Below are 60,948 nucleotides of genomic sequence, written 5' to 3'. Positions count from 1 at the left end.
TATCACAGCACAGCACAGCACAGCACAGCACAGCACAGCACAGCACAGCACAGCACAGCACAGCATATCACAGCACAGCACAGCATATCACAGCATATCACAGCATATCACAGCACAGCATATCACAGCATATCACAGCATATCACAGCACAGCACAGCATATCACAGCACAGCACAGCATATCACAGCATATCACAGCATATCACAGCACAGCACAGCACAGCATATCACAGCATATCACAGCACAGCACAGCACAGCACAGCACAGCACAGCATATCACAGCACAGCACAGCACAGCATATCACAGCACAGCATATCAACTTAAATCACTATTGACCCATCCACTTTGGTCCTCCTCCTTTATTTTGTTACCCCCTGGTATTGAGGATAATTACACAGGACTCTAATTACAGTAGCCTGTAACTATTTTTTACCATTACTATTTTTTCACTGGGCTGTTGTCCAAAATTTCTTTTCTCATCTGCCAGAGAGGAGCTTGAAAGAAACACATTGGAGACACATTGCATAACAGCACAGCACAGCATCCATCAATACATCAGTTTTCTTACCCTTAACTAGGGCCGGGTCGTGGTAGCAGCAGAACAAGCAGGGCTCTCCCCAGCAATGTTTACCATCTCCTAAGAGATACCCAGGCGCCCAGAAGGCATCCTGATCAGATGTCTGAAGCCATCTCAATTGGCTCAGGGGCACTGGCTCTTTGCTGAGCTTGCATCACATCACATCACATCATTTCACAGCACAGCACAGCACAGCACAGCACAGCACAGCACAGCACAGCACAGCACAGCACAGCATATCACAGCACAGCATATCACAGCACAGCACAGCATATCACAGCACAGCACAGCACAGCATATCACAGCATATCACAGCACAGCATATCACAGCACAGCATATCAACTTAAATCACTATTGACCCATCCACTTTGGTCCTCCTGTGGTCACAGTTGACTCCATTGTTGGTCTAGGGTGGGCGCAGACAGACATATGAACCTTCTTGACATGGTGTGTGCATCCTTTTCTCATCTGCCAGAAAGGAGCTTCTCCGAGAGGGCATAACACGTTGAAGGTTCACGCTATCCCCCCCAGATCATCCCCAAGTCTGACGGGCACCCTGACCAGAGTCACATGTTCAGTGACAAGGAATTAATCCATAATCAGCGTATGGTCCTTAAAATTTACACACATAACATCACAGCACATCAACTTAAATCACTATTGACCCATGCACTGTGGTCCTCCTGTGGTCACAGTTGACTCCATTGTTGGTCTAGGGTGGGCGCAGACAGACATATGAACCTTCTTGACATGGTGTGTGCATCCTTTTCTCATCTGCCAGAAAGGAGCTTCTCCAAGAGGGCATAACACGTTGAAGGTTCACGCTATCCCCCCCAGATCATCCCCAAGTCTGACGGGCACCCTGACCAGAGTCACATGTTCAGTGACAAGCAAATGATTTGCATCAGTGCATGGTCCTTTAAAATGACTTTAAATTATTTGTTGTAAGAACGCTTCCCTGGAGGGTCACATTCCGACTTTCGAGCAGGTCTCTTATATCCCCTGATGCCACGCTGCTTGTTTCTCTCCCTTATGATGGCCTGCAGGTTCTTCACCCACTTGGGTTTAGGGCCGGTTGGGATCACAGCAGGCTTGGTGTGGGTCTGAGATGTTGTAGGGGGGCGTGCTGTACAGCTGAGCACCTCCGGTCTCTGAGTGCAGCTTGTTGTCTTCACCTTTCTTAGGATGATCTTGTTCTGATCATTGAATACCTCACAGGTCCAGTTTTCATCCTCTGTCACTGAAAGGGGCTGGCTAGGGGGAGAGCTTGGGGAAGCGCAACAAGATGAGGAGGAAGAGGTAGGCGAGGAGCTCGGCGAGGAGCTTGGAGAGGAGCTGCAGGATGAGTGAGAAAAGCCAGATGAGGAAGAAGAATAGGAAGAGGTAGGTGAGGAGCTTGGAGAGGAGCTGCAGGATGAGTGAGAAAAGCCAGATGAGGAAGAAGAATAGGAAGAGGTAGGTGAGGAGCTTGGAGAGGAGCTGCAGGATGAGTGAGAAAAACTAGAGGAGGAAGAAGAGAAGGAAGAGGTAGGTGAGGAGCTTGCAGAAGAGCTGCTAGAGTAGGCTGGTACCAGTACCCTGCGAAGTATGAACCTTGGGCTGCCGGGCCGGTTGGGGTTTGGTAAGACAACAGCAGTCCAAGTATAGCGCTGAATCTGAAGACAGAAAAAAAAAAAACAACCTTTAAACTTCTGCTGCAAGTGACATGAACATACCATCAACTGTTACCACAACATCTTACTGGTAAAAGTCCTTGCATCCTTAAATTTAAATTATTATCACCAGTAACACTTCAAAAGTAAAAGCCAAATTTAGATCACACATTGACACATTTCTAGAACCATGTGCAGTAAAATGAAGTATAAAACTAATTGTTGTTGCAGTAGGACTGTTGAAAAGCAGCTGGTCAACTGTCTGTATATAGGTGGTGTAATGTTAAAGGAAACTTGGACACTGTGATTAACTTTGTATCACCAAATCAACGAGTATACACCCCACTGACTGAATGTCCAGACTGCAGAGTTTGAATTACTGGCTGCATAATAATGTTTATTATATTAAAAATAGGCCTAATAAATGATGAACAGATGAAGGGTTAGATTGGTTGGATATTGAGTTTTAGAAGAATAATTGCTATGGTAACCGGCTGCACTTGTAGAAGCAGCATCTTCACAAAATGGACACCATTTCCCAAATGTCAGACAAGATGATAAAATGCACTGCAGACTGTTCTGGGAGTCTACGTATGTAGATAATATTTGTATGGTATAAATAACTGTATATATTGTTTTATAATATTTTATTTTATTTCATATGTTATGATATTTTAATATACAATTAATTATACAGTATGTTAATTTATCTGCGTGTGTAGTATGAAGGGACTACACACTTTGTTTCATTATACAACCCTGTGCTGCATAATGACAAAAAAACAACAACCTTGTAGACTACCTTGGATAAAAAAACACCAAATAATCTGCTGGGTGGCCTGATTATATACAGTTTGCTTTGATTAATTAATTGTTGGTCATTTGTAACAGTATTTGCAGAATATTGCAGTGCTTATAGGCTACATCTCAGCTTATTTGCTATACAAGATACAAGATTGTTTATTTGTCATTATACAGCACAAGGTTGTATAACAAAAAGTTTGTAGTTCCTTCATGCCAAACATGACTACATATAGCCTAAGTTTTGTGTGTGTGTGTATATACACACATACATATATATTATATATATATATATATATATGGAGAGAGAGAGAGAGAGAAATTTAGATCTATTTATTTTATTTTAATTTTTAAAGTATTTTAATTTTTTTTAACATACACACACACTCACTCACTTACTCACTCACACACACACACACACACACACACACACACACACACACACACGTTACCGTTTCATTTATTTATTTTATTTTATTTTTTAAGATATTTTTATTTTTTTAACACAAAAACACATACACTTTAATTACTTGTTTACATGATGCTTTGGTAATATGGTTGTTACACATTCATGCCAATAAAGCTAATTTGAATTGAATTGAATTGAAAATTGAGAGAGAGAGAGTTAGGCAGGCAACATTCTGCAGAGCATTTTTTGAATTTGTGTCTAAGTTGAATGTAAACAGCAACAAGATAATATGGTTTTAACAATGTCCATCTGTTTGAGCCAATATTAATGTAATTGCAGTACCGGAGGCTGCAGTTTCAGGATCCCCGCAATCCTGGGACCGCAGTTCTAGGACCGTAGTTCTTTTGCTGCATAGCCATCTAGTGGAATGGTGGTGCTAATGCACAGCAACACGAAGGCGGTTAACCCTGTCTGCCAGCACGACAGCCGTGAGGCTGATGTGCACAGCTGTAGGGTTATGCATATAATCAATAAGTTAAGTTTAGGCACACACTCGGTGATGGTTGTGGCAAGGGTAATTGGCTTCGGGGGGCTATCAAGAGTAACATAGCTAGCAGCCGGCTAGCTGGCAGCATCAAAGTAAACAAGGGTCCTAGAAATGCAGTTCCAGTCCTAGGATTGCGGTCCTGAAACTACATGCCTCCGGTACTGCAGCTAACCTTACATCATTTGAGCACCACCAAGCATCTTCTCATAGTTACCTTAGCTGAAAATAAACCCCTGTTATACATCAATTTGCAACATGTTGCTATATTAATCTTATTTTGTCTGAAAGGGATATTGTCAAATAAAATAGGTTCCTTCAAAAGGTTACCCAGTCAATTGTTAAATTATTCAGCTGAGAAACATTTTTCTGGAAAAGAGAAAATGCATGAATATCCTAACATTATCCTTAAAAAGCATGTTTCTATTGGAAATGGTCTTAAACATGTGATGCTGAAATGTGTCTTGGGGTTATTTTTGCGTATTGTAGGCTATTAATAGCCTACTTGTTCAACCATTTAATTATTCTCGTTCAAACCTAGTGTTACTTATTATCTTAACACAGTAAAGCTTTGTCACACTTCTGTCAAAGTTGATTGATTTACCCTAAAAATCATTTAACATGCTTCATTTCACAGCATCATGTAAATGCATTGTACAATTGTAGGGTTTTTGACTGTCTCAATGTTAAAATACATAACAAAACAAGGTGGATATTTTAAAATAATAAATCTCACATCTTCCATGCTGAAACAGCTTTGGTCTGTGGCAGTCGGTAGTCAGTTGATGTCAGGATGAAACAATTGTCGTCGATGAAGTTCGTCTTTTTCGAAAAACCGTCAATTGTAAATTTTGAAATTCAAAAAACACTGAATGAGTTTGTTTATGTTTAACTGAATCTCCTGACTAAACATTCTAATCATGACGATGTTCTGTCACACACATCTCAGCATTGTTTCATACAGTAAAAGCTCTTTATGGGTACATGCGGGTTTTGTATACTACTTTTTAAAAATGAACTCAACCTAAATATACCATCTCTCTATTTCTCATAGTTTATTAATTCTGAAATAACTGTAAAAGCATTTTAGCTGGTTAATTTCTGCCTGAAATATTGTTTCTATATCTTTACTCATTTGAGGCTTTTTACTGGTGATATTAGTGCAATTTATAAAGGCCTACACCATTATTTTAGTAAACATTAAAGAGTAAATAATAACATATTCAGCCTACAGACAGAAAGACAGAAATGAAGGAAATCAGATTGATTTCTTATCAATCATTGCTAAAATTAAAAACTTTAATTTTATAGCAACAAATAAATATGATGTTAAGTAAAATGCCAAAGAGTTAGGTCATCATGATATCAAGAACATGTTGGAAATGAATAAAGTCAATAACAGCTGATTTTTTAAATTATCATTATTTTTATTTTGTATTAACACACACAAACACAACTTTTGCTGTTTTATTTCCTTATCTAATGAAATGTATGAAATTAATTGTCCTTATGTAATTTGAATTTGTATTTGAATTTGTATTTGAATTTGTATTTGAATTTGTATCTGAATTTATCTTTGAAAAACAGTAGTAGTATAAGAAATAAGAAATTAAAAATATTTAGGATGAAAATAAAATAATATTTGCTTGTTTGTGAGGGTGATTTCATATAACACCGTTTGAAATAACTCCTATATATAGAAAAAAAATTATACAAACAAATCACTGTACTTGGAAGTTGGAGTGACATTTTGATTGTGAAAATGTCACTGCTCCACCAGCACATGACCATCCAGATGCAGGGGTCAACCACCACAAATTAATCCTCCACTTGTGGACAAAATGAAGTGCATAAAAATGCTTGCATGTCAGTATATTATGAACTTTGCAAATGGGTGGCACCACATGGGCACTCACTTATAGTCCTTAAAGAACACCTGGGCCTGCACATGGTGGCCTCTAACACAGACAGGACCAATAGAAAGACCCAACTGGCCTCATTGGCATCACAATACTGAAGAACAACCCACCCTATATATATATATAATGCAACTGACTTTGGTACAGGTGATCGTGGGTTCGATTCCTGGTCATCCAGGTGGACCCTTAGGCAAGGTCCTTAATGCTACTTCCTCAGGCATTACTGAAACTGCAAATACAGGAGCCATACCGGCTCGGACGTCACCCGGGTTAACAAGGTCCGCATCAGGAGCTGGGGAACCAGGGCAACATGATAAATGGGCTACTGGAACAAAACATTCATGGACTAGAGCAGAAAATATGGATCTGATGCAATGCTACTAACAAGCAATCCCGGTGAGAGGGGTTATGTGCAGAGACTGTGGGATATATGGATGCTTCGAAACCCAACATCAACACTGACAAAGAAACAAATCCTAGGTCCGTCTAACATTCGCAAACGGCAACTCCTATCACAACTAGAGATTAATGAGGTAAAACAAATATGCTTCGGCAACTGAGAGCCAGGACGACAGGTCAGCGGGGAGATGTCATCATCATCCCCACACTCAGAGATTGGGTCACAAGCCCCAACAACAACAAGCCCTTACATCACAGAATCACTCAACATAAGGGCGACTGACCTACGATTGAAGATCATAACCAAGCTGGACCCAGAAGTACAACGACCAAGATTGCCCAGGATAAGTGACACAGTACCCTCTGAAAGTCTGCTAGAAGATGTGAATGCAGTACTACATACTATCCCTACTATATCCATAACTGAGACCAATGAGCTGATGTATGCCACAGCAACAGTGATCCTAGAGATGCTTGGCTATAAGATGAACACCACAAGCCACAAAGAGCATTACCCCTCATGGAGGAGAAGGCTAGAGACCAAGATCAAGGCAACACGAAGATTGATTAGTCAGCTATCAGAGCTACAGAAAGGTACAAGGAAGGGGCTACCTAAGAAATACAACAAGTTGTCAATACCTGAGGCTCTGGAGACTGCCAAAAACAAAGACTTACTGCTCTAGCTACCCACCTAAAGAGATACAAGGCAGAAGCTGAAGCCAGGAGAATAAACCGGATGTTCTCCACTGAACCATCCAAAGTGTACTCTCAGTGGCAGGGTAATAACACAAAATCAGATCCACCCAGGGCTGAGACTGAACAGTACTGGAAGAATATGTGGAAGAAAGAGGCATCCCACAACACCAGTGCTCAGTGGCTAGTGGATCTAAGAACAGATCACAGCAATCTCCCAGAACAAGATCCAGTAACCATTACAACGGCAGATATCCAAGAAAGAGTGGATGGTATGAAGAGCTGGACAGCACCAGGCCCTGACATGATCCACACCTACTGGCTGAAGAAACTAACTGCACTCCATGAAAGCCTGGCAGCACAAATGAACCAACTGCTGACGGATGGGACCCCCCCAGAATGGTTAACCCAAGGACGGACAGTCCTGATCATGAAGGATCCCCAGAAGGGAACAATCCCATCCAACTACCGACCAATAACCTGCCTCTGCACAACATGGAAGCTCCTGTCAGGCATCATAGCGGCTAAGATGAGAAGGCACATGGCTCAATACATGGACAGGGCCCAGAAGGGAATGGGCAGGGAGCCAAGGACCAGCAACTGGTTGACAGAGCAGTCACTCGAGACTGCAAGACCAGGCAGACCAATCTGTGCACCGCCTGGATTGACTACAAGAAAGCCTACAACTCAATGCCACATACATGGATACTGGAATGCTTGGAAATGTACAAGATCAACAGGACACTAATAGCTTTCATCAAAAACTCTGTGGGCTGTGGAAAACAAGTCTGGAAGCCAACTCAAAGCCAATTGCACAAATCACCATCAAGTCCAGCATATACCAAGGTGATGCACTATCCCTGTTGCTGTTCTGCATAGGCCTGAAACCCTCAGCCAGATCATCACAAAGACTGGCTACGGATACTGATTCCAAAGTGGAACAACCATCAGTCACCTCTGGAACCACTGGAATGTCGTTCGGACTGGACAAGTGTGATCGCAGGGTATCAAAAAGAGGGAAAATGATCAGAACCAAGGGGATTGAACTACCAAAAGGCAAAAATTGCAGATGTTCAGAAACCATGAGGAGGCAGCAAGGAAGTCCGCCACAGCCAAATACCTACAGAGAGTAAGGGAGGTCCTGAAAAGTCAGCTGAATGGGAAAAACAAGATCCGAGCCATCAACACATACGCCCTGCCAGTCATCAGATACCCTGGTCAAAGGAGGAGGTAGAGGCCACTGACATCAAGACAAGAAAAGCTCCTCACAATGCATGGAGGGTTTTCACCCCAAATCCAGCACCCTGAGACTGTACACCAAGTGTAACGAGGGAGGCCGAGGGCTAGTGAGTGTCAAGACCACTGTCCAGGATGAAACAACAAAGATCCAGGAGTACATCAGGAAGATGGCCCCCAAAGATCAAGGGCAGCAGAAACCCAAGGGTGAGGATAAGGAAGACGAAGAACCTTCATGGAGAGACAAGTCGCTGCACGGCATGTACCACAGACAAATAGAAGAAGTGGCTGATATCAAGAAAGCCTACCAGTGGCTGGAAAAGGCTGGACTAAAGAACAGCACAGAAGCACTAATCATGGTGGTTCAAGAACAGGCACTCAGTACAAGATCAATAGAGGCAGGACCCCAGGTGCAGACTGTGCAAGGATGCCCCTGAGACAGTACAGCACATAACAGCAGGGTGTAAGATGCAGGCAGGAAGTGCGTACATGGAATGCCATAACCAGTTAGCTGGCATAGTGTACAGGAACATCTGCCATAAGTATGGGCTTTATATATATATATATAACTTTTAGACAAAGAGGCCACAAGATGGTACTGTTCTTCATTTATAATCTGTGAGCTATCTACGCTCACATATTCACTGTATTAGTATTTTGTTTTAAGTTGACATATTCCTCTTATTTTCTAACTGTTGTTTGCTCAGTCTGGCAATTTGAGCTTTTTCTTGTCTGAAGAAGCCAAATTAAAAGTAAACATGTTGAACTACAGCTTCTTATTGCTTTATTGTTCTTTTTTATGCAAGTCCCTCAGTTACTGTTTCATACAATCAGTTACAACTGTTATTCATTTGGCTGTTCTGTCTTTTTGATCAAGGCTGGGTAGAGAACTGCTCAATTAAACGCAAGTCAATCATTCATTATTCATCACATCAAAACACTTTCTGGGTTACACTTGCAATTAATCAGAATTAATTGGAAGGCAAATTTCATAGTTATTTTCAGGAAATTATGGATTCTGTGAGTTACCTGAAGCCACCTCTCTGGCAGAGAAAAGTAAAATGGACAGCGCAGAATGTAGGAGGGAGATAAAAGCATGTCAAATTGTGGAAGTCATTACAAGAAAGGGGTAATTGAAATCTGGAGATTTCTCTAAAGTGGTAAACAGATATGAACAAAACTCGTGAGGGAGTCAAGATTAAGATTCTCATCAAAATAAACTCAGATTATTCAATACATTGTATTCTTCGCCCCAAGGGGATCTAGAGTATATTAGCATACTATTGGGACTAGTTTGTCAGTCATGAGATAAATTAGTTAGTAAAATTTGGTCATCAAAGACATCTTAGAGAATCTGTGGGCTCTAAGAGGATTACATCAACAACTTGGAAGCAGTCAGTAGCACAAACATCTCCAGGAAAATAACTATTTGCAGCACTGAAACAACACCACATTTCCATTTTAATACTAACATTTCTGTTTATGAACCCTAAAATAAAAACAAAACAAAGGGCTGCTTTATGCTGCAAAATGTGAAACCAAAATGTGTTAAATTCAATAAGTTTATGACTGTTGCAGATTTGTGCATTTAAGTAACAAGCAAAATAGTACAGAAGCAAACCTGATGGAAGACTTGTGGAGACCCTGCCATGTGCTGGGTTTATTTGCTTTCTAGGAGTGCTTGAAAATCAACACTGAATCATCCACAGTGCAGTCTCCCCATACTGTATGTGAAGTCTGAATGAAAAACAACTCCATAATTGGTCGACATCTTCTTTTTTAATTAAATTCTTCTTTTTTCAACAGCGTCTTTGGTTTTCTAAACACTTTGATACAGCAATCATGACAACAGATGTTTTCCGGAACAAGCTACGTTTAGCAAATTCTTCTTTGCTAAGTGCATGACCTTTTTTCTTTTTTTAAGCTTAATAGTTCACTTAGGTGCACATGTCAAATTATACAAAAACTTCAGGTTTCTCATATTTTACATCAACAAATAAACGGGACCATTCTTACAAAAACTGTTGATCCATCGGACAAACTGTACAATAACACAAAATTAACAATGTGTGGTTTTAAAATACAATTCAGGTGATGTCAATTTAGAATTAAAAACTGGACTTAAATGGGAATGTAAAGTTCTCCTGGCATTCCTATAGTACACAACTATTGAATGGGCTGAAGGAATACCAGACAGATCTTTAAAACACATTTCCTTATTAAAAGAAAAGGGGGTTTTAGATCAGATGTTCAAATTAAGAATGAAAGATCAATGTGACAGAGAGATCGATAATGAGATCGAAACGTAATAACTAAAAAACAGTTAAACAATAATTACAAAAATCTTTAACAAACAAACAAACATATTCATTGTCTGTATTGATTATTTCTTTAAATGTGAAATGGGAAGTGAAAGAGGAGCTGACAATGATATGATTTGTACATTTCATACGAGCCATTGTTATGATTTGGCTCCTGATGAGCACCCATGTTTTTGCGGTGCACACAGTCCCTGTGTGACGGCGTGTGCGGGCCTGTTGCATACTGTAGATGGGGCTTAAACAGAGTGACACACAGAGGTTACCGAGTTCTGCGACGGACACATATGTTTGCCCTGCGTGTGGCCATAAAGCCGTGTTTGCAGAAGCACTTGTATGAGCCAGCAGTGTTCACACAGCGAGCGTTCTTGCATGGACTGACACGACCTCCTGGTTCTGCGCACTCATCAATGTCTGAAAAAAAAACCCCACAAGATCTTATCAATGAGTGTAAGCTGTAAAAAAAAAGAAAGAAATTGGGCAAACAACAATGAAAGTATTTTTGTAAAACTAGTACAAACCTATACAGCGGGTACGGGAGTGGTCCAGCCTAAAGCCTGTGTTACATTCACACATCGTGCCTAGGTAGGAGCGGACACAGCGGCCATTTGCGCAGCTGCATTCATCCGAATCCTCCTCTGAACTGTCACCTTTTACAGACAAACAGGCCGGGGAAGAGAGGAAATATGGTACAGAAAGAGATTAGAAAATAACAGTGAGTTGGGGAAAATAGATGAGCGTGTATGACATACGATTGTATATTGAAAGATGGTCCACGGTTTTACCTGGGTTGTAGTTGGCGAAAGCTGCCAAGAAATCCTGCTCCCCATCAGACTCAGTCTCCAGATGCATCTCACAAAGACGACTGAACATCTCTGAACAAAAGGAATAAATGTTGTTTTAGCTCTAAAGAAAGTAAAACTAGTAGCTGGTAGTAGCCTTGAGAGGCCAGTCGGGTCTTCAGTTTGCTCACCTGAGTTTCTGGGTGGACAGGTGTTACACTCGGGCCCCCAGCCACGACCAAAGTGACAGCAGCACTCTGAGTAGGTCACCACCATGCCGTTCCTGGGCTCGCTGCAGATCAAGCCCTCGTCAACCTGCAGGAAACACACATCCTTGTGGGCTGCAGTGCGATCTGGGTAAAAGAAAGGAGGATAAAAAACAAACAATTGAAGATAAAGTGTAAGAAAATTCAGGCACTATCATATTTAAATAAAGGTTCTTTCCATGTGTGTTACAGTAAATAGTTTATGTACAGGAAGCCACAATCAGCCCGTCCTGAGCTCTAAGATTAGTAAAACAGTTGTATGCCAGCCAGTGGAAGATGCCCACACACAAAAATTATACTGTATGCTAATTTGTAACTTTAAGCATAAATGTTATTTCAGGTGTATTCAGCATGTGAAGGGAGAAATTCAGATTTTTATAATAATAACGCTTCAAAATATATACAGCATTTGGCTTGGAGGAAAATCTTTACATCAGTTCACATTGTTTGTGACACCCACAATCTACTTAAAGATGACAGATGTTGATCACATGTTAGAATATCTCAATAAATGTTGTTGAGTGCAAGTAAGTGCACAAAATGTACCCATCCATTTACTCTCTGTACACACTTATTATTAGGGGTAGCAGCCAAAGTGTAGAAATTAGTCCATCTCATAATACATTGGGTACCTGCACAGCTTACTGTAGCAATAACACTTTTCAGCTTGCCTGCTGTATGTCATACATTTTTTTCCCCCACTGTAAGTCATAGATACAGCAAAAGAAAAATCTTATATTGTTTGTACAGTATGGAGATCTGATCATGAAGCTAATATGCTCTAATAGATTAAACTATTTATTTACACTTTCAACTATTTAAATCTACAAACAAATGTTAAAGTTACCAAACTTCCAAAAAACAATGTCATATTAAATGATAGTGGCTACATGTGTTGCAGTGATGATAAAGATATGCTCAGTTTACTTCCATTAAGCAAACAGCTTATTGTTACAGCTCCATTACTTATGGATCGGTACGCTTCCTTGTCTTCTATAATTGTGTAGATAGAGTTTAATAGTGTTTAAAGTCATGTTTTGTCTGCTTGTTCAAATGTGTCACACTTAAACAGTCCTATAGTATGTATTACAGATATTAAACCATCCATACTCAGGTGTGAAAAAAAAAAAAAAAAAGGCTGTCCACTGGCATCGAAAACACTGAGTACAGTGAATCAAATATCTTATGTGAAAAATTATAACTAGTGAGCTCAGGTCATTCTCCACTAAATGATCAGTTTTCAAATGCTGAGTCTGTCTTTTCTCTACCGGAACAAATGAGTTTTATCCTCTATAATAACACAGACAAAAGAGACACAAATTGGTTTGGGAAAAATAGACATGCAGAGAAAATACTAAACGTAATCACTTTTTCTCACACTGAACATAATCTGATGTTGCTTTGTGAGCATAAATGAGTACATTCGATATGTATGCTTGATACCTACACAAAGTGGTATTTCTCCAAGAATGGGAAACTGTCTCTATAAAGTGCGTAGGAGGGGAAATAGTATTATATAAAGCCAGAACAGGCTAGATGGGACACAAATTTGGAGGAATTACAAAGAGGAACATGAGCGGCAGATGTCGACGTAAGCCAAAACTCATTTTGAACGGTCATGCTCAGGTGAGCTGACGCTGATTTTACCCACCGTCATAGACGCACTGTTTCAGCGCTGCACTGAAGGTGAGGGGAGGGTCGCAAAAACAGTGAAAGGAGCCGGGCGTGTTCTCACACCTCCCATTCTTACAGTACGAGGGGTCCTGGCACTCATTCACATCTGCAAAGGGCACCACAGACACTGGTTACAGTATGAACATCTGCTTGGGGCCAGCTCTTAGTCTGTAGGTAGTGGACATAATTAAAAAAAATGCTACATCATGAAATTCAGTACAATAATCCTGCAATAAATACTTCCTTTGTGAAGTTCGCTGTTTTTTCTGAGACTGTGTCAAAAATACATTGATTCAACTCTGTGCTGATTGTAGTGTGCAATGTTTTTGAATTGCACTTGATTACTGAGCCAACCTCCTTTGTTTACCAGTGCCAGCCAGCTTCAACAAGTTGCAGAGAGTTGAATCAACTCTGACACAATCTCAACAAAAACTGAACATTTTAAGATTCTGATGCTGCATTCATTGCAGTGATATTGTATTGGTTTGGATAACAGTGTACAGTGGGTATTTGTTATTGTGTCCACCCCCTGTATGTCCCGTTTGCTTTCTGTTTTACGTTTCTACCATAAATGTTGCATGCAAGGTTCTGCTTATGACAAAATTAGCTTTGGTCATGCATAATACTGCAGTTGGTCTCTAGTGAACATGCAACCTCACTGCAATATCTGCCAAAAGGCTGCAGGTTAAAACAGGAAGCTTGGTTCCAGCAACACGTCCAGGAATCTGCCGAGACATTTGTAGGCAATTTGCAGAGAAAATGATACTGCCATGTAGGCCAGCTTGTACTGTGATGTGGGTGCAGCAAGTTTCTAATTTTACTTATTTCTTTTTTTTCTTGAAGCTTGACTGAAACCATAAGAATGAGGGCGCATTCAGAAGGCATGTTCTGTTCACGTTCATGTTCAGAATAGCGATCTCCCGGGTTTTGTACTGTACTCTGTAACAGTTTTGTAAATCCAACTGTTCAAAATCCAGTCCATGACAGGAAAAGCCATAATTATATCCATTCAACCCCTAAAACTTGCAACCCAACTTCAAATGTGATTAGATTGAATAATAATAGAAGGTTCACAGCATAAGTACAGAGGACTTTGTGATGAGTGCAGTTATTGTCAAGATAGACCAGACCAAATGCCTTCTCAGATTAATAGATCAATGGCATGTGTTCAGTTCAGTTCAACTTTATTGTCAGACTCGGGGTCCATTAGAAAAACACACAACACCTCCTAAAATACCAAAGCACAAATACAAAAACACAGAAAAAATGCTTCCACAGATACTGGTATCGTACAACACTATTACTAGGATTTGTGAACAGCTTAATAATGCCGTTCTGAGAGCCATCCAGTCGACAGATAAATTTGTACATCAGATTTCTCAGCAGAGCCGGGAAAGTGTTGACTCTTGCCTTACAAAACAAGTCACTTGCACTACACCACCTAGGTTTTTCTGCATACAGTTACTATAGGCACTTGAAGCTTATGTATGGTTGTCTTTTTAAACTTGGCTCACATTGGAACAGTACAGAGAGGAGTGCAATATGCTTTAATGAGCCTTATGTTAACGTTGTTGACGTTGAACACATTTAAAGTTTAAAATGACACCGCCTATACATGTCATCATCATCATCATCATCAGACAATTGATCTGAGGAAGTGCCCCAGGTATTTTCTTTTATTACAAATACTTAGCACTTGCCGTGACAGATAGAAAACTGGGAAGTTTATCCCCTTTCGTTCTGCATATCATGACAACACTCTTCTTAGCATTGTACTGCACATCATATTTGACCCCATAATCAGAACATACTGTATATTCAGCAACTGTTGAAATCTAGCACTGCTAGGAGAAACAATAGCCAAATCATCGGCATACATAAGATGATTTATTAGAGCGTTACCAATCATATAGCCAGTTTTGCAGTCTCTTAGTTGTTCTGATAAAGAACAACTTTCCTTGAATAAAGAAATGTTCAAGTAAGTTGGTTTTAAGATCATCATTTTACATCCACCTATCCATGTTCTAGTCATTTATTAATTTCATGGTTGTAGTAATAACACGGAGACCAGAGCCATCCATACTTTGTATTCTAAAGAACTTAAGAATTATCACGAAATAACTGGTCAGAGGAGAGATGTGATCTGACAGCTTTCGTGTTTGCTACTCTTCCATTTCAGTCGTGTCTGAATGCTGACAAAATGAGGTGCTCAGACCACCTCAAGTGGCTCCTTTCAATGCCAATATGCTACAGCTTGACACGAAGGTCACTCTGAATCTCAGCCACATAATGGCTGCTTCTATCCACACTGGAGTCAATCTGTCATCAACATCAAAGCCAGCTAAAATGTCGCCATTGTTACAGCCACAGCAACTATTCCACTTTGGGCTTGTCTTCCCCTGTCACCTGGATTGAGGAATGCTCTCCTTTGAGGAAGAGAACCACAGTCTCAAACTTGGAGGCACAGATTTGTGTCCCAACAGTGCCATACTCATCTGCAAACTGCTAACATTAATGTCCACAAACTAAAAGGACAGCATCATCTACAAACAACAGCAGTTGCACCGCACGATCACCAAACCAGAACTTGGCTCAGGTTTGTCAATAAATATGACAAACGAAAGATTTGACAAGGACACACATGCTGTAGTCCAGAGCCCTCTGTCAACATGTGTGGCCTAACAGCAAGAATGCAAACACAGCTCCCATTCTGAGTGTAATGGGAATAAGAGTTCACCACATTTGTAGCAACATGGTCATGGCATGGTCATTTAAAATTTGTCCTTCATAGCTGCTCAATACTCATTCCTCACTGCATTTGCTTCTGCGAGTACGGTGGATGTAACCTTCCTTTCTTTAAACAGGGGACAATTTCACTGCATGTCCCCAAAAAGTTCATTCCAATGTGGCCCATTTGGTATCTAATGCAACTCAGTATCAGGTTGTGATTGGTTCAGATCCTCTTCATCAATACAACCAAAACACTGGCGTCCGGTTTTATGAAACAACTACACATTTTTCTCCCAACATGGTGTTTGGCCAGGAAAACTGCACAATATTAATAACGTTTGCAACTGATGCACCAGCAATTCAAGCGGCACTTGAAATAAATAACACTAATAATATTTACTTACTGTAAGTTGTATTAGGTTTTGTAATTAGGTCATTATGTAAGCCTTAATAAAGCCAGAGAAACTCTGTGGTGTGGTATAAATGTGATATTTTAACACCACTACTTCATTTCAGCACTTCTATATGTTTATTACAGCTAAAACAAATATGAGCACTGAGCTGCGTACACACACAACAACTATTTTTTTTACCATCACATGTACAAAATGTACATGGATTTACTGTATGTATGGATACATGTCTTAAATGTGTATTTGTTTATTCATTATAGATTGTTATACAAGGCTTTCTCAATTGGTGTACCTTAGACAGCACAAGAAATGTACAGTACTATTTAAAAGTTTTAGGCAGGTGTGGATAAAATGCTGTAAAGTAAGAATGCTTTAAAAAAAATAGACATGTTAATATATTCTATTTACCAAATAACAAAATGCAAAGTGAGTGAAGAAAAGAAAAATCTAAATCAAATCAATATTTGGTGTGGCAACCCTTTGCCTTCAAAACACCATCAATTCTTCAATTGTAGGTACACATAGTTTGTGAAGGAACTTGGCAGGTAGGTTGGCCTAAACATTTTGGAGAACTATCCACAGTTCTTCTGTGGATTTAGGCAGCCTCAGTTCCTTCTCTCTCTTCATGTAATCCCAGACAGCCTCAATGATGTTGAGATCAGGGCTCTGTGGGGGCCATACCATAATGTTTTTATTAACTTTCACTGCATATTTGGGGTTCTTGTCATGCTACAGAATACATTTGGGACCAGTCATGCCTGCCGGATGGTACTGCATGATACATAATGTGTCTGCCTGCACTTTTCAGCATTGAGGAGACCATTAATTCTGAGCAAATCCTCAACTCTGTTTGCAGAAATGCAGCTCCAGAATTGCAAGGAACCTGAGTGTCTGTTGCCTGCAGACACTCACTTAGTACTGCTCTCCAGCCCTTTGGCAAAAGAAAACAGTCTATAGTAACCTCAACTTGTTAGTTGAGTTTAGCTGTTCCTCACCCAGTTCTATTCCTCCTACACAGCTGTTTCTGTTTCAGTTAATGTCTCAACCTACATAATTTATGATCATTAGCACCTGTATGGTATGCCTGTTTAATCATACACCTGATGATATTCCTACAAAATCACTGACTTTGTGCAAGAGTAGCTAGAAAAACTGATGCTGTAAAAATACTGATTTGATTTAGATTTTTATTCTTATTCTTAACTGACAAATATAATCTATTTTCAAAAGCATTCTTACTTTCCAGAATTTTTTCCACATCTGCCTAAAACCTTTGCACAGTACTGTATTTTTTTCACTTTGTGCTGTTTGTGTGGTTTATCTCAGGATGTTTCTACAATACTAACAATATCAGTTCAAGTATAGTTAAATAAGTTATATAAGTTAAAGTAAACCCTCTTGTGCCACATAGATGTTGAGAAAAACACTTATATAGAAACTGATTCAGCATGCTCACATAATTTGTGAACATCTTTAACTGTAGTTAAAAAACATTATGGGCATAATGTGTGATCTGTCTGCTCAATATGATGTCTGTTCTTGCCTCTGTTTAGAACAATGACATCTACAAAAAGGTTAGTAGATTCCCTCACCTTCGTTCAACTTGGCTTAGAAATCAGTTTTTCTCACATATACTCCCTCCCACAAGCGAAGACAGCCAACACTATGTTTCTTTGTTTTGCCTTTGACAGAATAAGCTGCTGTGGCCCACAACTGCCTTGTTGCTCTTTATAACCTCCCCACTGTGGAAGGTCTGCACTCACCAGCCTGCTCCTCAGGAGTCACACAACTGTTACGGTCAGTGGCCAGAGTCCAGGGCGGAGAGCAGATGCAGTAGTATGACCCTGGAGTGTCCACACAATGGCCATTCTTACAGTTGGCTGGGTCCTCACATTCATTCACATCTGAAAAAGCATAAATGACAACAAGAACAAAGAACAACAAGGTTTACTCAACGCTCAAAGTAATTCCTCCAGATAAACGATTAAGCTGTCAGGGTCACTGGGAGGAGATACTATTTCACTCACCTGCTATTGTTGCCATCACACACTTCTTCTTGTTGGAGTCTGGAGTCCAGGGCCGGTTACAGTTGCAGTAGAAGGACCCTTCGGTGTTGACGCACTGACCATTAGTACACAGAGACTCGTCGTGGCATTCGTTCACATCTGAAGGAACAAAATGAATATGTTATAAAGCATCTTCAAAACTGATCTGCCTTTACGAATGTCAGACAGAACTTTCACAGAATTTGTTGTAATAATCTTTTGCGGTGCCATTTTATAGAGTGCATCTAAGCACCTACCAATGCACTCGAGAAGGTTACTGTCATAGTAGAAGCCCTGCTGACAGTAGCACTCGTAGCCCGGCAGCGTGTTCTCACATCGACCCTTCTTGCAGATTTCATCAGCAAACAAAGAACACTCGTCGATGTCTGCAGACAAGGAAGCACACGTTTCTTCTCAATAACAGAGTGGCAATTGCCATAATGTTGTTTGACGTAATGAGGACGCATACCAGTCCTAAGTGACTACAAATGTTCTTTAACTCGGGTGCAACTATAATCATTTCTAAATTACATGTTCTATATTAACACAGAATTTAAGTGCAAATGCAGGAACATCTTATCACTGTGTAGCCCTGGTGTATGTGAATATAGTTAGTCGTATAATATCTACCATGGTAGGCGGGCAAGCTGTACAGGAGTCCTTCATCATAATAGAGACCTTGCCCATTTGGACACAGGAAGTGGAACTCAGCTGGGAGGAGAAGAGCAGGCAGAGTTTAATAAACATTACAAGAAATACAGTAGATACAGAACATGCTCCTCTGTTAGCACAAAGTATTTACAAATATAAAATACATTGCAATCATCATGCCTACAATTCTGCAGTATACAGCATTGTCTCAGCAACATTTTAATATTAAAATAAACTAGAATCATAATATATTCAACACACTGAGCTACATAACCGTTGCACATGTACAGTACTGCATGACTTGGTTGAAGTGTGTTTATGTACAGTGCACTGTACTGTAAATGTACCTGATTGGGAGACAGGACAGGGGTAGATCTCACAGTGGTCTCCCCATCCCACGCCAATGGAGCAGCAGCACTCCTGCTTGGTGACGTTGGTGGCCAGAACACTGTCGCAGAACACAGTGTCATCGAGGTTCAGGTAGCACTCCTTCTTCTCGTCCGTCAGCACTCGAACTGCTGCAGGAACAAACATGGTGAATGTTAGGGAACTGAGGTTTTGGTATGCAAATCCAATGACTGGACTGGGCCTCATATGTGCTTGCCAAGCTGGTCTTTCTTTTATTTTGAATACTTTAAAGTTTGTAACATATAGAATATAGAATACAATAGGATTTGGCAGTTTATAACCAGTGATTGTTATTGTTTAGCCTACGAGCCCTCTGGGTTTGAACTGCAATGTTTGGGTTAGGGACAGGCAGGGATCACACGTTCAGGCCTGGTGAAAGCTCTGGGATACAGTAAAGCAGAAGGAATCAGGGCAGGCTTACCTTCACAGCTGCGTTTGTCCTCTGAGAGGACATAACCGTGATTGCAGACACACACATACGAGCCCGGTCTGTTCTCACAAGAGCCGAAGGGCTGGCAGAGACTTCTGTCTGTGGCACATTCGTCTATGTCTGAAAAGGGAAAGCGCATATACTGCTCTAAGTGTTTGTTTCCATCCAAACACAATCTGAGTTGCAAACAAATAGATTTTGTTCTTTTTTTATCTTTAAACTTTAAGTATTTTTTAAGAGTAAAGTAAAAAAAATTTGGTCATTGATATATTTGTTTCTACATTTTAAATATGGACACAACCTTCTTAAAAACAATGTGAAGCCTTTGAGAGATGTGTAAATTACACCTGTCAGATGACAAAATAATGGCCAACATCTCAGTTTACTGTTCACTATAGAGTAAACGATTGAATGTGTACCATGTAGGAAATAGTAAATGAGAAAACAAGACTTTGAGCACAGCCCTGATTTGATTACATTTATTGCAGAACTTGTAAAATTTGTAAAGAAGACAAAACACAATGTAAAAATGGTGAAAGGTTAAAGGTTAAAGATACAGATAAACATAAAGGCACTGTAAATACAAACTTAAAGACAGCTTTATACTGCCGTTTAGCTTACCATCTCCCAAGCTTACTAGCTAAATGAAAGACAGCATCCTGTTTTCTAACAAAAGTCTGAGCATAACGATTTAAAGCAACTGACCTTGGCATCTCCTGCCTCCAACCAGCATGTAGCCCTTCTGGCACTCACAGTGGTATGAGCCCATACTGTTGATACAGCGGCCTCTCTGACAGTTTGATGGCCTCTCACACTCATTGATATCTGAAGGGAAGGAAATAAAAACAATGTTGGAATGTGAAGCATGTGGTGAGGAGTTTTGACATTTATTAATGAACTGTGTCAAAACCAAACCGAACTCTGTCACACTTTATTTAGACAATCCAATGGTGATTAGTTATTAAGAGACAACAACACGTCTCCTTTGGTTTCAGGTGATAAATAATTGCATATTGGTTCCCTGCAAACACTTTGTTGAATTATTCATGCCTTCACAGTGGCTGCCCTCCTGTGTGCGCTGGTATCCTGGGTAGCACTGGCACTGGAAGGAGCCTTCTGTATTTATGCAGTGGCCATTAGCACACAGCCTGACGTCCTCACACTCATCAATGTCTGTTTGGGGGAAGGACAACTTCTTTAATGATTAAGAATTCCTAATTACATCTTCAGCACCAAACGACCATTAAATCACCCAACTTAGTCTAGATAATGTTGTGTAAAGGTTCCCGTAAGCATTACTTACCACTGCAACCCTTGCTGTCTGAAGATGGGAGGAAACCCTCGTTGCACAAGCAGCGGTAAGTACCAGGGAGGTTCTCACAGCGCCCGTTAGGACAGATGCCAGGCTTCTGACACTCATTAATGTCTGGTGAAATGTGTAGGAGAGATTATAAGAAAGTTTATCATTACAGCGAGGCAATGTTTGGTTGGCTGATATATTTTACATCACTGCAGTACTATTACGTTATGTCTTCACCTGTGAGAGCTTTACATTATTATACTGTAACTGTGATGTGTGGTGCTGATACAGTGCCCTACAACTGCTTCAGTGCCTGACTTATTACTCAATCATTTTACTGTAGTGGAGGACAAATGAGTAGAAACATGTAATGCAATATTTATGTTGACATAACATTTTAAAGGTTTAGTGTATGGGTTTTGGTGGCAGCTAGAGGTGAGGGTTGCGAATTGCAACCAACGGCTCAGCCACTGCTCCCCTTCCTTTGCAAGCATGTAGGAGAAGCTACGGTGGCTGACAAGCTCTGTCGGCTCTAGTGCTAAATATAAATATATATATATATATAATATATATACATATATAATATATGTGTGTATGTGTGTCTCCATTTGTCCAAATTTCACTGATTACTTCTAACAAACCAGACAACAAGGCACGTGCACCAAAAGGGGCTTCAGCACCTGCCCTTTTACTTCTTCAAGAGAAATTGCCCTATTTTTCTGGGGTGCTTTTTAAAATATTTTTTATAAATGAACAAAGATATTTATTGAATCTCTCCCCCTCTCTCCCTCTCTCGCCCTCCCCGTCTCCGCGCAGCACACACAGACAGACGGGCAGCAGCCCATCCCAGCTTTTATCCCAGCTGTGTTTTTCTTGACTTGTGTGGAGGTAACGAACAAAAGACTAAACTACCACTGCCTCGAGATTGCAGTTAATTAGCAAAAAGACAAATATAGTTTGTGTCTTGCTAACATTCATGACTCATGAGCTACTCTCATAATGTAATATGTTAGCTAAAGTTTAGCTAAGGCAATATATCATGGCCATACAGGCCTGTACTCAATGGAGACACTACAGGTGAACCTAGTAAAATTTGTGTCTAATGTCATCACAATCACAAAAAGGTTAATAGGATGAACAAAATAACTAAAGCATATCACCACTGACTTACATCAAGAGGCTTTTCCCCTCAAATGTTATGTTTACATATGCAGATTAGATTGTTTTGATTCATTTAAAAGAAATCTTCAAATGCAAACAAACGGAGGGTAGTAGGCTTACAACTAACTCCATCTAAATGTGTTTTTTGGAAGTTTTCTCTCCATTAGAGTAAATAAGACAAAATAGACCAAAATCTCAAAATTGACCACTACATGAAAAAAGTGTCCTGCCTTAAACAGTAACTTCATCATTTTGATCTTAGGCTCCTCATATAATAACTATCCATTCTATAAATGTGTTGTATGCTATATCTTTACATGATACAGACAGCCCTCCCTCAAATTAGAAAATAAGTCTTTGTCACGTGTGTGTGCGCGCGTGGTAAGTGTAATTATAATAGCAATAATAATCATGTATTTGATCAATACATTAATGTATTCAGGCAATTCAGTATCCTGTTGCTTGGCTGTGTTAAGCTTTAGGTGATTTTGCATGTGAAACAAAAAGTATTTAAACGCTTAATTTTAATGCTTTTTTTTACTTGAGCTCCTGCCCCCATAATGTCTGTGCACGTCCCTGCAGACAATTACTAATACTACTACTAGTTCTTGTTCTTTGTACTTTTTCAACGTAGGGACGAAAGACGCTCTGTAGATCAGTTGGTACGTTTGGGCTACAGTTACAGAAACATGACGGTGCAACATGGCAACTTCCATGTAAGAGGACCTGTGGTGTATGTAGATAGAAATGGCTCATTCTAAAGTAATAAAAACATTACGGTTCATTATATAAGGTCTTTATACACCACTGAAAGCATAGTTATGTATATGATATTGCATTTCTGTCAATAGATCCTCCTAAATATTACACATTGGACCTTTAAGGTCTCTTGCTCTTATTTTGCTTCTACAGTAGGATCTATGATGTTTCCCTGTAATAATGCCCAACACACTGTTGCCTCAAGTTAAAACAAGTTATCCCCAGTACTGCTAAGCTGACTGAATAATCTTGACCTGTATTAATGAGTATATTTCTTTTCTTTGAGCGTCTCCTGCTCAGTGAATATAGGTGAATTATTGCCCATTGTGATCAATTTTGTCCATTATTTGCACATTACCAATCAGATAACAGCAGCAGGAGTAACATAACTTCAAACACCCTTTACTGAAGGAGCAGGTTAACTTTTTATTGAAATGTAAGCATGTTGCTTTCCATTTGGCATTGCCTCACAGAAACACACTGACAGAGAGGGACATAAAAAACGAAGTTAATAAGAGATGAATTTTGGTGTACAGCAGGATTGTACTCACCATAGCATGTACCGGAACGGGCCTCGTGACCAGGCAAGCAAGGAACACACTCATAGGAGCCTGGTGTGTTCTCACATTGCTCATTGGGACAAGTGTTGGGATTCAAACACTCGTTTATGTCTGGAAAAAGTGAGAAGAAGTTTAACATACCCATGTTTGGATTGGCACAAGCACAGACACAAGCATATTATAGTGACACACACATAATATGTGTTTTGTCAGTGCACTAACATCCGTAATGTCTTAATAACCAGTGTCTTTGTACCTTCACAGGCTGGGTGACGGTGTGACTTGCTCCTAAAGCCGATGTGACATTCACATTTGTAAGAACCGGGCAGGTTCACACACTGGCCTCCGACACCACAGATGTCTTGCTTAGAGCATTCATTCACATCTGCAAAACAAAAATGATTGAGCCAAATCAAGATCTGATAACTAATTTAACATTAACTAACTAATTTAAACATTTTAACATGGAAACCACTCAACCTAACTTACCTAAGCACTTAAGTCTCCCATGCTGCACCATATGTTTATAGCCCTGACGACAGAGGCATTTGTAAGCTCCTTCTAAATTGACGCAAAGGCCCCTGCCGTGGCCGCACGGTTCTGTCTCACATTCATTATTATCTGGACAAAAGGAGAGAACAATGATAAAAGTATGATGACTGCACGTGATGAAAACAGTGTTGAATATTACAGACAGACTACAGAGGGTCAGAAAGCTCACAGGACACAGTGCTCTGATCCCAGGAAGAGTTTTTCACCACCTATAATAACATCATTCAAGGTCCCAAGGTCAAATATTTATTTATTTAACAGGGACAATGCACAATATATGTACTGTACCAGATATAGCAAAAAGCTAATTCCCATCTGCAGTCCCTGGGCAGGTGCCAATAGCACACAAGATATTACAGTAAAAAAGTAAAACCAAATCCAAACCTTACATTTCATAAATATATAGATGCCAACCAATTCAAATAAGCCAGATATAAAAATCTAAAAACACACTCAAATATACCAAACTTCCCAAAACCATAATGAATTCCCATATAAAACACAACATCAACAATCCATCCATCGTCAACCACTTATCCTGTGTGCAGGGTCACGGGGGGCTGGAGCCAATCCCAGCTGACATCGGGTGCTGGACAGGTCGCCAATCCATCGCAGGATCAACAATCCAAATACAATTTTTTTTAAATTGATTGATTCATTTTTTATTTTTTGTGTATTAATACACACACACACACACACACACACACACACACACACACACACACGTTTACGGTTTCTATTTATTTTATTTTAATTTTTAATATATTATTATAATAACACACACGTTACTGTTTCATTTATTTATTTTATTTTAATTTTTAATATATTTTATTTTTTTACCACACACACACACACACACACACACACACACACACACACACACACACACAAAGACAACTTTTATTGTATTATTTACTTATTTAATGAAATTAACTGTTCTTATGTAATCTATATGTAGCTTTGGCAATACAGTTGTTATACACTCATACCAATAAAGCTGATTTGAATTGAACTGAAAAAGAATTTTACCATGCACACAGTAAAAAATACTGGCCACATTCAGTGTCTCATAGCTCAGTGACTACATTCCTGATTGTCCTTCAACCATATTTTCACACTACCTTTAATATTTTTGAAGCACTGCATTCTCTGACACTCAGTGGTAAGGAATTCCACATCCCGTGGCTTGGGGTGGTGGAACAGTGGATAAGATGCATGGCTTTGGTGTGGTAGACCTGGGTTCAACTCCCCACTGTGACTCACCAATGTGTCCCTGAGCAAGACACTTGATGCGTGTCACGCTGATGATACACGGAGCAACTTTCAGAGCAATCGTGCTGGGCAACGTTGCTGTCAGTGGTAATGAGTAAGATTATAATCCCCTGTAATCCCCTTCCTGCACTGCCGCTATCTGTTCAAAACATAGTCAGAATTGCCTCCAGCAACATTGCTCAAAAAGCTGCCCTGTGTATCATCAGCTTTAGCCCCTAGTTGCTAGAGAGGCGTGCGAGCTCTGACATAAATAGCAATTGTAAGTCGCTTTGGATAAAAGCATCAGCTAAATGAATAAATGTAAATCCCAGCTGCCTTTACTGAGAAATGTCGTAGACCGAAACTTAACACAACAGTCCCCTCTAGAGGAAGCTCTTGTTAACCTAGAGCCGGGTCTGCTTATTGTTACAGAAATATCTTCTTAAACTTTGAAAAGCTCTCTTCAGATCCACAAAAGACATTATACAACTGTTTTTCGCAGGTTGAGTCGTCCTCATCATGATGAGAAAATTGACCTGCATGTGTAAAATTGGTGGATTGCCCCTTTACACAGGCCAAACAATATAATTGAATAGGAAGCACTAAATGAAAAGCTTTATTCAATTGCGGAAGCCAAAATACTGATTTAAATAATGATAATTTATGCATTGCTCTTTCTATTTATACTTTCACACGTGAGTGGGCCTTAACAATCAAGCAGCAAATGCTTTACGGGGATCAGGTTCAGCATGCTGTTTTCTGAGACTGAGATAAGAAAAATGTATCATCCTCGTCATTTGTCTATTTTTACCAACACTGAGAATGATTAGAAGAAGAGCTGACATTTTTATAGTTAAGTATTTAATGCTAATCTTAAGGCAGTACCCATATATTGCCCAGTGGACAGAATGAGAGGTATTACTTAAAATTCATGGACGGTTACATTTTATTTGGTACATAATGAGCATTAAGTAGCAAGTGATTTGTGTATGTTTTCATTCTTCCCTTCAATTGTATTTCTATCTATCAGTGGGTTTGTTGAAATAAAAAACAGAATCATTTCCTGAAACCAGAGCAACTTATGTTTGCCAGGGGACACTCATGCCCAAGAAACTAAATGAGAAATTTCTACCAATGTCTCTTACCCTCACAGATGTTCCTCTGTGGGTTGAGATGGTAGCCAGGGTGACAGTGACAAATGTGGCCGTTCAGGCTGTTCTCACACTCTCCGTGACCACAAATGTTCCTGCTTAGCCTGCATTCATCTGTCTCAGCTACAAGGAGGAAACAGAGTGTACCCGCATCATTATACATGCATAAACAGTATATGGATATATAGATGTATGTGCATCTATATTATTATTATTTTATATAGAGAGAGAGCTGATAACACCCATGCCATACCTAAATTAGCCATATTTTTGGCTATGTTCACTTTATTCAGTTTTTTAAAAGGCCTCTGACTTTTTCACATCAAAGCCAATGACAGGTGTGGGTCAGAAAGACCGACAGAGAGGCTGTAGAAGCATAAAAGATGGATGCAGTCGCTCCCAATTCTGATTCTGGTCAGTAAGTGTAAAAAGCCACATAACCTGCTTTTAAATACCAGCACAAAATGTATTCATGGCAACACCTGCTTCCATAAAATAAGAAGAGTGTGAACATAGCCTTAAGGCTGGTTCATGCTTCAAGGTTGAAAGCACACGACATGCAAAGTGTCCAAACCATCAGTTAACCATTACAGAAGCATGCAGCTGACTTTAGCTTAGTGTTAAACTGTTCTCTTTCTATTTCAACAGGCATTGCCACAATGTTTAGATAACTCTTTTGCACGCCGTTAATTATGTTTATTGTGTGGGGAAAGTCAACATGTCATTTGTGAGTGATGAACCCAAAGCTCATCTACTCTTACTAGGGAATGTGGAGAGCTGGGTTTTCTAGTTTTGAGGCGCATGAAACATGAACCAGCCTTTATATGAGTAACTATCTATAAGCTTAGTGCAGAATAGATGTTTGAGTCAGTCTGAGGTTTGCAGGGAACTCACGTAAGACTTTTGTCTGTGTTTCGAAGGGGTCATTGCCCGGGGTCATTCTGATGATTGTTGGAGGGGTAGGTTTAACAACTGTGGATCCAACAGAAGAGATGAAGTGGACAGACTTTAGGAGGAAACATGACATGTTGAACTTTAGTCCTGATACTTTTGTCTTCACCGCACACGGGGGGAGCATATCTCTATGCTAGTCTATCAGACGTTTTTGCAGCTCGCAGCAACACAGAAGCCCTTTGCCCTCATTGTGACAGCCGAAGTATCAGTAGTGAATAAACTAGCGTTTCATCATCATGTTCTGTCACTGGGGTTATCTGACTGGTGAGGCTAGAGGTGGCATTACCAGGCACGCGAGGACGGCTGGTGGTTGTGGGAGCCTGCTGCACAGCAGTCGTAGTCTCTGGATGTCTCTCCTGATTCAAAGAGATCATCAGATTTCACAACAGCAACAAGAACCAGTTTTTATTACTGTATTAAAAAGAGAAATAATGTCTTACCGGCGGCTGTGGTTCTGAAAGGAGTAAGAGAGAGAGTGGGGTATTACAACTGTGAATTCACATGCTTACAAAGCACTTACATGCAGAAATGTAGGAAATGTTTGATGAGAACTCCTGAGTGGCGTGAACAGTATTCGAGGACTCACCCTCCTTGTCGGACTTGGGGGGGAAGATGATTGGAGGGAAGGCCACGGTCTCTCTTAAAGTTTGGAGAAAGTAGCCTTTCCCAGCTGGGCAGATCTTACTGAAGGCCACTGATCACCACATGGAGAAAGAGGAGAGGGTTTTACTCTTACTTTCTTTCACTTTTTTTAGAATCTCACATGTTAAAACCATGCAGACAGTTTAGTCTCTAAGCAACTGAATCTGATATTTGCAAGCAGCACAGATTACTTCTTGGAATCTATATAAAAATGTATGAAAATCCTAAAAAGCTATAAATTGAAGAGAAACTTTGCTTGCTGTTGTTTTGGCAGCTTCAACCCGATTTAAGTTGATCATTAAAATTTCTTTTGTGTTCATAAAGTGCGTTGACGTGCAGACTGACAACCGGATATCATCATGACAACTATGTCCCACATATCGGGAACTGCAACTTTTTCTCGGCGTGTACCTGCTGTATGTCCACTCACCTGTGCCCACCTGAGGACATTTTTCACAGTTGCGGCCCCAGGCTTTGCCTACTGTGCAGCAGCACATCTCCTGGGTGAGGTGGGTGGGCAGTGCGTGCTCACAGCCCCTGTCCTCAGACGCCATCAAGAAGCACTGAGCCTGCTCAGCTGGAGACTCTGACAGAGGAGACAACAGAGTTTCATCTGGGAATGGTCCATCCCAACGAAACGGGATGCCATTTTAGAATGAATGCCATTTTGGAATGAAAATGTAATGTCAAAAGCAGAGAAGAGACAAAACCCAGAAAGGCCTCTTACTCACCAACACATTGATTCCTGTCAAACACCAAACCGGCCTTGCAGGAACATTTGAAGCTGCCTAGTGTGTTCAAACAGTCTCCATTCTGACAGACACCCTGCATGGAGCACTCGTTGATATCTTCAAGATTGAGGGGGGGGAATGAAAAGCTTATTCTGATATACTGTCTAGGATGGTATCTATTTAGATTGCAAGTGATACCAGAGCTTTATCACATGGGAACTGCTGTTTAATAAGTATATAAAAAGTGGAAATTATATAAGCAAAACTGAGTTCTTAGTTGTAATTTGTCGTTGTTATAAGATACATCCTGCCTGTGTTACCTTGACAGTGAGTGCTGTTGAATCTTTTATAGCCTTGTGGGCAGGTAGAGCCGTAGTCTTCCACAATGGTTTGCTTGACTGATGCATCTGAGGGTGGAGAAGATAGGGCAAATCGCAGAGGTGAAGGTTAGAAAAACCTGAGTGAAATAGCGCTTCTGTAGAGAGAAGGGCTGCAGGTGGATGATACAAGCAATACAAACCCTACCCAACAATCTACTTTAAAAATCGTTACTGTAGAAGTTTGAACACTTAATATAACAGTAAACAGTAAAGAGTGAATTCCTGAAGAGCAACTTCTACAAAATCTGGAAATGTTAAAGATTTTAAAAAGTCAGAAAATTTACAGGACATTTAGCCATTATCTTTAAGCAATCACACCCTTGCCTTAATCAACTGCATTTCATGCTCGCATACCTGCATTTCTAAATCTCACTAATTAACATGTTACAGCTTGTTTGTTTATTCCGTACAAAAAAATCAAAGCGTTAAAACATTTGTCATTTGTCATTTTACCAGGTAGCAATGTCAGGTGTAAAAAAATAGCGGCTTTTGTTACTGTTAGATAGAGCAAGACGAGTTGTCCTCATTTCCAGTCTCTGTGCTAAGCTAAAGTTAAGTAAACTGGCTGCTGGCTTCATATTTGCCGTACAGATATGAGTGGTATCAATCTTCTCATCTAACTGTCAACCAGAAAACTAATAAGCGTATTTCCAAAATACTCTTTTAACATTTCTTCTTTCTTTGCTTTTCTTTTTCTAATACTTTTTATGAGGTCTTTGATGAAGTGTAGCTTGGCAGAGAATAGACTAGAAAAGTTTTCATGAGGTTTGAACTCATAACAATGTATTATTCTTGTTCTTATTTTTGACCCTAAATGAGGCTTGAACTGAATGTTTTACTTTCCATTAGGGAGTAAAAGACATGTAAGGCAGTTTTATTAGAGAGCTGTGGGAAGAATGCGCTCACATGAACATTTTGAGAGCACAATGAAAAGAGGGGCAAGATCACAGCTTACTTTGGCCATTTTCATTAAAAAAGACGAGCTTTTAAATGGATATGAATGTAACTAAACAGACAGCACTCCAGGCAGGAATCCAGTAATCTAAAGACTAACCAGACGTACAGTATCAGGTTTTGTCAATGGCAGCATTGTCTGACTCAGAACTGAGAGATGGAATAATAGAGGAGTGGAAAAACGTGAGTAGCCAAGATTTTCTTGAAATTCAATCTTCAGCAATGTGATGACAGTTCTGCACTGGGCAGGCCCATAGGAACACGCTTAAGTAGAGGGTTATTTTCCACATTCTCTTTTTCTGTCTCACTGTCTGTGTGTGATTCCCGTAATTTATTCCGCTTTCTCCTTCACTTACTTCCTACCCCACCTTACACTAACTATCATGTACACATTCAAACACTTTTTTTTTATAGAAGTATGAAGTGATTGTTTTAATCCAGGGCCATAATTTCATAAGGTGGAAGGTATAAATTGCTGGGAATGCTTTTTGAGTTTTGGCTCAAAAAGCAATATTTTATTCTCAGGAACACACAAGATGTAGATTGGATAAAACTCTACAAGGGACTACTATAAAAAAAAACAATTTGTTGCACTTCCACATCTGAATAAAAAACCAAGAGTAAACACAGAGTGGGTGGCATCTTCAAACCTGGAGAAAGTGAATTAGAGCTAAGTAGAGCAGATTTCTTGTAGCACACTGTAACTCACTTGGTAGTTTGGGGCACTGGTAACACTTGTTTTGTCCCCATGAATTCCCCACACTGCCACAGCAATCCTCCTGATTGGTCAGAACAGGAAGCGGGGTGCTGGCGCACTTAAGCAAGACACGACAAAGAAATCAGTGGAAAATGACAAAAGAAACAGTTTCAGGATTGTCCATCACTGCAGCTTGTGTCTAAACTCACAGCCTGCTTGGGTGTGGTCTCCTGAAAGCATCGCCCCTTTGGTTTGTGTCTGGATGGGATAAGGCGTGGCCCTGCCTTGTGAGGAGGCTTGACGTCTGATTGGTCAAGAGGATGAATCACTACAGAGGTGTCTGGTGTGTGGTGAACACGTACATTAATCTGCACTGAAAATAGAGAAAAGGAAGAGATTACAGGAACAAAATGTATCTCATATATTTCCCCAATCCCTCAAAACTAAGAGAGATGCAAAAGTTCATTAGTTGTAGTAAATGACAGATACCTTCAGATGAGTGGTGCCCTACTTGTGTGTAGGGTAGGGTGAAAACTGAGTGTGTTTGTGTCAACTGGGTACGCCCTATGCCTGATTGCTCCCCCAGTTTCAGGACGTCCGAGTAGACGGGCTGCTTGTTGCCTCGCGCTGCCTGAGCGTGCTGCGTCTGTTGGACTGGAAACTGGCAGAGCCGACCGGTGAAACCGTGTGGGCACAGGCAGTGCTTTCTCGAGCTGCATACTCCTCCGTTCATACACGTCAGGGGACACACAACTGCAGAGAGAGAGAAAGAGGGAGACTCATACCGAGACGGACAGACACTCCCCCAGGTCAACAGTTCATAGCTATGAATCATATCAGATGAGTGGAAGAGGAAAAACTTGTGAGCACACAAGCAAATAAGTTATAAAACCCCCAAAAATGAGAGTTAGGAAAACGTATTGCTCAGGAAAACGTCAGATCCACCAAGACGTTTATTCATGATTTATTCATGAGTCTGGAATTGATCATTTTGGATCCATTTGCCTCAGAGACGGACAGATGTTCATAATGATTGTGTGAACAGCCTGATGATTTAGTGTTACGTCACATAAATTCGGCAGACAGACAGAAATGTTGTTGTCATGAGCAGGGCTACGTAGAATATTCACTTTGAAGTGTACCACTGTAAAAGTCACATCAGCTTGACAGACTAACAGGTCCCTCCAGCCAGTCAGCAGCAGTGCCTGAGTAAGAAAGCAGGTAAAGTCACTGATCTGTTTAACAGCTTTATTCTGACATATGGGAAAAATCTTGAAATCTATGGGAAAGCTGCTGGTTGGAGAGAGTTTCACTGTATATATCTATTCACGGCGGTTTTATTGGGTCCCCCATTGTGTTTATTTTAAGTCCAGTTGTTTTCGAAATTCCCACAATAGAACAATCAGAGGAAAGAAGGAGAAAGCGAGAGAGCAGGGCTGTGGGGAAAACTGCAAGCAAGGAATGAATCCAGGGAGAGATTTGAGGGAAAACTGAAACCAAACAACACTGCTAGCAGTTCTACTATGACAGCTAAGGAAGTAATAGTGAAAGTTCAGTCAGGAACAGCATTCTTTACACATGCTAGGGCTAGGTGACCAATATTCCTGAGTTTCAGCATCACTACCAAATATGGGTTTTTTTTGTCATTTAATCAAAGCAGCCAAACTCCTGAAAATGATGTAATCCTTATTTTCTACATAAACATCTTAAACTAAACAGCCATAAAAGTACTTAAGAACAAAATACAGAATAAATCATTATTCACTAATTAAATATGTGATTAAAGTTGAAGTCGATCAAAAGTAAAATAATAGACAACAATTTCGATAAATTATCAAGCAGTTGCCAAGCAAACTGCACAAACAGTGAAGTGTGTTTTTACATGTTTTGTACAGATAAAGCAAATGAAAGTGTTAATTGCAAGCTTTAGAGGTGCTGGTGGGTGGATTTTGTAACCATTTCATAGAGTCAGGCTAGCTGTTACCAGTCTTTACACTAAGCTAAGCTAACCTGACCTAAGCTAATCAGCTGCTGGCTGTTTTCCCTCGTTTCCAGTCTTTGTGCTAAGCTAGGCTAACCACCTGCTAGCTGTTTCCTGTTTCCAGTCTTTGTGCTAAGCTAGTCTAACCACCTGCTAGCTGTTTCCTGTTTCCAGTCTTTGTGCCAAGCTATAGTCTTATTTAATGGATAGATATGAGACTGATCTTCTCATCTTACTCTTTGCCAGTAAGCAAATAAGCGTATTTCATATGTTTGGGTTTTGGACTGTTGATCAGACAAAAGTAACTGATTGAGGAAGTCAATTTGGGCGTTTTTCAGTATTTACTGATGAAATTTTGTAGACTATATAAAAGGCAGATTAACTATTTTCACTTAACCCAATCACTTTACTCCACATTATTCCATCTTTTACTATGGTTACAGACAAAACATTTATCAAGTGCAATACTCTTTTTCATGTTTTCTCAGCATTATTCCACCCATCTCTTTGTTAATCTCATTTCCTGAGGCCATGTCCAATCTAATCATAACGTCCTTGTCAAATATACACCCCATACGCTCAACATCGTATTGCCTTTCAGCAAACAGCAACATTCCTCTTCCTTCTGCAAAGACCTTGCTAAACACTGAGGGTTACCATTTTCCATCATGCGTCCTACATCAACTCTGCATTATCACTCAGTTGTTGAAAAGTTGTAATGCAGTACTGAGGTTTACAGCAAAATAATGTGTATGAAACACAATTCATTCAATTGCATTTGTTGGTTTCTATGCATTGAACTACCACTCCTGCTTCCATTGCTACTACTTCAAATATAACAAATACAACAACAATAAATAACATTACTAGCAGTACTCTACTACAACCAGTGTCAGGTGTTTATCGATACATTGCAGCTAAGCAACAAAAGACAAACGGAGTTAAGTTTGGGAGAGAACGTATGGCTCACTAATGTTCTTTTTCCTTTTGGTACTTTTGGTATTTTTCAATATAATGTATCATATGCTGACCTGGACAGTAAACACGAGAGGAGAGGAGAGGAGAGGAGAGGAGAGGAGAGGAGAGGCCTCTTTCTGCTGCTGAGCCAAGTGTGCACACATGGAAGTAATTGTGGACTGCCATGGAGTCTGGGCTATGGCGTAATTAGGGGACTAGATCACTTTAAACACAGCGGGGACATCCTCGCATAGCGAAAGTCAGGCAGAAAAATTAAAGGACCTCAGTGAGACACACAACTAGTAGTGTCAATTTTTTTAATCTGAAGCAAGACGGATACTTCAGAAGCAGCCTTCCACTACCTAACACCTTCTGACAGTGGTTTTTAACCACTAGGACAGCATGAGTGCAGGCAGCAACATGCAGAATCGAGCTGGAAGGCCCAGCCATGGCAGGAAGAAGAAGAAGAACAGCACTGTATGGTTCAGATTTCATCCCAGTACTGGATTTAGAACGAGAGGAGACTGGGAAAATGCGGGGGTTGAAAATTAGGATTGCAGACACAGAAAGTCAGGAAAAAAATATCTTTCCAAATGTGATTACACAATCTAAACCCACAGAGACTGCAGAGACGGCATACAGTAGGGAAAGTCTGGGCCGAGGCACCGTCTGGCTGGGAAGGTGTCTGAATGAGACCGGCACTCTGATATAGCACAGCCAGGGTCAGTGCCATAGTAATGAACACAAAGGAAAGGAGAGGGATCAGATGACTTGGGTGGGGATCGTGAGAATGAGATCTGTTGAGAAATGAACCCAGTGTGATGTCATGCAACACGTGGTGCAAAGTACAAAATACTACTGCAACTGTTAGCACACCTCTTTCAAGGGACACCAATTCCACTACCTCAACTCAGGACATCTGCTGCTCTACAGACCAGATGCCCAACAGTATATCTCACATGGAACACACTTGCTCATGGCTGTTATTTCTGTGACATGAAACACACTGTTTTATCCATTTCATATGTCGACTAAAACAGGAAATACACAAAAAATGTGTAACTTATGTAGCATTAATGGGATTTGATGGCGGAAGGATTCCTTGCTTTTGTCTCACTGTGCAATTTATTTGTACGCTGCAATCTGATATATCTGATGTCTACAAGATCATTATCTCTTCGCCTCTAAGGTTGGGAAATATACCTCTTAAGATGTGCAAAGTGAGATGGCAGTGCTATCTAATCTACACGTTGTAACTTATGTAACTTTATTTATAAGTCCCTGACTTCATTATAAACACAGAATTGGATTATCAAATATTAAATATCCACTCAAATATCCAGTCTCAATTTCTTGTATTTTATGTATCATGTCACTTGTTGCTAACTTGATTAGCTTGTTGTTAGTTATCTTGCCTAATGTTCAGCATGTTTTTCCACACATAGCCATAAAGATATAGCAAATGTTAATATAATACCTAAACCCCCTGAACATTAAACACGTCCATATTCAGGGGAGAGGTGGGTTTCCAGATTCATCCCAGCTCCACACAGCATCAAAAAGCTCTCAACAACAGGTGGCATTACAACTGAACTTCAAGTCTACAGCAATCTGATTATTGGATTCTCATTTAAATCAGTTGTCTCATGCCTACGGGGACTGAATCATTTACATGTCATCATAACACTCACTGACTCCTCTCTTTCTTTAAAGCTTTAGCCACACTGGCTACACAATGCACACTCTAATGCTTTCTGCAGATCTTGTGAAAGGGTGTGTTCGTCCGTGTGTGTGAGAGCTATTAAGCGGAGGGTGTACCGTCTCCTGGAGAGCCACTGTGGTTAGGTGACTGCACCACATTACATACTGAAAAGTGCACAAAGCTCTAAAGTTGAGATCATAACAAGGATTTTACTTTCCAGCGGACTTTCCATTTAAATCATCACCTCTGAGTTCATTAGCAGGATTTATGATCCAAAGTCACTCACTGACTCTCCTCGTCAGGTAGCTTAACTTCTCATAGTCAGCCGCCCTCTGTTCTGTACCACGCCTTTGTCTTTGTGGATCTAACACATTCCTGAGACTAGAGGTGGTGTGTTATTAAAAATCAAACGCACCTAAGAGCTCTGAATGAATGCGAGGCATGAACAGGGTTTGATGGCTGAATGGTGGGGGGAGGGACATGTAGATGTAAAGCAGTTTCGTGGACCTTATTTTCCACATGTGCTAGTCAAAGAAAATGGAATTTGCATCCGCACAAAGTAGTGATTCAATAACTTTATCCAATGTAATTAACAATTTGAATGAAGACATAGAGCACTGCCAATGAATATATAGTTGAATTCTTCCCAAAAATGGCTTCAGTCAGCTAAGAGAACATTCAAAGTTGACTTTATCCGGAGACATCATGGCTGTGAAACCTAATTTAATATTGAACCTCAGCTTACAGGTATGTTCCAAGATGGCCACGAAGCATATCATTTTCCCATGCAGCACTCAGTCCCTCTAGAGGAGTGAAGTGAACTGAGTTAAGACTAAAAAAAAGTGGTGAAAGAAGAGGCAAAGTCTTTGTCTTGAAGCTCTTCTTGTCAGACTGTTTCATGTGACATGTGAGTGAGAGCATTTTCTTTATAATGTCATGATTCACTCCATGAGGAGAGAGACAGATCTCCACACAGCATGAGGCGGTAGAGGGAAGATATCTTTGCCATATACAGTATATGACATATCTGAGGAAGTGAGGGAATAAAGCATAAAGAGGCAGAGAGGAGAAATGTAAAAATCCAGAGAATTAAAACGAATGTGAAGTTTCAGTGGGATTTTTGTGATTCCCAGAAACATTTTTTCTTTTAAGAAAAACATACAGTACATTCCTCAATTACTAAGTAAGCAAGTCTAGTGTAACTAGACCATTTATGTCCATGAAAACACATAAAGACAAATTCACACATTTTTCATATTTTTACCAAATTACAGGTAATAATCGGTAGTTGAAAATGATGTCCTTTTATGTAAGCTGAACAGAAAAATGTCTTTGTACAGGCATGCATATGTGTGTAATTACAGAAAGAAAGTAAGCAAGAAAGAAAGAATGAAAGAAAGGTTGCCCTTTGAGTTCCCTGTGACCACCCACCCACTCACTCCAGTCTGTCTGGAGATGACGCATCTTCAGCCCCCTCCCTCCATAGCGTCTTTTCAGCCGCAGCCGCACCCTCCCAGCACAAAAACAACAAATTACAGCCCTACAGACCACATTTCAAAAGCGCCCCAGCTCACTGAACTGACTGAAAGCTACTGAAGACATCATCTCTCACCATAAGGACGATACAATGGCCTGATCTGGGCCTTTCTTTGAACAGTCATATCCTGGTGGAATTACAAACAGCAATTTACAAAGTCTGCAAGAATCAGACACAACAATCTGTAATGATGCTCACTGAGTCACTTTCACTATGATTCAGTCCCAGTCTGAATCAATCCACTCGTGCCTTAATCGATGCCATCAACACTTTTTTGGTCAACGTGATCATTTTCAAGGTCATGTCAGCTGATTCAGAAATACACTGGTGGAGTGTTCCTATTGTTATAATGTAACAATGATACATGACGAAGACTTCGTGCCTAACTAAACACAGCGCACTAAAACTCATGCTGCAGTGTCAACCACAGACTGTATGGTTTCAAACAAGGAAACTCTCACAAATTACCTCAACCTAAATGTAGAAACAAGTATATTTCGGTAGAATATTTTCAAACATATACTCAAACATCTTTTCTCTCTTACAACTTTTTATTGGGTCAGTCAGCACATCATTTGTCACCATCATCACATCATACATACTTCACCGTGACTTTGCCAGGCAACCACCAGAGACTCCAGGAAGTCTCCGCAACCCCCATGAAACCTCATCTTTTGTTTTTACATTACAGATTTTTTGGAGATCAAACAAATGAGATAACATGTCAATTAGCGAGCTTTAGAGCTGAAGGTAGATGGGTTTTGTTACCTTGAGAGTCCAGACATAACAAGGCTGGCTGTTTCTTACTGTTTCCAGCCTTTATTCTATGCTAAGCTAACTGTGTCCTGGTAGGAGACTGGTATCATCCTTTTCATCTAACTCTCGACAAGTAAGTGAATAAATGTATTTTCTAAAATGTCAAACTATTTCCACTATTTCTTATCAAAATATGTCAATATGTCCAACATTCACCAAGTTTCAGCTTTTCAATGGCTTTCACCAATTCGAGAGAAAATATCAGAATCTTTAGCGGGCTAGTAACTTGACTGTCTTTGACAGATTTGTTGTTGGGGGTATTTGCTGGGTATGTAGCATAAACTCGACTATTCTATACTTGTTTGCTTGAAATGGCAACCTATGGTGTGATATTACGGGGTATGAACCACCTGATCCCACAGAAATACGTTAAATGACAAGGATACAAGGCTGTTTATTTGTCATTATACAACACAAGGTTATATAACAAAACAAAAGTTTGTAGTCTCTTCATGCTACACACAGAACTTAACTGATAATTAAATGTGTATTAAATAATGGTAACATTACGCTAAACTAAAATAAAACAAAAGGCTATTTTACAGTTATTTATATATAAAGGCTATGTTTACACCCAGAACATTCTGCAGTGCATTTTTTTTTTATTTGTCTGGGAAATGTGAACAGCAGCAACAGGATAATATGGGGTATAATAAACATTAAAAAAGTCTACCATTTGGGAAAGTGTCCTTCATAGCTACATTTGAGCACCAAGCATGATCGATGTAAAACACATCTGGCACCTGCTCCCATTTCTCTTGGAGTTTTGCGCTAACAGCCGCCGAGAACTTGATCCGGGATGTTCACGGGGCAGGTGTCTGTAAAGATGTGGGCACAACAGTCTCTGATTTCCATTGCTTGGCCAACATGAGCGATTACTGCATCTGCCGTGGTACCTGGTCCAGCTGATCTGACTGGTAGATCGTGATCCGCTGCTCTTTAATCGAAAAACCCTGTCTTCATTTTCCAGACTGTACCACTCAGTGAGGCTCAACCGTACTGAGATGAGCTACAGGCAGTTAAAAGCTGCATAAAGCTACACTGTCGGGTGTTCAGTGATTTCGGCACTATGAGTGACCCTTTCACTTTACACAGTCATTTGATTAAATCTTATTGTCAAAAGATTCCATGAGTATTCCCCAATAAAGTATATTATTAATGTCCAACAGCATCTTCCATGACCTGAGAGAACCGTGACTAAACAACACTGGACCCAATAAACGGTAAACACAGCTGCTGTTTAAAAAGGGAATAGGGGAATGTGAATGGATGAGAATATGACGTGCTTTCCTTTACCATCAGCTCCAAAGCAGGAAACCGCATCCCCAAATACACCTACCATCGACTGGCACTGTCAGACCACATACCACACGGAGTGAGAAAGAGCGACGTATGAAGTGGGTCAGACTGCTGCAGCTGAGCCAGACGTTGGGAGTGAATGACATAATCACTGCCTTTTGAAAACACAAACCTGCGTACGCATTCCCCCTCCCCCTGTAGAACTCTGCGCTCCATCAACCCCCAGAAACTCTGAGCGGCCTCAGCCTCAGCTATCCAAACAATAGTGCTGCCCTTTGCCAGAGTCAACCACTGTCACCAAAAGGCATTCATTAGCTCTTGCAGTCAGCCTAAAACAACACTTTGTTAACATTACAGAAACTGGACGATGACGATGAGCACACTCCTCCTGAGAAAATGAAGCGGCAACTGTTAGGAAGACCAGGACAGATCTGAGTAAGGAAGTTTGCAATTATCCAAATCTAAATCACACTCTGCCTTGCACAATGTGATTTTCAAATGTCGTGGCAATATGCCAAGTGGTTTCCATAGTTCTTGGGAGGGCACAAATCCAGCGTCACTTCTGTCACTTCCCTCTTGCAGAGGTGTTTGTGGAAAGACAGCCAGAGAGTCAGACAGGATTTTGGCATGGATACAGATGATGTCATATAATGACTGTCTAAAAGCCTCAGCTATAGGGACTGGAAGGCAAACAGGTAAAGGAGTGCTGACAGTGCTCTGCTGAGATTATGTCAGATACCTGCCCTGCGGGATACTCAGCACTCAGCACTGGCGCGGATGACAGGTAATGTCTATAGACTGCACAGTCTGGCAGCAGGCAGCGCTGGCAGAGCCCGTGTTATTCTGTTTACCCTGGCTAATCGCTACAGCTACAGGGTCCTGCGCGGTGTGGGTGCAGTCCCTAGCGCTTGCATTCCTCTGCGCGGCTTTAAATAACTGCTCCGTTTCTCCCCCCTCGCTAAGCAAATGGGAGGAGGGTGTTAAAGATGGCAAAGAAGACTGTTTGTTTGAGCTGGGTTCAGTACACTGCTCTTGAGCACCAAACACACACACACACGCAAATATACACACTGTTCCTCTTGTGACGTTCCAGAAAACACCTAATTGCTGCTTTCTTCAATTGGCTTTTTTTAGCATGACACGGAAGAGTCTGATTTCATGGGAAATTCCTTCTCAGATCATGTGGATTTTCTCTCTGAATGAGTGTTGTGGTGCAATACTTACTATTGTTAACAGAGAAAGAAGTGACTGTGGACATTTTCATATGTTTGTTACATTGTTGGACTGTCAGACTGCTTTGAAGGTGACACTTGTAGACTCTGCTGGGAACTGTACCTGGATGATTTTTATGACTTTATGAGTCCTTTTTGAAAGTGACCTAAATCTAATCTACTAAAAATATTGTATATTACATCAACAACTTTTCATAGCATTTACAGTCTGTAAAGGTTCTACATAGGGATAGCGCCCTGCTTGTGAAACAGTGGTAAAAGGTTAATGAGAATGGCAGACTCCAAATAACCCATGTATTATTTTCCCAACATGCATAAATAGACAGGGAGAGGTGACAGAATGTGCCTCCATAAATATGAAAACCTTACAGCCTTGACAGGACTTAACGATCAACTTGCAAACACACATGATAAATACGCATTTCACCAAAAGTAAGAAGCTTTTAATAAGCTGCACGAGCAAGGGTGTGTTTGTGTTTGAGAGGGCGCGAGCACTGGAGCCGTGCCCAGCTTCGCCTCTGAGTTCAGTCCAACCTGTGGCAAAAATCCGGAGTGCTGCAGGTTTCTGGTCGCCTGTGTTAGACCGCCTTCTCCGAAGTTTGGCACGAGAGAAAGAAGAGTGTGTGGGGAAGAGCAGAGGGCTTTGAAAGGTAAAATAAACTCCCCTCCTAAATAGAGAGAAAGCAGAACTGAATTTGACTGACATGACTTCATTTTCAGGCTCCCATGGACCTCTGACCCATGCCAAGGGAAAAACCAAAACAAACCACAAAGCTACTACTGTCACTTTACTCTAAATACAAAACCACATGGGAAATCCTAAAATAGCCAAATCCACTTCTCATGATGCCCATTTTAGGGGGACGAGCCCAAATTGGAATATAAAAGACCACTTCCTGTGCAGCATGAGGCCCTGTGATTTTAGTTAAACCAGAAGAAGATGAGAATCTAGAGCCACCGGGACATCTGGAGCCCTGATATAGACGGGATGCTGCTGAGATGCAGAAGAGAGACGAAACTCAGAGGGCTGTCCAGGAGCTGAGCTGCTTCTGCTGTCAGTAAGGCTGATCGATGGGATGCCTCTGTGCTAGCAACGGCATGAAAAAATGAGACTTGGGCTGAAAACACACTTTAGTCAGAACAACCAAGGCATGTGCCCAGATACTGATTTTTATGTAACCACTTTCTTTTGAAAGGGTATCTTTAACGAAGACTAAAATATAACTCTTGCTGGACAAAGTGTGAGATAGATGCACACGCATAAACAAACTCCCTAGTCTCAAAGGAGCGAAATAGCAACCTTCTCCCTGTCCTAAAGTTCACACCTAGATTTCAACTGCTGAGGGTAAAAAAATTTTAAAAGTTGGTTATTTTGTCAGCAAGTCAATCTCAGGTTCCACAGAGATATGGAAGAGGACATGCAAGGGGATGAGCATGCAATGGTTCATTCAATTACAATTTTGTGTTTTAGAAATTGAACTCACAACCTTTCTCACGTCCCTCAAGATGCACTCGTTCTTTAATTCCTGACACAAACGATAACAATGCCTTCGCTGCAGAGCCCGATGATGACTTCCATACAGAAGATACGACGTGGAATCCACGAAAAAGGCATATCAGGCTGTGAATGTCAGCTTTTCTCTGCCTGCCAACGTGCCTGGGAGGCTTTCAAGTTTCCGTGCTTTCATCGGTTTCAGGAAGTGTAGAGTGAAATATATATCAGTATTAATGACACGTGGATTCCCTGGAAACACATGGCCAGCGCATGTCTGGCATACTTTACCTTCATTGCAAAGCATTGTGAAGTTAATGTCATGCAGACGTGCAGTCAGTGTTCACTTGTTAATGATAAAGTTCCCCAATGGTAAGTATGTACTGCTACATACTGCAGTACGATTGTAATTATTACAAGTGCCCCAGGAACAGTGTTTGACCATAGCGAAAAAAAAACTAGAAAATGACTCCTTTTGCATTAGAGTCAATGGAGCACAGCCATGAAAGTGTCGGACCTCAGTTAGAGAGAGTATATACTGCGCTGTGATTGGTCAGCTTTGTATTCGGGGCGTGGCTTAGCGAAGGGTCAATTTAAAATGAAGGGTGTTGTTCATCTGAGAATTATCACCTGACTTTGCAGTTCAATTCTTTCTCTTTTTTAATGTCTTACAGCTCATCGTTTTGCTTTTTCTGAAATCTTTTACTCAAAACCATAAATGTGGTACTTGATGAAAAGTCAGGGGTTCACCAAAGTCATTAAGATTCATCCTCTGTGAACTTTGAATGTCTATGCCAAATGTCATAGCATCCAATGGTACAATTGCCATCCTGAGAGTAACCCCGCTAGCATGGCTAAAAATATCAAACATTTGTTGGTAACACCTAGGAAATATGGGATTCACTAGCTTTCCTCTATTTCATATCACTGCAAGAACGTAAACTATTTCAAAACAACTCCTTAGAAGCACAAACCTCTGCCAACCCTGGCATGTTCTCTAGTTTGTTCTCCAGCTGTTTAGCCCTGGGATATCATTAAACCAGCTAAATTTAAGATAAAAATGTATTTCTAAACCCATAAACATTCCCTTAGGATTGAAAATATATGTTTCCGGAGCAGATGTATGCCATATAACAGCAATATCCCCAGTCTGAATTTCTTATCTCCAGGTTTTTGGTCACTTTATCCAGTTTGCCTGCCTGAAGGTTAAAAAAACTTTCTCTCTCTATACTTTCAAAGTTATGGCCATAAAAATTATATTCATCTCTGGCTGAATTCCCAAATCCAGATCACTACTAAAACCTGACTGTTTCTTGGCCCTCAACCTGTCCACCAAATTCCACCCAAATTCTTTACTGCCTGTGAAAAATCTTGTACATATTGAAGCACAAGGACTGAAAGGTATTGCTGCACTTCCACAAACTGACAGGAACTACATTTCTTTTGCGGAAAGGTTAGCTCAGTTTGGGGCTAGCTGTGATGACATCACAGCAGCTCAAATATGGAAAAGTCTTCATGTTGTTGCTGGTATAGCCATGGCCGTTTTAACACGGACGAGAGAAATTTCCACTTGTCCACACCACATTCCAGCCCTCACGCTGAACAACACACGTCTCCTCTCCAAACTGAATCCAGCCCTCCATCCCCTGCCGGAAAAAGTCATACAACGAGCGAGGAGCTTTTTTACAACAGCGTATTAGGGCCATTGTAGGTTTAAAAAAAACACGGAGCCAGGGGTGGGGTTTTATATTCCGAGAAAAAAGTCATACATTTACGAGAGAAAAAAACTCGGGGAAAATTGTGTTTTCCGAGTTTGTTTCATTCATTATTAGTATAAGACGAGAGTCAGTGCAGACAAGAGAAGAGGTGGAGCTTTCAGACAGTTAGGCAGATATGGGGGACTGCAATAAGCCACTTGAATGCATGTGTCACATCTTAGTCATTTGTAAAAGTCTGCAGTTCTTTCCCAATCTGTTATGCTTTTGGTCTTTGAACAGAAGGAAGTATCTCATAACACTGGTTGGTGAAAGTCGGCTGTTGTTATTAACATCTACCCTGCTTTCAGTAGACTACAGAGCCTTTGATAACACATGCACATCTAAATACAATTAGTATTTTCTGAGTTTTTTCAAATAAATTTACGACTTTAATCTCAGCAATTCTCAGTTTTGTTCTCTGGATATTACCCCCCTCACCTGGCTCCTTAATGTATTTACTATTTTTTTTTATCTACAATGGCCCTAAAACACCTTTGTACAGATACTTTGACTGCGAAATCCAGTAGTAGGTGACTGTAGAGCAACTTCACCATCCAGACCAAATGTGAGGCAGCATGAGATATTCCAGGAATTTAAAATGTCTCTCTTAAATTATTTGACACGGAAACTCCAAAAAGTTACGCACCACAGGGAAACAGGAGGAGAAGAGGGAGGACCGGTGGGCGAGCCATTCTACAGCACTACGCTGTGTCGAAGAGGAAGAACACTACAAGTAGGATTCACTTGACCTCGATTAAACCTGCTTACTTACACATGGGACAACCGATGAAAACAGCTGGAGAGGCTACATCTGCATGACCAACTACTACAACTTCTCTGTACCACAAAACTGTGTGTGATAACTGTAAGAAGCACCACAAACCTGCATCTTGTGGTCAATAACCTGCTTATGATTTATTCATACTGACGTCCTCATTGGCTTTCTATGGCCACAGATGAATGTAGGGCATTGCTTAAGAGCCATTTTTCACCCAGTGCTGCATCTTAGCTTCTCCTTTAAAAACAAACAACACCAGGGGTTTTAAAGATAAAGGATATGAGTTTTGAGGAGTCTGAGTTTACTGTGCTCTATTTCTTGCAAGACAGAAGAGAAAGGAAGGTGTGATGCTCACAGAAATATGAATATATATAAATATGAATGTGTTATCACATTCTGCTGTTATCTATAACCTATTCTTTTAGACATGTGCTATATAGGAATATTTTATATCAATTTATGAAACAAGGATAAAGTGACTTATAATTTACATTTTCTGATACAAAGGGAGAACTCAGTTATGGCACAGCAACACAAATGTTGTTGAGAAGTTGAAGCTCTTTCATCAGTTTTAAACTCACTTTATCATAAGTTCTATCACAACATGTCATTTCCTTGTTTAGTATCTTATTCTCTGAGTAACTCAGAGAAAAAGAGAACCAGTGAAATCCAGCTCTGGGCCGGAGACTGACGTAGACTGCAAGGCTCCACGTCTCACCACAGCTGATCTGATACAGTGCAGAAAGGCTGCACTCATACCAACCAGACACTGGAGTCGGTGGGGGGAAAGTATAGATCTTAGGAGTACATTTATATGCTACGTAATGAGCCATGCCTCAGTAATTAAAGTGTAAGATGGGAACGTTTTCCAGCGACGCAGTGGAGGGTAAACCCAGCTCACCTCATCTGAGCCACCTATTTATTTGCGGGGCAGAGTTTAGACCCATTTGACATAAATCTTAATGACATGAATTCACAGTCGATGTAACTAGCTGGTATAAACTTGATGTAAGTTGTAAAGAAGATAGGACCTTTTAAGGGAGTAAATGCCCTGAAAGAATCCCTTAAACTTAAGTTTTGATTATATTGGTTATTGTTTGGCTTATGATAACTTACAGAAGGCCTTAGTTGCCACAGTTAATGTTTCTACCAATTTTTACACAGAAGTGTGAAAGAAACAAAAGACACTTCATCATGGACTGTACTCAAGTATTGTGATACAGTATGTGCACTCTACTTGACCTGACTCACGATTGACTTCATCCACCACACTACAGAGGGAGAAATTGTACTTTTAACTCAAATACACTTAACTGACAACTGTAGTAGTTTCTTTGCAGGTAAAGCTTTTATAATATATGGTAAGATCATGAAACACAGCTTTAAGTACTTATACATTATAAAGTGTTAGAATGAGCACTGCCTTGGCCATCTTCATTGTGAGAACTTTCCCTTTTACACTGCTGGGGGGGTTGTATTTTTTTTGAATGCAGGACTTTTCCTTGCACTGCAGTAAAAATTGCCACTTTGCCTAATTAAGCGGTTGATTTAAATACTTTTTCCACCACTGCCTTGTAATAACACTAAAATCTGGGCTTAGCCTATATGATTATAGAATAGATGATTAATTAATATTAGGCCTGCCATGCAGTCAACGTTATAACATGTTTATCACTGAGATAGTGAATTACCTAGATTGTCTCGCTATGTAATTGTTTTCACACTATCCCACCACATAAAAAAATCTATTTATGAGCAACCAAACAGGCCACCGTCGCCTCTCCAAGGGCTCTATAGAGGAAAAACTATAAACCCAGAGGTCAGAGCAGCCCTTACAGTTAATCGCAGCAGCCTAATTATATCCCCTCATAAATAAACAGCATTGTTTTAGCGTCGCACCGTCACTCACCGACCCTGAAGCCCTGTCCGATGAGCGTGTCGGACGCCTGCCCGTTCTCCGCGATCAGCGTGGTGTTGTTGCCTTGCTCGCAGGTATCCTGACACTGTCCCTTCAGGCAGATCCGCTTGCAGATGAGAGGAGCGATGACCACCTTGAAGCGCTCCCGCGTGGAGGAGCGCTCCGCGCACCACACCAGCCTGTGGACGCTCAGCCAGATGACAAGCAGATGGGGGATCAGAGAGGGCATCCTGGCATCCTTCACTGCCCTCCACAGAGACCCGGGGACATGAAATCACAAGTTGAGGGGTTTCAGCTCCAGCTCAAAAGCGCCTGCTTTGATAACCGAGGTAGATTTTTGACGTCTCATACGTCGGGGGGACAAAGCGCGTCCTCCCTCCTGTTTTCTCCTTAAGTGGGGGGTGGGGGGAATCACTTCCCTTGCGTACCCAAGTGATCCGTTTGCAAAACTGACACGTTTGGCATCTTTAAAAGTGTCTTGGCGCCCTCGTCGCTGTTGTTTGAAACGCTGCCCCTCGCCTTTTGTCGCTCTTCCTTCTTCTCGCCTGTTGCTTTGGAGAGTTGGAGAGAGTTGCGTATGCGGGTTTGGGAGAGAAAGAAGGGAAGAGAGGGAGGAGAGGAGAAGGGGTGAGCCAACCCTCTCTGGAGAAACCTGGCTGCGGGCCAGCCAGGCGGTGCAGGAGCGAAGCTGAAAGTGGTTTCCTTGTTGGTTATTTCTCCTCACCCCCGCCACCCCCTCCTCTCCTGCCCCCACTCTGCAAATCATAGCTGCACAGCTGTGTGTGTCATTCCTAAAATAAAAAAATACTGACACAGATAACATACTGCTGTAGAGGTTCTGATGTATAAAAGTATTTATATGAGACTGTGACACTAAGAAACCCCTCTCTATTAAAGACTGTCCCTGCACACCATTATCTCTGTAGGCTACTGCTTAGAAATTAAATTATCATTTGCCTGTTTGTTCACCGCCAGGTGCTGATACCCAACCTCCAGTGACATTATCATGTCCATAAAAAAGCCTCAGACATAGTCCAAACCAGACATTTTCTGATATGGGTCATGGGGGTCAAGCTGAGGTCAGCATGAGGAGTTACTCAGCATGTAAGGAGGCAGCTGTGTGGACATCTAGCTTTTTATCTCATGACAGTTCAACATTTATTCACTTAGAGAGAAAAATAAATCAGTAGAGAGGCGAACACTATGTGACTGCACCACAGCTTTAAAGATGTGAGATCTGGTCATTATATTCAGTTTACCTGATATCACACATCATATCAAGTTATCTGTCGTAAACGTCACTCTCTAATGTACAACCTGTAGATTCACCTGGGCAAACGTGTTCTACCAATGCCTCTCAGTAAGTTAAAATGTGATAGCATTTTTTCCTAATGATAAACAAATGCTTTATTTAAGAAAAAACACAATACCACAATAGAAAAACACCAAATTTAAACCAAAAGTTCTACTCTCAATGTTTACCTAAATAAAAGTTAGAAGCAATACTCTGCACACTGTTGATCGGTTTAAACTCCAACAATGCTTCATGAGCTTCCTGTGTGTTTTGCATGATGTAAACCTTTATTTCTTTAGTCTGGTTTGTGACTGCTATCATCAGATACATTTAATGGAGTAACAGGTACAAAACGGCCTTCTGAAAGTAATATAGTAATGAATAATGTGTAGTATATAATTATTACATAATGAAGTGAATTCACTGTGCAGAAGTCTTCTCAAACACCTCATTCCACAAGTTGAACAAGACAAATGCGTGTGAAGTCAGCATGCTGATAAATCACACCTAACAAATAAGAAGGTACCTTTACAACTGCAAGGATCACCGGGGGCCAGCCAGGGTTTGGGGTCACAGGGTCAACAACTGAACGTGAGAAAGAGACAGAGAAAGAGAGAGAGAGAGAGAGAGAGAGAGAGATTTGAGTAACTTCCTCTCCAAAAAGTGAGTGTTTACCTTCAGCCGCTGAGGAAATGACTGCATGGGTCTGCAGAGAGTTCACAGCCTGCTCTCACATTTCTCTCTGCCTCTGCAACTCTCCATCACTGCATCATCGGCTGCCAAGAATCACACACACACAAACACACAAAGAATGCAAATACATTAGGGCACACATAAACCATTATTAGTAGTAGTACAATATAATTCCCTTCTGAAAACTGAAACCTTAGTGGTACTCATTGCACCAGACAACAACAAAGAGAAGCAGACAGCTGTATCACACAAGATAAAACCAGATGTTAACATAGAGAAGGAACTTATCTGAAGATGGCAGTGGAAGTATTTAGATAAAAGTATCACTACCACAATGTAAAAACACTCCATTACAGGTCTTGCATTCAAAGGTTTCCTTGATTAAAAGTAAAGTATGATCACCAAAATGTAGTAGAATGGCTCCTGTCAGTATTGTCAGTGCACAGGACTCATAACCCAAGGATTGTATGTTTGACTCCCGCTCTCAATGACTTTTGGGGTTGTGATTAAAAATTAAAATCTTAATCTGTAAAGTAACTGCTTAATAAATTCAGTGTAATTAAAAGTACAATTTTTCCCTCTCAAATTCAGTAGAGTAGAAGTGCCTGAGAATGTACTTCAGTACAATACTTAAGTAAAAGTACTTTCTGTCACTGTCTATTGGAAGATAATTTGCATGTGGCTTGTACATGTGTATTTACAAACATGTCAATAAAGCATGTGCCATCAGATACTGCAATTCAAACGTTTTAAGCTCAGAATAGGTGGATATTAGATTTTTAATATTTTATTTTTATTTAGCAGTATTTTCTGTGAGAGTTCCTTTGTAGAACAGCTGCTGTGATTTGTTTACATGCACTTCTCTCTCACCAACCACCAAAGTGCTTCCCAGTGTCGCTTTTCAATCATCGCCCAAGCTGGGCACTGCGTGAACTTCCTGTGATACATTCAGCGAAATATTGTGTTTAAGTGCATTCCACAGCACTTGCTTCAACTTGATGTCATAACTCCCATTTGTGGTCTGTTTTGTTGGAAGACATTTGCCTCCTTTCACATGACTCTCCAGGTTAACTTCATTCAGTTTCAGTGAAAAGAGTAAAATCCACATGTGGGCATGTCATTTTTAGATCAACGTAATGTAGGCTTAACACCCACTGGGTCTGAGTTCTACATGTTTAACAATCACCGGTTTGTATTATTCCAATCAGATTATCTACACGTTATAAAGCAGCTTTGGATATTTCTGCAGCAATTCCTGAAACAACAACAAAAACATTACAGCAGGAACAACAACTACCATCACCATGTCTTAGATTGTGAAATATCATTACACAAGCATTGTAACAATAACTTATATAAGCTTTGTTATCTGTTGTTATCAATAATGTGTCAAAACAACATTAGAGTGGGTGCGTTTGCAAAAAACAAAAAAAGGTTTAACTACAGGTTTCCTTTTTCTTTTTGCAAATATGTTATATAAACATATGCTACTGCCACCATAGCATACTATCTATTCACTCAAATATCTGGTCTCTGTCTCACAAGATGACCCTGTTCCAGAAAGGTCTGTTAATTTTTTGGACATTTATCTTTGCTTTTTTTTTCTTATGAAACACCTGATAGTTTTACCTCTTCAGGTTTCTAAAAAAAAACATTCAAATTAAACAATTTAAGAAGGTTCAAGGGGCACAAGCAAAAAAGATTTGGATCCAGTGATGAAAATGACTCTGTTAACTGTATATTAAATATCTCAGCTGACACACTATCTTCTCGATGTGCGAGACCTTCAGAGAAATTGACCGTCAACACATTTATTCAGATAAAAACCGTAACATCTGCAAAATATGTACTCTTTAGAATTAAAAGAAAAATATAATTTAATCTATCAGCAATGACACAAACATTATTGGTATTATGGATGAAAAGCTGTTATGCGTTGACATTTTTCAGTGACATCTCACCAGTTCAGCTTACCGTATGGTACATGACCATACCAAAGGACACCTGTAATAGCAGTCTGTGTGCATGAACGCAGCTGTCATTACTTAGCACTGGGAGAAGAGTAAGGGGTTATTAGGGAGCCGTCTTTTGGGCGTGTCCACACCACCTACACGATCTGTTTGGCAATCAGTGCGAAAACTCTCCTCCAGGGTTAATGTGGTTTTCCTGTCATGACACAATGAAGCAAACCGACATAAAGCGGAAGTGATAGACAGGATATCTAAAATTAGGATTTACTCGTGGATTTAGCTTTGAGCTAACACTATCAATCCAGTTCATAGTTGTACTGTGGTAATCATTTAAGTTTGGTGTCCAACTGTTACACAGATAATTTCTTTCAAAAGGAACATCTTCTTCATTTCATACAGCGAACAAACAGCAACAGAAAGAAAAGAAGTATAAACAAGGCCCTTTAATATAGTAACATTTACAGTAGGTAACATGATGAATGAGATGTAGGGGGAATATACTTAAAACACAGAAGCATAAAAAAGTAATTTATTTCACATTTAACACTGACTTCATAAGGAAGAATGCCATTTCAGTTAAAACCTACATGCAAAGGCCCCCTCTGTATGTAATACAAAAAACAATAAATATGATTATCTGGGGTAAAGACTACCTTGGCAAGCCGTTTTCTGGGTGTACAGTAACAGATATTTAACATTTTGAGTGCCGTTCAAAATGACTTACACTTGTATATGTACATAGAATAGTTACATGGAGATCATTATAGTAGTATACATGGGAAATGACACCAGAGACCTACAGTATAGCTCAAAAGGCTGAAAAGATTAATGCTCTGCTGTCAAACCGTGATGCAGAACATCAGGAAGGAAATTTTATAAGATTATATATAATTACATTGCATGTTAGCATACTGATGTTTTCAAAGCACATTACGTTTAAGAAAAAAAGAAGTAGTAATTGTTGCACATTCACTTTTCCACAAATGCTAACCCTCAATAATCCAGATAAAATGGCTAAAACTACATTCTTATTTACAGAAAAAGCAGGGAGGCATTGTGGCCAGCAGAGGAACAGATATGCACATGCAAGCACCAAAGTCTGTTCGCTAGTTATTGGTAACAATAATACAAGTCCAGAAAGGGGGAGGCTTTCAAGACATATAGTAGCAGCTTAAAAAAAAGAAAAGAAAAAAAACCCCAGAATGCTAAAGATATGGTCCATTAGAGACAGATGATAATCAGACTCCAGAAACAGTAACAGTGTTTGAGCTGTTGACTAACTGTGCCCATGTCCTCTTCAGATAGCTTTGTGAACAAGTAAATGCATGTACAGCTAGATGCATTAGATGTTCTTAACATAGCGTCCGCTTGACTGAAAACATTACGATTGTGTAACTGATGAGGGCCCTGCAGAGTGACTGGTCCATGCTTCATGAGGACACACATGACCGTGTAAATGCAGTCAAAATGTCCTCATTAGGGTAGACTGCAAGGTCATGCTGCCCTCTTAAATTAAATGACTCAACTGACCAGTCAATTAGTGCTTTTTATGGTATTTTTTGTAGGTAATTATTCCTTGAAAACAGTGGTGACATCTGTGGTATTAAACTAATATTCATAAATGGGCTTTGGTCCTTCATAAACACTAGATTTCCTACTGTGACTGCATCCACTAGAAGCAGGACAAATATTGGAAAAAATATTTTTTTTCTCAACTTAATTGATTAGCAGAAGAAACTAGGTGACTACAGGTGAACAACTTCTTTAGTTTATGACTGTCCTATTGTGCACCAACACAAACTTGAATCATACTACATAAGTGCTGCAAAACCTCTCTAATGCTGCAGTGGCGCTGGGAGATAGATCAGTATAAACACATGACAGGAGACAGAAATTATTTACGTTGTTTCCTCTGCACTTAAAGGATGTGTAACCAGCCACGAGGTTTGGTGTACAGCACAATCCGAACTCGCGACCTCGGGAATGGGAGGCAGATGCACTAACAAGGAGGCTAAAACCCATGGGTGCTAGCGTCTGTCGCTACCACATCTCTTAAGGTGTCGGGGAGTAAGGATAACTCACTGCACAGCCTACCTGGCTTCCGTTACAGATACAGTGAAGTGAAGATCCTAATTTTGACACAGTTTAACAGGCTGTTCCAGCTAAGTGAAATGAAGATGTGATATGTTCTTGGGCACGACAACTCTAATAACCATAGATTTGAGTTAATACATGTTGTGTGAAAGCAACACCCCTACTTAAATATTATCACTTTACACAGACAAAAAAACTGAGCCAAAAAATATTGTGATATTTGGTTTAGTCTGTAATTCCCAGCTACATAATGTGCCTTTACTCCTGTATGTCTGTCCACACATGAAGCATGAACCAGCCCTATGGATTCATTTATATCTATCTGAGCAGCTCAGCCTAAATAGTAACTGAAGCTAATTCAACAGCAAATTCAATCTGATCGGATCACTTGCAAATCACGAACAGTGTGCTAAAGATATGACTTGAGAAATGAATCTGATTTGACCAGTCTGCCCAAGAACCTCAATTATTAGAATCTTAACAATTGAACCTCAGCAGCAGCAGTGACTCAGTTGATGATTGACTGAGTGTTCAAGGTGCAATATAAGTGCCTTGAACACTCACTTTGAAGTGGAGAATCAGTTTGTGTCCACTTCCGCCATTAATTTCCCAAATTATTGCTGGACAGCTGGCAAACCAGGAACAATCCGTACGCTACTGCTGCTGGATGCAAATACTTGCTGTTGAAGAATGTGCAGTGGATTCTTTAAAAATATGTGTTCATCTAAAATGAAAATGTCAGATATAACGGAAACTCCCAGGCTAGGGTTATACTTAGCCTCATTATTCACTCTAACGGTATGGAACAGAGATGACTTTATGCGTCATCAAACTACACAAAAACCTTATTCCATGTTTTTCACCTGGAGTAGGTTTCACGGTGAGCCAACAGACAGTTATTCCTTTAACAATCCCCTACACACAGTCCACTACCGAGCTTTCATCCTCCTCAGCTCCCCACTCCTCAAACCTCATCTGAGGGGACGGAGCTGCTGGATGAAGGTTGTTAATGTCATCAATGGCGTCTGGGTCCGTGTCATCACTGGCACCAATTCCCATGTGACCGCCTTCCTCCCGGTGTGTGCGGATGTGTTTCCGCAGCGCTGCAGGCTCCTTAAAGCTGCGATTGCAGAAGGGGCAGCAGCACGGCCTCTCGCCGGTGTGGATGAGCTGGTGGTGTTTGAGGTGCTGCAGGCGGCTCAGGCGCTTCCCACAGATGGCACACACATAGGGTTTCTCTCCGGTGTGTGTGCGCCTGTGTTTGCGCAAACCGTCCAGGTGGCGGAAGCAGTTTCCACACTCAGAGCACGAGTATGGCTTCTCACCTGTGTGTATGCGCAGGTGGGTTTTAAGCGCCCCTGACTCGCGGAAGCGACGGCCACAGACTCCACACGGGTAGGGCTTCTCTCCAGTGTGGATGCGGATGTGCTTCTTCAGGCTGGAGATGAGGCGGAAAGTCTTTCCACACTCCAAGCAGTGGTGAGGCCGATCTCCAGAGGGGTCCCCTGCTGTGTCAGGGGCTGAAGGTCCTGCTGAGTCCTCTGCTCTGCCCGGGGAAACACTGTCTCCTCTCCCGGCTCCAGAAGTCCTAGCCAACTGTTTCTGTCCATCCAGTCCGCCCTGCTGCAGGGCACCACCGCATTCGCGCACAGGTCTTTGGTGACGCAGAGGGTGAGTAAAGGCACGCTGGGAACCTCCCTCCCCTCCAACTTGAACATAGCCAAGGTCACCAACATTGTGGGACGATCGCTCTCCATCCCCAACTCTGTTGTCATTGCGCAACCCAGGCTCCTTCCTGCTGGGCTGCCCAGAGCCTGAACCTGGTCCCTGCTCCTCTTTAATCTCAAACCTGGATGCTCCACCTGGTCCCTGAGACTGCCTCTCATCTAAAGACAAATTGTAACATGAAGAGATGGTTAACGTAGAAGCATCACTATATGAAAACACAGAAATGAGTCCATGTGTCCATTTACAGTAGGTTCTGACTCATTCAAGTTTTTTGCAAAGGAAACCCAGAATATACAGCGTACAACACACATTGTGTATATATTTACCTTGCCTGCTGGATTCAGAGCACATGTGAGATGTGTTGGATGCAAAGTCCAGAGCGTGGTTGGTCACAGAGCCATCAGGTTGGATTGAAAGCTGGCACATTTTGTAGTCATCTCTTGGCTCAAACCCATGAAGCGAGTCGTCCACAGAGCCACCGAGACCCAAGTCAACACCGGCTCCGTTCACATTTCGGGAATTCTGGTGGTCCCTGTCCAAGCCTGAAGCCATCGAAGCCATGGAAGACAGCGATGGGGCGAACACTGACTGACTGATTGTCTGAGGGCCTGTGTATGAGATCTGAAGCTGGTCTATGAGCTTCTGAGCACTACACAGGCATTCCTGTAAAGTCTTCAGCTCCCTCTCTGACACTTCGAGACGCACTTTGAGCCTTTCATTCTCTTGCTCCTTGTGTAGCAACTCTTGCTGAGTCTCATTGAGCACAAGCACCACTTCGCCCAGAAGAGTATCAACTGCTGCGGACATGGCAGTTTGAATGGTCGGGGCGAGACGGGATTTCAGCGACGTTACAGTCACGCTGCCCTGCGAAGCTCCGTATCCAGCCTTGTCTGCTTTGCGATCATAACAGGACTCTACCCCGGTCCTGTCGGGAATGTTGATGATACTTTGTTTACGGCTCCCACTGTGGACTGAGCTGCTGCCGCTATTTGATGGAGAGGAATCCATGCTACCAGCATAGCCTGTCCTCCTGGAAGTCATTATTTAATGTGCTTAGCTAGCTTTAAGGCAGTTAGCTAGCGTTTGCAGCCTATGCTAATGTTTAATATGCTACTAAAACTGTCGAGCTGGTTTTGTTGCTGGAATAAATCAGAGCAAATGACAGAAGAGTCCCCAATTACACCTGCCTCATTAGCAGTCTAACTGGCGTCTCCGACAAAAACAATGTAGTCAACTCCGAGATGCGACTCTCCTTTGGGCCTGGCTCCGCTCGCTAACATTAGCCTGCTAGCTTTAAATCCTAAAAGTGCCAGTCGGTCAAAGACGTACTGTTGTAAAACACCGTGACTCTGCAGGAGAAATGTGCGGCTTGCCTTTAAATCAGTCTTTCAAGTCCGTAAATGACTGTTCAAATACTTCAATACCATGGCCCTCAGCAGCGACTCACCCATTCCCAGCTTCTGTCTGCAGAACTGTACTGTATTGTACGCCGAGGCCTGTCGCACAGAATTGACGTCAGTAAAGACGCTCAGTGAAAGGGGTTGACGTTGCCCTGAGTGCGACCTGAAGGGTTTCATCTCCTCTTCAGCAGAGAAATTCCTTTTAATTTCATGAATTCTTTTGAAATTCAGTCCGAGCAGTTCCCCCAGTGGTCAAAAGGACATCCACACGCAGAGCCACTGAAACATAAAATTTCCTCTCAGAGTTTTAAACAATTATTGCTGTTTTTCTTTTTTAAATCACTTTTCAAACCAGTATGGAGGACCACGTGTGTCATGTAAGTGGTTATAAAATATTCCAGTTATTGTTATCTAACTGGATAATAAAATAGGAATGAAAAAATATTTTCCAAATTAATTAATTAATTAATCAATCAATCAAAAACTAGTTATTTTATCCCCCTCTCACCGCTTTGCGGGGTGGTATGTGTCATCCTCAAGCTCGGGTTCTCTACCAGAGGCCTGGGAGTTTTGAGGGTTCTGTGAAATATCTTAGCTGTTCCTAGGACTGCACTCTTCTGGACAGAGACTTCAGATGTTGTAATGTTTTCAACAGTTTGAGAAGCAATTTAACTGGCAGAGGGGTGACGCTGCAAATTCAATCATGAATCATGAGAACCAAAAGCATCAGAACTGCATCAAACTTTACTAAAGGGCTGTGGCTGGAAATAGCAAAGGAAGACATTGTGCACATGAAAAACATGCAAAGCACCAAAATGAATATTATTCAACATATCCCTAGCATTTTACAGAAAGTATTCAGATGTAACCCCTAATGAAGACTAATCATGAACATTTAAATTAATGACACTGCAGTCCTCCAAAGGCAAGTCTAGCCAGGTAGCCTGTTATGTGTGTAGCCTATATGATTTATTTTTTATAATTTCTCTTTTTTCTAGGATATTGGCTTTTTTGCATGTGTAGGCTTAATGCAATTATAGCATCACTTTATATTACACAATGAAATTACTTGCTAGTTACCATCACTTACTGACCTTTTGAGAAGTCATGATAGCCACGTGTTTCTTCTATTCAAGCGTGACTCTTTGACCAATTTGTGCATTTTTTTCCTTCTTCGTTAAACCCACTGTCAGCCTGCAAGTCACTCTTCGGGATGAAATGTACTACTCACCTCGCGGTAGTCCAGCAGCCATTTGCGGAGAAAAGCTTAAGTTTAACCTTTTCAATCTAAAATTAAACTTCCAGGGTTCAAAAGGTAAAGTACACGCAGGCCATCGACCTCTCAGTGGATTATGCAAACTCTGAAACTGGTGGAGAAGACAACAGTTTATCAGCAGACTGCGGCAGGCTGCGTTGTAATTGCAGGATGCTAATTTCGGGGAGCTGGCCAAACAAATCATGAATTTTCTGGTGCTTCGCAGATGAACCGCTCATTGTCACAGTGCAATCTATCATGAAAACTTATTGTTACCCACACCCAGTTTTGCAGCTACATTACACACCCAGCCTGGCTTTTACACCCTTTGTCATGTTTTTTTGACTTATGTTGGTTGTAATTATTATAGGCTCTAGGAGGCACTGTGGACTGCTTTAATAATGAATGATAGTGAGGTGAGGTAGCTAATAAACGCCACATTACATGTTTTAAACGAATGGCTCATGTTCAGAAAGATGACTTGAGTCATTAGGAGATATTGTCCAATGAATAGTGCCAGCAGAATTCATTACATTCTTGAAAATGTGTGTTGCAGTGCCACATTTCTGATTTGTTTAACAATGACTAGGCGTGATGTTTTCAATTGAATGAGGTTTTAAAAATGAACTAATGAAAGAAGAATCTTGGCTTGTTAATTCTAGTTTTATAGATCTCTGTTGCCTCATTCAGGGAGTCAGTTGGCCAAGGCTGGCACCTGAAGTTATTGTTTCCCATAGGCTGTTAAAAAATCCCAACTAATGATTTGTTATAGAGCTCCTCTGGTCCTGCTATACCTTGTAGTATTCATTTGGGCCACTTCCATTTCAAATATACCATCCACTGTGGTTAGGGGGAAAGTGATGTGGTCCATGGCAAAGAGGGGCAGTGCATTGTGGGATTCTATAACAAACGATCTAACAGTTACCATCTGCTTGACTTTGTGTCACTTCCATAAATATTTCTTACTCAGTGACTCTTCTGTATCTAATTAGCTCATATTGCCTGTTACTTCATCTTTGTTCCTGCTAGCTTATTAAAATGTTTGTGACTCAGTTTTTCTATGGGCTTGTTGTGAATAAATTCTTTACAGACCAACAATGGACTCACTATGAAAGAGGTACTTTACCATAAACAGGAATTATTAGGAAATAAGGCAAAATCAAAAACATGTTTTTAAGCATTAGATTCAGATATAACACATAAACACAACTAGTATTACACAATATACAAACATACCCACACATGTTCCTATATGCATCTCCTTCACACCTACACACCCACACTTTTTCCTGTATGTACTTGGACTCAAACACATTCACTTACAAACACTCATACAAGAAAGAAAGAAAGAAAGAAAGAAATGCAAAAAGAAACAACTGATACATACAATATAAGAAATAAAATATAAAAAGATTTATCTGAAAGGGAAAAATAAGTTAAGCATGATGCTGTACCTGTCAACACATTGGTTCCTGTGGAATAATATACATGCATTCAAGTTTCAGGTTCAAGAAAAGTACCAGGATGGCAATTTCATGCATAACAAATAATTCCCAGAACAAGTCCAATCAGGTTTATTTACGGCCTTTTGGTGAACAACTGCCCGCCATTTTCATACCTTTCTGTTTTGCTGCAGTGTTTGGAGTCGACTCATATATTTTATTTAGGTGAGAGGTTAGATGGCAAAGGAGGACATGCGTGGATAGACTGTGTGGAACTAGCGGTATGTCAGAGATGACAAATTCCAATGTGAATCAAAACCATGACAGCGATCATAGTCCTGTTCAGTTTCACCCCTAAAAGGAAAACATTAACAAGTGACACAGGCTCTGAAAAACCTGCCCAACGTGAAGGAATGCAACAAGAAGATGGTTCACTTTGAAGAACAGAAATTAGGAAGCAATGATGTAACTAATAGTAGACTATAGTAATACCACTAATGGTATGCACATGCAGTCACTCACATTGCTAAACCATTTAGCAAGAAGGGGGGTGGAGCTAGTTCAGAACGGTCGGGAATAAGGGAGAGGGGGGGTTGTGGGAGGGCAGAAAGAAGGAGGTGATTGTTGGGGAGAAGTGAAACATATAAAGGGGGACAGAGCAAGAGAAGGAGCAAGTGGAGGAAAGACGAGGAGAAAAGAGCTCACTCACATTTTGATGAAGCTTTTGCAAACAACAGGTACGTTCCTATCTTTTACCATTGGCACATTTTCACTCCTAACTCAAGGGGATATAGTTTAGCTGTGGTGCAAACAAAGAGCACAAAGTGTTAGTATTCAGTGAGGGCTCCTGCTCTGTTTTCAGTGCAGTTAAATACAGAGATTTATGAATGGGCTTCATTGTTATATCTCCATGCATGTTCACCACAGAGCACATTTCAGGTATGTTTGTGTGGTTTCTTGTGGAAATCGCACAGGCAGCTTGTAACTGGATCCAGCCTAGAGGGCTGCTGCTCTCTATCATGGGTGTGTAGGCATTTGGACCTGTTGTGCAATACCGCCTGGAATGCTGAATTAGTGTGAAGTACCTCCAAAGTTTAACAAATGAGGATTATCCCTAACAGCAAGATTTATACAAGACTATAAATCATTGACAAACATGCCACAGAATAATAAATTTAAATTAATTAAGTCCACATTTTTGTCATTTGCTTACCCAAGAGAAAAGCAGTGTGCTCTGGTTTTCAGAAAACAGTTTATGCTTTGAAGCTAGGGAGATTTTATTTATTTCCCAACTGAAACTAGGCCCACATTTAAGCCATTTGTTTCATTCGACACTGCTTCCCTGTGCAGTCGTATAATCTCTAAAAGACACAGCATCAGGGGAGGAATCTCTGTCTTCAGGCTCTTCCATACAAGACAAAAAGAAACAGGCGCTCTGAAGGTACACATTGCTGGAAACCCAAGGGGCTGATATATTTTTAATATATATTTTTAAAAAAACTTATTTTCCAACATACTGAGTTTTACTTTCTGTGATCACCAGACAGCACAATGGCTGCCAGCAGAGACCTTCCTTTCCCCCTGGTGATCGTTTTCCTGCTTCTCATCAGAGGTTACTCTACCCTGCCTGTGACATCACAAATCCCTGGAACATATCCTCTGAGACCACAAGGGTTTTTGACCGAGCCCCTTCCCTCAGAGGACTACTCTCAATATGAAGACACAGAGAGCCCTTTTTCACTCAAAACAGCACCTCCAGTTGAAGCGACCTCTGAGCGATGCAACTACAAACCCTGTCTGGAAGGTCAGATCCCCTGTGCTGTTCTGGCAGCCTCCACCGGCTGCTTGTGTCCAGGGTTCACTTTACATAATGTGGCTCCAGAGACTCCCAACCTGAAATCGGTGTCCTGGAACGGGTCAGAGGTCGTAGTTCATTGGTGTGCACCTTATTCATATGTCACTGGTTATATTGTGACAGTAGGGGGACAAGAGAGACAGAAGTTTGGGAAGGACCAAAGGAGCGGCGGAGTGGGTGACATAGACCACCTCTCAATGGTCTGTGTAGTTGCAGTGAATGATGCTGGACGCAATGAGTCTTGCAAGATGTACCAGCCCAGAGACAACAGTCTGCCTCTGAAAGCCGGACTCATCGGGGGAGCTCTGGGCTTCCTGCTGCTCCTCTTGCTGGCCGTCCTGCTCTGGAGGCACAGGAGTCAAAGGAAACAGGAGGACAGCATCTCTATGCATGACACAGCTGAGGCACAGTGAACAGAAAACAGAGCAAGACTGGACGCACAGTGAGATAAGACTCTCTCCCCTGGGACTCCTCAGCCTCATTGCAGTTAATTAACTGTGACTACATTATTACATCTGAGGCTTCCTGCACAAAGGGGCTCTCTGAAAACGCAGTAGGAAATGTGGTTCATCATCTCACTTGAATATATCTGACTGGTAATGTCCATTGCCTAATTCTTGTTTCATTTTGATAACCCCGCTGGTGGTGTGTTAAAGCACGTTCCCACATCAGCAATTTGAAAACCAGCTGCAGAAAAATATGGTAT

The 60,948-nt window shown here is 40.9% G+C and overlaps 4 protein-coding genes across 7 annotated transcripts in view; 1 reads left to right on the top strand and 3 right to left on the bottom strand.

Moving 5' to 3' along the window:
* Nucleotides 1-221: 221 nt before the first annotated feature.
* LOC119894804 (putative protein TPRXL) lies at nt 222-5,482 on the bottom strand. Its single transcript, XM_038707475.1, has 2 exons — nt 4,723-5,482; nt 222-2,235 (listed from the first exon to the last, which is right to left on the bottom strand). Exons 1-2 carry the CDS (start codon nt 4,729-4,731, stop codon nt 1,516-1,518), a joined length of 729 nt encoding a protein of 242 aa, XP_038563403.1. The 5' UTR covers nt 4,732-5,482; the 3' UTR covers nt 222-1,515.
* A 4,508-nt stretch (nt 5,483-9,990) lies between these two features.
* ltbp3 (latent transforming growth factor beta binding protein 3) lies at nt 9,991-47,119 on the bottom strand. 4 transcript variants are annotated; one of them, XM_038708744.1, is made up of 29 exons: nt 46,503-47,119; nt 31,532-31,795; nt 31,252-31,415; nt 31,055-31,160; nt 29,332-29,418; nt 29,012-29,128; nt 28,711-28,893; nt 28,225-28,332; nt 28,079-28,092; nt 27,925-27,994; nt 27,579-27,656; nt 26,679-26,807; nt 24,220-24,351; nt 23,987-24,115; nt 23,722-23,841; nt 21,254-21,376; nt 21,001-21,123; nt 20,656-20,775; nt 19,942-20,070; nt 19,460-19,630; nt 19,092-19,172; nt 18,719-18,847; nt 18,444-18,581; nt 18,180-18,320; nt 13,251-13,379; nt 11,525-11,686; nt 11,337-11,426; nt 11,073-11,201; nt 9,991-10,965 (listed from the first exon to the last, which is right to left on the bottom strand). In XM_038708744.1, exons 1-29 carry the CDS (start codon nt 46,738-46,740, stop codon nt 10,814-10,816), a joined length of 3,756 nt encoding a protein of 1,251 aa, XP_038564672.1. In that variant the 5' UTR covers nt 46,741-47,119; the 3' UTR covers nt 9,991-10,813. The 4 variants fall into 4 exon arrangements, with proteins under 4 accessions (XP_038564672.1, XP_038564673.1, XP_038564675.1 ...); XM_038708745.1 differs by having other exon boundaries at nt 28,711-28,866; XM_038708747.1 differs by lacking the exon at nt 13,251-13,379.
* A 3,777-nt stretch (nt 47,120-50,896) lies between these two features.
* Nucleotides 50,897-55,923, bottom strand: si:ch1073-224n8.1 (zinc finger protein 16-like). Its single transcript, XM_038708821.1, has 2 exons — nt 54,617-55,923; nt 50,897-54,448 (listed from the first exon to the last, which is right to left on the bottom strand). The coding sequence occupies exons 1-2, from the start codon at nt 55,329-55,331 to the stop codon at nt 53,478-53,480; spliced, it is 1,686 nt and encodes a 561-aa protein (XP_038564749.1). The 5' UTR covers nt 55,332-55,923; the 3' UTR covers nt 50,897-53,477.
* A 3,080-nt stretch (nt 55,924-59,003) lies between these two features.
* Nucleotides 59,004-60,948, top strand: part of LOC119895843 (leucine-rich repeat neuronal protein 4) — a 3,337-nt gene continuing 1,392 nt past the window's right edge. The window contains exons 1-2 of the mRNA XM_038709210.1: nt 59,004-59,124; nt 59,931-60,948. The exon at nt 59,931-60,948 is cut by the window's right edge and continues 1,392 nt beyond it. Of these exons, the coding sequence (XP_038565138.1) occupies nt 59,103-59,124; nt 59,931-60,655 (747 nt within the window). The 5' untranslated portion in view covers nt 59,004-59,102 and the 3' untranslated portion in view covers nt 60,656-60,948. The remainder of the gene's footprint in view (nt 59,125-59,930) is intronic.

Source organism: Micropterus salmoides, unplaced genomic scaffold (assembly GCF_014851395.1).
Source record: "Micropterus salmoides isolate LMB-PRFRI ecotype aquatic unplaced genomic scaffold, ASM1485139v1 Ms_hic_scaffold_9, whole genome shotgun sequence".
Taxonomy (NCBI): domain Eukaryota; kingdom Metazoa; phylum Chordata; class Actinopteri; order Centrarchiformes; family Centrarchidae; genus Micropterus; species Micropterus salmoides.
This window is presented reverse-complemented; position numbering and strand designations above follow the sequence as displayed.

What these genes read in the sequence shown, in the direction of transcription:
- ltbp3 (XM_038708744.1), bottom strand. Translation starts at nt 46,740, where the DNA reads ATGCCCTCTCTGATCCCCCATCTGCTTGTCATCTGGCTGAGCGTCCAC. An exon ending in CAACAGCACTCACTGTCAAG is followed by an intron (nt 29,129 to 29,331) that starts GTAACACAGGCA and finishes TCAATCTTGAAG; the next exon opens with ATATCAACGAGTGCTCCATG. An exon ending in ACAGAGGAACATCTGTGAGG is followed by an intron (nt 24,352 to 26,678) that starts GTAAGAGACATT and finishes CCTTTTGTCCAG; the next exon opens with ATAATAATGAATGTGAGACA.
- si:ch1073-224n8.1 (XM_038708821.1), bottom strand. Translation starts at nt 55,331, where the DNA reads ATGACTTCCAGGAGGACAGGCTATGCTGGTAGCATGGATTCCTCTCCA. An exon ending in CTCTGAATCCAGCAGGCAAG is followed by an intron (nt 54,449 to 54,616) that starts GTAAATATATAC and finishes ATTTGTCTTTAG; the next exon opens with ATGAGAGGCAGTCTCAGGGA.